General features: G+C 41.3%; 1 long non-coding RNA gene across 1 annotated transcript; it reads left to right on the forward strand.

Moving 5' to 3' along the window:
- Positions 1 to 410: 410 nt before the first annotated feature.
- On the forward strand, positions 411 to 53666 carry LOC106993899 (uncharacterized). Its single transcript, XR_013405844.1, has 3 exons — positions 411 to 1162; positions 30872 to 30988; positions 51061 to 53666. It is a non-coding gene; the product is annotated as an uncharacterized LOC106993899 (long non-coding RNA).
- The last annotated feature ends 18423 nt before the right edge of the window (positions 53667 to 72089 follow it).

Consider the following 72089-nt stretch of genomic DNA (forward strand, 5'->3'; position numbering starts at 1 on the left):
TAAAAAGAAAGAAACAAAATAATAAAAGCAACCTTTTTTCTTTTAACCACTCAATGGACCAAATGAAATTCTCTCCCTCACCCCCTCCCACTCTGTGCCTGTGCTGTTGACGGTCAGTTGAGGCTGCCAGGACAGAGGAGTGACTAGGACAAAAGAGCATGATAACACTTGAAGTTTTGGCCAACAGAGGGGTCAGAGGCCGGAAAAGCAAACGGAGATCAAGGGACAGAGATAACTGGGGGCAAAGCCCATGCAAATACTCGGTGACCAGGAGAGTGGCCGTGTGGAGAAGCAGGGCAGGAATGTGACCACCCAGCCAGGCGGGGGGCTGCTGGCGTGGAGGCAGCTGCCTGCAGCCTGGCCCAGCTGCGTTTTCTCCTCTTTCACCCTGGTGAGAACTATTCTTCCTTGGCTTCTGCCTGGGGACCCTATAGGTGCTGAAAATGGAATGCAGCTGGCAGGTAGTCGAGGGACAGTGAAAATGCGGACCCTCTGCAAAGGCAGTGCCCTGATATTGAGGAAAAAAAAAAAAGAGCTTTATTGCTTCTTGTCAGGCTATACTATGTTATAGGAAGAGTTGGGTTCCCCCAGAGAGAAAGTGCAGAGGGTGCTGGGAGCAGGATCCTCAGTTTGTAAGAACACACTCACTGCTCTCAGGGAGCCGACAAAATCTTTAAAAAGGGTAATTGAAGGTTCGACGTTTGACATGTAAAATCAAGTCGCAGCTTGGGTTTTCCAGAAGCAGTCCCTGAGACAAAGATTTTAGTATAAACAGTTTATTTGGGAGGCGATCCTGGGAAACACCAGAAGGGAAGTAGGAAATTGAAATGTCGAAGGAAGCCAATCAAATATGCATTATTGAGCAGATGGCCCCTGTGACCAACTAGGCTCGGTATCTCTGGGGAACCCCCAGAGAGAGTGTAGAGCAAATTCCAGAATTATGCCATCCAAGGGGAAAGGGAGCTGAGTCATTCATCTCTCAGCTGTTGCAAGCTATTGGTGGAGGGATTTTCCCAAGAGGCATTACCTCCCAGGCTTGTCCCCACTTTGCCTGAGTGGCCTCCAGTGGTCAGACAGAACCCAAAGGAGAAGAGCCGGGGTGCAGATTGGCAGAAGCTATTCTGGCCCATGAGCAGAGCATCAAGAATGTGGGCTGCAAAAGGTGAGTTGGTGTCCTACATTGCTAGGAAAGCTCAGCATTGCACTCACAGAGATATCCAAGATTCAGCCAGGAGAGTCCTTATTATTTACTCCCCCACTAATGATCATCCCATCAATTTCATTGATCAAAAGAGACAGGAATACAGTTCCTCCGGCAGCTGGGTCTCCAGCCCTTCCATCTGTTTTGGTGGTTTTTGTTACAAACTTCAGGAATGTATCTCAAGTAATGAGATTTTTTTTTTTTTAAATTAATCACTCCTTTGTACAAATCCAGGCTTATGATGAAAGGCAATATGAATTACAACAACTTCTGAGGCAGCAAATGCCTGGATAAAATAATCAAGAGAGAAAGCTCAGTGGACAGTCATGGAACCACATATATCCGTTTGCCAAGTTCGTAATTTTTGAGATAGCAGCCTTCTGACAATTTTGATGTATGTCTCACATAATCGTCTACTATCTTAATTTGTAACATTTCTTTTAAACTCACCAGAGGGCATATTCTTTCAGAAGCTCAATTATGTGCAGTTAGTTGTTTGACAACACTTTTGGCAAATGGTTATTAAGAGAGTAGGATCTGTGCTTTTGACAAACAGGACAGTGCAAGATTCCCAGCACGTGCTGCTGGGAGGGTGCCCAGGGCGTGAGACAAATCTCCTGCAGATTTTTTGAGAAACGTCATACATTGATTAGCATGGAGACTGAGAAGTTGTGACTTCCTATCCTGTAGGGTACACTCCCAGTGAGGAAGGGGAAAGAGGAAAGTCATTTAACAAATGTTTATTGAGTGTTTACTATGTACCAAATCAGAGATTCTTTTTGGTCTCAGGACACTTTTCACTCTTAAAAAGTACGAAACCCACCAAGTGCTGTTGTTTATGTGGGCTATATCTACTAATATTAATCATATTTTAGACGTTAGAACTGAGAATCATGTTAAAAATTATTATTAATCCATTTAAAAATAATAAAACCACTATATATTAACATAGGAACATATTATGGAAAATAATTATATCTTCTCAAAGAAAAGACTATATATCAGGAAGAGTGGCACTGCTTTAACTTTTTGCAAATCTGTTTTGTGTCTGGCTTGGTAGATAGAAGACAGCTGAATTTTTATATCTGATTCTGCATGTAATTTGTTGTAATATTTTGTTTGGTGGAAGTATATGAAGAGAATCTGGCCTCACACAAATATATGGTTGGAAAGAGGAAGAGTATTTTAATAGCCTTTTAGATAATCGTGTATATTTTTCTTTTTTTTGTTTTTTTTGAGACGGAGTCTCACTCTGTCGCCCAGGCTGGAGTGCAGTGGCGCGATCTCGGCTCACTGCAAGCTCCGCCTCCCGGGTTCACGCCATTCTCCTGCCTCAGCCTCCCAAGTAGCTGGGATTACAGGCCCCTGCCACCTCGCCCGGCTAATTTTTTGTATTTTTAGTAGAGACGGGGTTTCACCGTGTTAGCCAGGATGGTCTCTATCTCCTGACCTCGTATCCGCCCGTCTCGGCCTCCCAAAGTGCTGGGATTACAGGTGTGAGCCACCGCGCCCGGCCAATCGTGTATATTTTTCTTTGATGTGATACCCAAACTTGACAAGTAGTGTGTTGATCTTTCTTTTCTTTTCTCCCTCCTTCCTTCCTCCCTTCCTCCCTCCTTTCTCCTCCTCCTCTTCCTTCTTTTCTTCTTCACCTTTTTTTTTTTTTGAGACAGAGTCTCGCTGTGTCACCAGGCTGGAGTGCAATGGTGTGATCTCCACTCACCACAACCTCCGCCTCCCAGGTTCAGGTGATTCCCTTGATAGCCTCTCGGAGTAGCTGGGACTATAAGCGTGCACTACCACGCCCGGCTAATTTTTTTTTTTTTTTTTTTTTTTTTTTTTTAGTAGAGGCGAGGTTTCACCATGTTGGCCAGGATGGTCTCGATCCCCTGACCTTGTGATTCACTCACCTCGGCCTCACAAAGTGCTGGGATTACAGGCTTGAGTCACCGTGCCCGGCCACTTCTTCACCATTTTTAAGTGAACATTAACATCACTGTCAACCATCACCATCATCTCCAGAACTCTTTTCATCTTGCGAAACTGAAACACTGCATCCATTAAACAATAACTCTCCAGTCCTGGCTTCCCCCAGGTCCTGGCAATTTCCATTCTGCTTTCTGTTTCTATGAATTTGACGGCTCTGTGCACTTCATATGAGTGGAATCATACAGTATTTATCTTTTTGTGACTTGCTTATTTCACTTAGCATGTCTTCAAGGTTCATCCATGTTGTAGAATGGGTCCAAATTTCCTTCCTTTTTCAGGCTGAATAATATCCCAATTACATATGTATACCACATTTCATTCATTAATTCATTCATTCATTCATTCATTCATTCCTTCGTTCGTTCATTCGTTCGTTCGTTCATCTATTCCTTCAAGGACACTCGGATTACATCCACTTTTTGGTTATTGTGAATATTGCTGCTATGAAGATAGTTGCACAAATGCCTGATTGAGTCCCTGCTTTTACTTCTTTTGGTTATATACCCAGAAGCAGAATTACTAAGATTGTGTGGTAATTCTATTTTTAATTTTTTGAGTAATTGCCATACCATTAAGTAGTAGTTTCTTAAAGGTTAGTTACAAGGTGGAATCTGAAACCATATTAATGAACTTTTGTGACCCGTTACATTAAAATTCATTGGTCTGCCTTGCACATTGAATAAATCTTTAACCCACACGTGATTCTTCAGTTTGCATGGGCCATTTGGAAAAGACTTGTTCGCTGAATTATGTAGCTTTTCCAAATAACAGTTCATCTTTAATATAATATAAAACAATCACATCCATTGCCCCTCATATCATCAGAAAAATCTTCAAAGCATAGCAAGCTGTTAAGTTCATGGTGGCTGATACAATTCTGGTTTTCACTTGAAAGCATGTATTTAATCATTAGCAACAAATGCTGCCAATTGTTTTCCTTGAAGTGGCAGTCTCACTTTGTTCATTTTCAAGAATGTATCTATCACTTACTCAAGTCCTAATCACGATAATTTGTAGTTTTTTAAGTAATAATGATATCTACGGGGGTAGGAAAAAACTATTTTGAGAGTAGTTTGGATTTCATAGACTTCCTGCAAGTTGCCTTGGGGATGGCCAGGGTCTGTGAGCTGTCATTTGAGAACCACTGTATAAATACAATGCTGCTTGGCTGAAAATTCATACACATACTAAACACATATGTATAGTATATCTCTTATTTGTTAAGAAAACTTATTTTTGCTATTCGAAAAGAACACAGATCTATAAATGAAAATTCACTGAAGCAAACATATGACCGTAAAAATCAGCAGTAATCTCATCACCGATGAAATAGCTATATTTAATAATACACTACCTGTGCTTCTAGATAACTACCTCTATCTATTTATCTACATATTTACCTTTTTTTTTTTTTTTTTTTTTGAGGCGGAGTCTTGCTCTGTTGCCCAGGCTGGAGTGCAGTGGCCAGATATCAAGCTCACTGCAAGCTCCGCCTCCCAGGTTTACACCATTCTCCTGCCTCAGCCTCCCGAGTAGCTCGGACTACAGGCTCCCGCCACCTCGCCCGGCTAGTTTTTTGTATTTTTTTTTTTTTTTTTTTTTTTTTGAGACGGAGTCTCGCTCTGTCGCCCAGCCCAGGCTGGAGTGCAGTGGCGCGATCTCGGCTCACTGCAAGCTCCGCCTCCCGGGTTCACGCCATTCTCCTGCCTCAGCCTCCCGAGTAGCTGGGACTACAGGCGCCCACAACCGCGCCCGGCTAATTTTTTGTAATTTTTAGTAGAGACGGGGTTTCACCGTGGTCTCGATCTCCTGACCTTGTGATCCGCCTGCCTCGGCCTCCCAAAGTGCTGGGATTACACGCGTGAGCCACCGCGCCCGGCCGTTTTTTGTATTTTTTAGTAGAGACGGGTTTTCACCGTGTTAGCCAGGATGGTCTCGATCTCCTTACCTCGTGATCCGCCCGTCTCGGCCTCCCAAAGTGCTGGGATTACAGGCTTGAGCCACCGCGCCAGGCCCATATTTACCTTTTAAAAATAAAATCCTATTAAACAAATTATTATGTAACCTGCTTTGTTTGTATAATGATATGGGATAAATATCTTCCCTGCCATTAAACATTCTCATGAAGATACTTTTTAAGAAAAGGCTTTACATTGAATCATATGGCTATATCAAAATTTATTTTTGTATTTATTTTTTTGAGATGGAATCTCACTCTGTTGCCCAGGCTGGAGTGCAATGGAGTGATCTTGGCTCACTACAGCTTTTGCCTCCCAGGTTCAAGCAGTTCTCCTCCCTCAGCCTCCCGAGTAGCTGGGATAACAGGCATGTGCCACCACACTCGGCTATTTTTTTTTTTGTTTTTGTATTTTTAGTAGAGAAGGGGTTTCACCATATTGGCCAGGCTGGTCTCAAACTTCTGACCTTGTGATCCGTCCACCTTGGCTTCCCAAAGTGCTGGGATTACAGGCATGAGCCACCATGCCCGGTCTCAAAATTTATTTTAACCAAAGTCAGGAGTTACTTGTTATAAAAATTCTGCATGTATCATTCTTTTTTCTTTTTTTAAATTTGAGACAGGGTCTCTTTGTCAGCCAGGCTGGAGTACACTGGCATGATCTCAGCTCACTGCATACTCAGCTTCCCTAGGCTCATGCAATCCTCCCATCTCAGCTTCCCAAGTAGCTGGGACTACAGCACATGCCATCGCGCCCAGCTAATTTTTGAATTGTTTGTAGAGACGAAGTTTTGCCATGTTGCTCAGGCTGGTCTCAAACTCCTGGCCTCAAGCAACCACCTGCTTTAGCCTCTCAAAGTGCTGGAATTACATGCATGAGCTACTCTGCCTGGCCCTTTCTTTTTTTTTTTTTTTTTTTTTGGAGACAGAGTCCCACTCTGCCATCCAGACTGGAGGAGTGCAGTGGCACGATCTAGGCTCACTGCAGCCTCTGCCTCCCAGGTCCAGGCAATTCTCATGCCTCAGCCTTCTGAGTAGCTGGGATTATAGGCCTGCACCACCATACCTGGCAAATTTTTGTATTTTTAGTAGAGATGGGGTTTCACCATGTTGGCCAGGGTGGTCTTGAGCTTTTGAGCTCAAAGTGATCCACCCACCTCAGCCTCCCAAAGTGCTGGGATTACAGGCGTGAGCCACCGTGCCCAGCCCCTCTAACATTTTCTGACTCGACCATTTGGTTGTGTATCAAACGTGTAGAAAGAGGGTAGAGTTGATTATGGTCCTCTAATATTCTTATTAATATTATTTTTGATTGTAGGAAAATACATATAACAGAGAATTTATCATCTCAGCCACTTTTAAGGGTACAGTTCAGTTGTGTTAAGTACATTCACATTGTTGTGTAACTATTACCACCATCCTTCTCCAAAACTTTTTCATCTTGCAAAACTGAAGCTCTATACCCATTAAACACCTCCCAGCCCCTGGTAATTTCTATTCTAGTTTTTGCCTCTACTCTAGGTACCTCATATGAGTGGAATCACCCAATATTTGTCTTTTTGTGACTGGCTTATTGTACTTAGCATAGCTGGCCCACTGATTTTAATAGCCTGCTTTTATGAGCCAGCACCAGGATGGTTCGATTAGTGTGTTTCAAATGGATAACATTAGGATTTTCACATTCCTGAACAAATTTGGTCAGGAAAGGGGATGTATAAACAGTGTTATTGCTTTTGAGAGGGATAATTTGTCTAAATGAGTTTTCAGAAGAAATGGCACAGCATCACTATTAATGAGGTTGTCAGTGAATGTCTATCTATTTAAAGAAGAACAAAACCAGAATTTCAGGCATGTATTTTCTTGCCATTTTGTGGCAAGAAGCATAATATCCTGGACCAGAAGGGTTTTAAAATCACTGACAGTTTATTGTCTTTACCCTTCCTCTAAGACTGAAGGACTCCTCATTTCAATGGCCAGTTTGGAACAACTGTTCTTGTTCTGATAGAATGTTGCAGCATTAGGTTTGTCTTGGTAGAAATTCGAGGGTAGTATAAGCACCACAACCCAAAGCATTGTGTCGGTGGCATTCCAACTCTTTTGTTTTTCGAGACAGTTTCACTCTTGTTGCCCAGGCTGGAGTGCAATGGCATGATCTTGGCTCACTGCAACCCCCGTCTCCTGGGTTCGAGTGATTCTTCTGCCTCAGCCTCCCTAGTAGCTGGGATTACAGGTACCTGTCACCAGCTAATTTTTTTGTATTTATAGTAGAGACGGGGTTTCACTATGTTGGTCAGGCTGGTCTCCAACTCCTGACCTCAGGTCATCCAGCCACCTAAGCCTACCAAAGCGCTGGGATTACAGGCGTGAGCCACCACGCCTGGCCAGCATTCCAATTCTTCATTAAAATTAATTTCGACTATCAAGAAAGTCTAAAAAAATCGAACACTCAAAGGATTTCAGAAGATGCTGTACAGACGTGGAAGGCTGCCTGTGTAGAAGAGGGAGGACCCGTGGCAGGAGCTTCTGACTTCCACTGATGATCTGCTTTGCGCCAGACACACATTTATTGAGTGTGTCAGTTCATCTCATTTTACAAAAATGCTGTGAGGTGTTGGGGCCGGGCGCGGTGGCTCACGCCTATTATCCCAGCACTTTGGGAGGCTGAGGCGGGCGGATCACGAGATCAGTAGGTCGAGACCATCCTGGCTAACACGGTGAAATCCCGTCTCTACTAAAAATACAAAAAAAAAACTAGCCGGGAGAGGTGGCGGGCACCTGTAGTCCCAGCTACTCAGGAGGCTGAGGCAGGAGAATGGTGTGAACCCGGGAGGCGGAGCTTGCAGTGAGCCGAGATGGCGCCACTGCACTCCAGCCTGGGCGACAGAGCCAGACTCCGTCTCAAAAAAAAAAAAAAAAAAAAATGCTATAGGTGCCTCTTCTTAGTGCTATTTTAACAAGTGAAGAAACAGAAGAGAGAAGGGTTATATAATTTTTTAAAATCACAGAACCGAGAAGTGAAGGAGCAGGGTTTGAATTCAGGCAGTCCAATTCCAGACTCTTTGGAGCTTAATAAGCCTATCCTGAGATTCCTCATCTCTCCACAGATGGCTAAGTATTTATTAGACTGGCCTGTTGAAGAAAAAACCTTTAAAAAATAATATAACACTTTTACCTAAAAATTAGTAATAAAATAGAAAGCAGTAGAAGTAATATTTTTTGTGGTAATATAAACCTCTGATAAAAGTTTTTTGATACATGTTTTTTGGAAATATTTTTGGGAGCTTTGCAAGTCGGAACATTTGAAAACTCTCTTCTTTTTTTTTTTTTTTTTTTTTTTGAGACGGAGTCTCGCTCTGTCACCCAGGCTGGAGTGCTGTGGCCGGATCTCGGCTCACTGCAAGCTCCGCCTCCCGGGTTCACGCCATTCTCCTGCCTCAGCCTCCTGAGTAGCTGGGACTACAGGCGCCCGCCACCTCACCCGGCTAGTTTTTTTGTATTTTTTAGTAGAGACGGGGTTTCACCGTGTTAGCCAGGATGGTCTCGATCTCCTTACCTCGTGATCCGCCCGTCTCGGCCTCCCAAAGTGCTGGGATTACAGGCTTGAGCCACCGCGCCCGGCCTGAAAACTCTCTTCTAATCTACAAATGATTTTGGAAGAGAATGATTGTACCAAATCTGATTTTATTCGAAATGAGAAAAGATTAAAATTATTTAAACCCAGTAGGTAAAAAGCTACTCCACTACCTTGGTGATCACTTTAATTGTCTGGAATACATCAATGGAATGTTAGTCAAACACAAAATAAGAGACTGCCTTCAACATAGTACATGAAAATTATTTCCTTTACCAAAAACAGAATCAGTAATAGCTCTGTTTTAAGAAAAATGTTATTAAACAAAGCAAATGTGTAAAGCAGGCAAAGTGGATCACACCCAAATGACCACATGCCCAGCAAGTATAAGTAAACATTTTAATGGCCTTTCCTCCTTGTTATAGTGATATATGAAGCTATGCATTACTTTTTAAACCAAGCAATCAGATTTAGCAGAATAAGCCTATGCATTTCATCCAGGATTATGACAGCGGATTAGGTAAGGCCTACAGGGACAGGACAGCCGGTGAGCGGGCTCCCAACCACCTACTGAAAATTTAAAGGCGTTTTCTGCTTTCAGATCCCTATCACGTTCTCTACTTTCCTGCAAGAGGCAGATTATTGCGGTCCCCTGGGAGCCACTCAGAGGGGTCTCAGGGCACAGAGGTTATTTGATTCAATTACAAGAAATTCGATGAATATCTACAAGGAACTCAGAGCTGTGGTGGGTGAGAACAGTTTTGGAAATATGGAAACGATGAATAAGGCAATGTGCCGGCTCCTAAGGATTTGTGGTCTTTTTTAGGGAGAGGAGAAAAAAGTGCATGAAGTAAAGAAAAAGCAGGGAATGAGAGAAAAAATGGAGGAGCGAGTGCCACAGTCCAGTCAGTAAGTGCTACATCAGTGCCCGGAAGAGCGAGAGAGAGAGGATGGAGACTGTGCTGGGAAGTCCAAGACACAGGGGCTGCGAGGATGGTAGCTAACACAATAGTGGTCCCCCGCAAAGAAGCAAAGCAATGGCATAGAACTAAGAGCTCTAACTCAAGACAATTTTCCTGAAATACAAAAACTACATTTTGAAAATTATCATATTCCTGAGAATATTAACCCAGAATGACCAACACTGAGACATATTCTAGCAACATTTGGGGGCTTACAAAAAAGAAAAGAAATCCTTTGAGCAAGAACCTGACCCAGAAAGTGAATTCGATTATCATCAGATTTTCGACAACGATGTTTTATGCCAGAAAAAAAGTACAGTAACATCTTTCAGACAGCCCCTTCCTGAAGATTCTCCTAAAGGACTAGCTGTAGACAAGCACAATGGCTAGAGGACAGTCACACAGGACTGGGGTTGGTAGTTACTCTAGAGCTAAGATTAAATGAGGGCTAAACCAGAGGCAGGACAGTGCATATGATGGTTATACGATCTGACAATGCAGATATGGGATGACCACAAAAATAGGGGGAAATGGGAGAACATATGAAAACATTATTTTGTTTGGTTTTTGAGACAATCTGTTGCCCAGGTTGGAGTGCAATGGTGGCCTCATAACTTACTGTAACCTGGAACTCCTGGACTTAAGCAATCCTCCTAACTCAGCCTCCCAAATAGCTGGGACTACAGGTGCATGCCACCACACTGAGCTAATTTTTTTTTTTTTTTTTTTTGTAGAGACTGGATGTTGCTATGTTGCCCAGGCAGGTCTCAAACTCCTGGCCCCAAGTGATCCTCCCACCTTGGCCTCCGAAAGTGCTGGGATTACAGGTGTAAGCCACTGTGCCTGGCCTGAAAGCATTTTTTTTAAACAACTCTCATAAATTATATCAACTGTTAGAGTATGATATTGCTATTCTGATACTGCGGTGTATAGTATGGGATAAGCAGTCACCTTTTTATATTCTGTACCTTTCACCTAACCTCGGGATAGATCACTGGACACAACATCAACCTTTTACTTCTCTTTGTAAACCAAGCTATTTATTTATTTGTTTATTTTTACCAGCAGTGACTTTGGAGGCTTGCTTTAATAACACCACTCCTTCTCAACTTCCCAGGTTTCCGTCTCTGTGCGAAGGGCTTCCATTCATTCCTGTTGTCCTTCTTGCCGTATTCCTGGCTGTCTAGGTTTAGCATATTTTGAAATCTGGAAGAATATTTATCTTCAGACTGGTAGGGATTTTTGTTTATTTTATTAATCTCTAAAGGTCTGTCCTGGACCACTGACAGCCATTGTCCATTTCAAACTCGATTGTTAGCAGAATTAACCTGTCATTTCACGGAAATAGTCTGTGGTGCTGGAAACTGAAACTTTCGCACCCAGAACTTTACTAGGCATTTGGTTCAGTGTGGTTTATTTGGATGTCACCGAATGGCCAACGGCTTAGTTTGCTTCTCTTCCTTTTGTATTTTCCAAGGCAGAAAGGAGAAAATGCTGGGTACTCATCACTCAGAAGCATGTGTTTTATTTTTCTTCATAGACTTTTCTCCATGTGATTATGATTTACGTGTTTATGACTCTCTCCCCATAACAGCAGGGCCCTTTGTTTGCTGTTGTTTCTGCAGCACTTGGTGCTGATGGCATTTCAATAAATATTTGTTGAATGAATGAATGGGATGATTTTAGATATTATGTATTTGTGATAAAGCAGATATGTGCATTCTTTTTTTTTTTTTTTTGACACAAGTCTCCCTCTGTTGCCCATGCTGGAGTGCCCATGCTGGAATACAGTGGCACGATCTCGGTTCACTGCAACCTCCACCTCCCGAGTTCAGGCGATTCTCCAGCCTCAGCCTCCCGAGTAGTTGGGACCACAAGCGCCTGCCACTACACCCGGCTAACTTTTTGTATTTTTAGTAGAGACGTGGTTTCACTATGTTGGTCAGGCTGGTCCTGAACTCCTGACCTCAAATGATCCACCCGCCTCAGCCTCCCAAACCACTGGGATTACAGGCGTGAGCCACTGTGTCTGGCTGATATGTGCATTCTTGAAGGAAGGCTCTATGAAGGGTAGTAGGCTTTATCACCGACATTTGGAATAGGAGATGGAAAGGTACAGGGAATTTTGTCAAATGCCAGAGACATATTCCCAAAGTTACCTTGGCCACCTATTGTTCTTAAGATTGTCTACACAGCTGCCGGACTTAAGAGAGTCAGTTTCAGTTTTTTTCTCTGCCAAATAACTAGCTGTTGCATGATATTTTGCCTAAATAAATGAATAAATGAATGAATAAAACACATTATTATTTTAATTGAATGAGACAGAGTGGGGTTATTACTCAGCAAGAATGTATCCTATCACTAAGTATATTTTTAGTAAGAAAGAAAATTAGTTTTTTGGGCTATAAGAAAGAGGAGGTGGGAAGATCCTCAGGCCTTACCCTACACATTCCTCAATAAAACCCTGTAATGCTCTTGTCCTGGGCTTCAGCTCTGAGACCATTCCAGAAGTCAGAAAGAGGAGAACACAGCCGGGCACTGTGGCTCACGCCTTTCATCCCAGCACTTTGGGAGGCCGAGGCAGGTAGATCACTTGAGGTCAGGAGTTCAAGACCAGCCTGACCAACATGGAGAAACCCTGTCTCTATAAAAAATACAAAGTTAACTAGGTGTGGTGGTGTGCGCCTGTAATGTCAGCTACTCTGGAGGCTGAGGCAGGAGAATCACTTGAACCCGGGAGGCAGAAGTTGCGGTGAGCCGAGATTGTGCCATTGCACTCCAGCCTGGGTAACAAGAGTGAAACTCTGTCTTAAAAAAAAAAAAAAAAAGAAAAAAAACAAAGAAGAATAAAGAGAACACAGGCTTCAAGTGATAGGGCTGCCGTGCACAGCTGGAAACACTGAACCTTCCCTTTGTCGGCTACACACAGCTAAGGAGCTGCCTGTTCTTTCCAGCACCTAAGGGTCTGTGATAGGTGAAGCCTGGCTCTGGGGTCCCCTCACTGTCCCTATCAGGCCTTGGACACAGAGGGGTCATGAGCACCTTAGCTGAGTGAGGTGAGTGACAGTTGCTCAAGTGTTTTAGACAGGCAAGTTGTCCCCTAGTCATGGACACAAAAGGGCCTGGGAGAAAGGAGGACTCCAGAGAGGAAAAAAAAAATGAAAATCAGAGACCCAGACCTGAGAGAGAGAGAGAGAGAGAGAGAGAGAGAGATGATAGATTTAAAGCCTTTAGATGAGGACTGGAGACTTGGGGTCTAAGAGGATATTGGGGGCCTGGGAGACTTGCTAAACCACTGAAAAAAAACACAAAAATTTAAATATTTAAAGCTTTATGTGCTTCCAGATTCAAAAGCATAAAAGAAGACTATGATAAAATGTCTTCCTCCCACTCCTGTAAGTCTCCAACCCCTGGCCTACCAGCGATCTCCCTTGAGGCGTTCACTATTTCCTGTGCATTTTTCCAGAGCTACATTACACATAAAAAAGCAAATGCATCAATAAGTGTTTCCTTTAAAAAATAAATAAATAGAAACTTGCTATATATATTGTTTTCATCTTAAATTTTAGACATTTGATATTCTATCTGGAGGGTTCATCCATATCAATGCATAGCGTTTCCTCGTTTGACGGCTGTATATTATTTCATGGTATGGATTTATGATACTGTATTTTACCAGTGACTTGATGGACGTTGACATAGTATGCAATCTTCTGCTATTACAGCCAAAGCTGCCACAACTAATCCTATATTTAGGTTATTCCGTTAAGTCTGAGAATATGTTTCTCTGGGAGACAAATTCTGAGAAGTGGACTTTCTGGACAAAGGATATATGTGTTTGTGATTTTGACAGATTTTTGCCAAAATGCCTACTATAGAAGTTGTATCAATTTACACACTCTGGCAATTTATGAGAGAGTTCTATAACCACGTTTTAATGGGCACTCGAGACCTTGTAGGCAGCCAGAAGGGGGCTGTTAAAGGTCTGAATGCTACAGTGACCATAGTTTTGAAATAAAAAAAATGAGGACCCAGGAGGTACACTTATGGGGAAAACAAGACAGAATATTTATACTAGAGAGTGCTGTGAATTCTCTGGAACCTGTGGTCACATTGATGGGCTCAGATACGCGTGGAAATGCATGCAGAGACTTGCAATGTACTCAGTGGATGTCTGTTGCCTCAAGTTCATTTTGGCAGAAGTTATACTACGCCTTTTTTTTTTTTTGAGACGGAGTCTCGCTCTGTCACGTAGGCTGGAGTGCAGTGGCCGGATCTCAGCTCACTGCAAGCTCCGCCTCCCGGGTTCACGCCATTCTCCTGCCTCAGCCTCCCGAGTAGCTGGGACTACAGGTGCCCGCCACCTCGCCCGGCTAGTTTTTTGTATTTTTTAGTAGAGACAGGGTTTCACCATGTTCGCAGGATGGTCTCGATCTCCTGACCTCGTGATCCGCCCGTCTCGGCCTCCCAAAGTGCTGGGATTACAGGCTTGAGCCACCGTGCCCAGCGACTTTTTTTTTTTTTTATTGGAATCTTGCTCTGTTGCCCAGGCTGGAATGCAGTGGCACTATCTCGGCTCAACACAACCTCTGCCTCTTGTGTTCAAGCCATTCTCCCACCTCAGCCTCCCAAGTAGCTGGGACTACAGGTGCGAGCCACCACACCCAGCTAATTTTTGTATTTTGCGCAGAGACGGGTTTCACCAATGTTGGCCAGGCTGGTCCTGAACTCCTGACCACATGATCCACCCGCTTCATCCTCCCAAAGTGCTAGGATTACAGCCGTGAGCCACCGCACCCGGCCATACTAAGACATTAACATAGTAAGACATAAGATTTAGACATACTAAACATACTAAGACATTTAAAGGCTCAGTTCTGTGATTCCTCACAGCCTCAGGCCAAGGCATTCTTCGGCCACCAGAGCACTTGATTCTTATTTTATTTTATTTTGAAAGAAGGTGGGGAGATCACATATTAGGGAGTGATTTCTGTATAATCGATGAGCTCAGCAGTGGCACCGGTCCAATTTCATCATTAAGGCCGTGTGTACATGATGTGAAAACAACCTGTGAATTCCATCCATTCAAATCATCGGAGTGTTGTTGGGGGTGCAAGAGGAGACCAGTTAAATGGATTGTTAGATTTAATTGACTGGCTGCTTGAACTGATGAGACAGTTCCATTAAAATGGTCAATCCAATTAGGTCATGTAAAATGATTGAAAATACAGGATCAATTGCTTCTGGTTTCATGTTTTCATTCAGTGCAGGCTTAGCTGTCAGAGTACCCGGCAACATCTTCATGCCTCGTATCTCATTTTAGCATCTGGGTGGCCAAAGTGTGACTTGGACTTCCAATGTGTGCCATTTAACCCTGGACAAAGCTCAGGCAAGGCAAACAGTACACTTCAAGAGTAATAGCAATGAGGACAGTTTACTCTCGTTTTTATTGCATTTTGGATCACAGAGGGATGCAAACAGCATAATCTTTTTAAGAGGTTCGGCTCTCTAACAGTCTTAATCCAGTCCTGGAATAACAGTGATATGCATGTTTGTTGTCATTATTTTATAGGCACATCCTCCTAAACACATTGCCAAAGAAACTCTTGGTTAATTTCTTTAAAATTTGGTCACAATTCACCACCAGGTGCAAGATTGAGCCATGTGGTTAAATAGCAAGCATTGCATGATGATCTGAGATACAGACCAGAACCGATTTTATTCAATGAAAAGCTGCAAATGCAAATAGAGTTCTTTATCAAAACTGCTAATCTCAGCAATGTTAAATAACATATTATATACTATAGTAATGCTTTTTTGTTATGAAAGAAAATATCCATGCCAAATTTGGAAAATAAATAAAAGAAAAGAAAAATCCCCAGACCCTCTCCAGCCAAATGTTATTATCCACTTTAAATTTTCTTTGCGAAGGGGTGGGAAAAACAAATCAAATTAAATCTGTATTTTGGGCTTATTTATTTCCTGTAAGATAAGAAAATTGAGATTAAGCTATCAAAAAAGCATCTAGGTATAATTTGGACCCTTTGTAATCCTAACTGTGGGCACGAATTTTATTAGAGCCTTCTTTAATTTTGGGAGAAAGCTTTTCCACCGCTCTAAATCTCTAAATGGAAATTATTAAAGTACCTGGGCCTTCACTTTCTCTCCTAGGAATAAGAGTTTACCTGATGATGCTTTTTGCAGACGAGACAGAAAATCCTAGTTTTCCTTGGTAATGTTTCATATTAACTCTGAGCTGACTTCAAGAAATCCCAAAACGTGCCAGCGTTCAATTCCATCCCACGGCCTTTGTGGTGGCAACTGCCAATCAGAAGCTGCCCTGTCTTTGGGAACAAGGTCAAATGAGTTGATTCTCTGCTGGCTTTCTGACGCTATTTTTTTTTTAATTGAATTCCAAGTGAAATCATTCTCTGAACAAGTGACCATTTTTACTTATTTATTTATTTATTTTATTTTATTATTTATTTATTTATTTATTTATTTTTGAGACGGAGTCTCGCTCTGTCTCCCAGGCTGGAGTGCAGTGGCCGGATCTCAGCTCACTGCAAGCTCTGCCTCCCGGGTTCACGCCATTCTCCTGCCTCAGCCTCCGAAGTAGCTGGGACTACAGGCGCCCGCCACCTCGCCTGACTAGTTTTTCGTATTTTTTAGTAGAGACGGGGTTTCACCGTGTTAGCCAGGATGGTCTCGATCTCCTGACCTCGTGATCCGCCCGTCTCGGCCTCCCAAAGTGCTGGGATTACAGGCTTGAACCACCGCGCCCTGCCACAAGTGGCCATTTTTAAAGGCTGCTCCCAACCCTGTTTTTGAAATTCACACATCTCAATGAAGGCCAAAAAACTGTTTTCTGAAAGAATCAAGCTCTCTTTCGATAGAAATAATTTTAAACAACTTAAAAAAGAAAATAAAAGAAAAACCTAAGCTCAACAAGATAAAGAAAGGGAGAAAGATATTGAACCGGTATCCATGTAATTTCATTGACAGACAAGCTGAGGGAAGCGCAGGATGCCTATTTTATTGAGCATTTACTATGAGCCATGCACTTCTGCTCATTTCACCTCATAAAATCAAGGCATGGGAAACTGAGATTTACATATGAGAGGTGGGGCTAGAAGGAAGAGAGGGAAAAGAGGAAGAGAGCTTTCCAAAGCCTGGGTCTCCTTCCCCATCCTTTTTTATTGTGATAAAATATCTAACATACAATATAAGATTTACCATTTTAACTATTTTTAAGTGTACAATTCAGTAGCATTGTTTACATTCACGATGTTGCGTAACCATTACCACTATTTCCCAAACTTTTCAACAGATACTTTGTAACCCTTAAGCAATGGGTCCCTAATCCCCCTCCCCCTGCCCTCTGCTAATGTCTATTCTACTGTCTGTCTCTATGAATTTGACTACTCTAAGTGCCTCAGATAAGCAGAATCATACACTGTTTGTCTTTTTGTGACTGGCTTACTACATTTAGCATACTATCTTCAAGGTTCATCCACGTTGTAACATGTGTCAGAACTTCATTCCTTTTCAAGGCTGCATAATGTTCCACTGTGTGTACCCACCACATTTTCTTTACCCATTTACCTGTTGATGGAAACAACTTGGATTGTTTCCACCTTTTGGCAGTTGTGAATAGTGCTGCTCTGCATAGGAGTGTACAAATATCTGCCCGAGTCCCTGCTTTCCATTCCTTTGGGTAGATACTGAGCAGTGGCAGTTTTGCATTTAAGCCTTACCTTTTCAGCATATCTCTAGAGACGCTGGCTCTCTATTATTGAGGTGGAAGCAACAGCATCAGTAACAGGAAAGAAAACTGGATGTGAGTAACAAAGGGTCTTAATTTTGCTTTTTAAATTGGAGACACACGTTAAGGGGGAAAATCCAAGTAAAAGCAAAGGATCTCATTTTCTCCCCTTTTTCCCTTTTCCTTCTCATTCCTCTCTGACTTCTCTGCCTCTTCCCCTCCCCCAATGCATTACAGCCATCCCCTTCTCTCCTCTCAAGCATGTGAGGAGTGACTGGCCTCCCGTGTTTATAAGGCTGCTCTGCAATGCGATTGCTCCTCCAGGACTTTATTAATGCCATTTACGATTCCCGTAATAACTAAACCACACTGTTCTCCAAACACCGGGCCTTGGAGAAGTCATTACCCTGCTGATCACAACAAAACTTAATTCTAACGGGCTGCCTGCTGGTGCAATCCACTGTGAGTAACTCCCTGTGTTCTGGCAGTAAAAACAAATTAAATTAAAGATCCCTGTTCACCAAAGGCCTAATTCTAATTTTTGCAAAGTTTCCATTAAACAATATTGTCTACAGAAAGTGCTCACTAACATGTTCCCCCTGGGAACGACATGGAAAGGAAATTCCAATAGGAGAATTATTAAATTTCCTCATTAATTTTGTTACACCCTATTAGCATTTATTAATAATATGAGAATGATCCAAAGATCTGTCCTCTTTGAATTCTGTAAAGCATTTATGGAAATTAGACTTCATCAGGGAGATGTGAACTGCTGAAAATCAGAGATGAACAAAACAATAGATTAAAAGGAGTTTGCTTTGGTAATAAATATGGTAATGTAGAGTTCCTTCTTTTTTTAAGAGCATGGAAACATTTCAGGGAATATGTTAATATCATTTTCCCTTGCAAGAATCTCAGTTCAAGTAGTTTTTTCTTTTTCTCTTTTTTTTTTTTTTCTCAGTTTCCAGTATTTTAAAAATATTTCATGACAGTGATTTTTCACCTTGCCTTTGATTAGCAGTCCCTGGAAAAACTGCGTGTCGTCTGGGAAAAGCAAGTCAAGTTGCTCTACGTGTGTGGGTGTGGATAAAGTAAAGAGGTGTGTGGGTGGGCTTTCCACACAAAGCAGTTGGTTGGTTTATTGTTGTTGCACAACTATGGTGAATTGTTCGATTTCTTCCATTTCACTTTATTTGACATGGATTCCAGGGTTCTTTAACAGTATTTCCTAAGTGCACGTGGGCTATACCATGCCCCATGCTTAAAACATGAGGGTAGAGAAATTGACAGAACAAGTGACCAAAATTTATTGAGGACCTATCAAGTTGCAGGTACTATATTCTAGACGCTTCTATAGATCTTTTAAAAAATTTAATTCTCACAGCAGAACTTTAGGATAGATATTTTTTTTTTTGAGACGGAGTCTTGCTCTGTCGCCCAGGCTGGAGTGCAGTGGCACGATCTCGGCTCACTGCAAGCTCCACCTCCCAAGTTCACGCCATTCTCCTGCCTCAGCCTCCCAAGTAGCTGGAACTACAAGCACCCACTACCACGCCAGGCTAATTTTTTGTATTTTTCAGTAGAGACAGGGTTTCACTGTGTTAGCCAGGATGGTCTCGATCTCCTAACCTTGTGAACCGCCTGCCTCACCCTCCCAAAGTGTTGGGATTACAGGCATGAGCCACCGCGCCTGGCTAGGATAGGTATTTTTATCCAACATTAATGGACAAGAAAATTTACCCAACGTCACATAGCTTGTAAGTGGCAGAACTATAATTCATTCTTTCATCAATTTAACAAACTAATTTTTGAGTACCTATTTTGCTCTTGGCACAGTGCTATCCTCTGTGGTTAAACAACAGATTCTCTGAAAGGATAGGCGCCCAAAAAGCCAGACTGTGACAATTAAAATAAATATCTAATCCTTCAATGTGTGTGCATTATCACATGCCCATGTACCTCAGGAACACTTGGGGAACCCATGACCTCACCAAATGAACATAATAAGACACCCTAAAATAGTATGGTCTCTCAGAGAATTCAAAATAGCTGCTTTAAGGAAACTCAGTGAACTTCAATATAATATAGAGAAACAATTCAGTAATTTATCAGAGAAAGTTAAGAGACTGAAATAATAATAAAAAATCAAACAGAAATCTTAAAGCTGAAAAATACAATGAACCAAATGAAAAATGCAGTGGAGGGCATCAACAGCAGAATTGATAAAGCAAAGGAAAGAACTGGTTAAGAAGCACAGGAAAGGAGATGCTTCGAGTTAATAATAATGTGTTACATATTTCAAAATAGTGAGCTTGAAGACAGGCTATCTGAAAATACACAGTCAGAGGAGAAAAAAAATGAAAAGGAATGAAGAAAGCCTATGGGAACTATGGGGCAGCATCAAAAGAGCAAATATTCAGGTTATTGAGATTCAATAGGGACTTGAGAATGCCAAAGGGCTAATAATAGAAAAATTCCCAAACCTAGATAAAAATACAGATATCCAAAGAACTGGAAAGTAAAAGGTCACCAATCAGATTCAACCCAAATAAGTACACCCCAAGACATATTATAATTAAGTACTCAGATGTAAAAGACAAAGAGGAAGCTGAAAGCAGTGGGAGAAAAGAAGTAAATAACATATAAGGGAGTTACAACTCACCTGCCAGTAGACTCCTCAGTGGAAACCTTACAGACCAGGAGGGAGCCTGATGTTACATTCAGAGTGCTGAAGAAAAAAACACTGGCCAGTCAAGAATACTGTACCCAGAAAAGCTATTTTTCATAAACAAGGGAGAGATAAAGACTTTCCCAGACAAACAAACAAACAACAACAACAACAACAAACACAACAGCAAAGTACTGGTATAAAAGCAGACACATAGACCAATGAAACAAACTAGAAAGCCCAGAAATAAACCCAGTAATCTATAGCAAACTGATTTTTGACAAAGATGTTAACTATACACAATAGGGAAGGGACAGCCTTTTCAAAAAAAAAAAAAAAAAATGGTGCTGGGAAAACTGGATAGCCACATACAGAAGAATGAAACTATACCTTTATCTCCCACTAGATACAAAAATTAACTCAAAATGGATTAAAGACTTAAATGTAAAACCTACATCTACAAAACTGCTAAGGGAAAACATAGAGGAAAAGCTCAATGACATTGGTCTAGATGAAGATTATTTGGATACAACCTCAAAAGCATTGGCAATGAAAGTAAATATAGACAAATAGGACTATGTCAAACAAAAAAGCTTCTACAGGAAAGAAAATAATCAAAGCAAAGAAATAACTTATAGAATGAGAGAATATACTTGTGAACTATATATCTGCTAAAGGATTAATAATCAAAATAGATAAGGTACTCAAGCAACTCAACAACAAAAAAACTCAAAAAATGGGCAAAAGACCTGAATAGACATTTCTCAAAGGAAGACATACAGATGATCGAGAGATGTGCAAATTAAAACTGCAATGAGATATCACCTTGCTCCAATCAGAATGGCTACTATAAAAACAAAACAAAAGAAAACACAAAAAAACACAAAACAAACAAAAAAAACAAAAAACTCATATTGGAGAGGGATGTGAAAAAGGGAACTCTTACACGCAGTGGGTAGAAATGTCAATTAGTACAACCATTACAGAAAAGAGGAAAAATTGAAGATAGAACTACCATATAACCCAGAAATTGCATTACTAGGTAGTAGGATTTCATACGCAAAGGAAGTGAAGTCAGTATGTTCATATGTTTATTGCAGCACTATTCCCTTTAGCCAAGACATGGAACCAACCTAAATGTCCATCAACAGACGAACGGATAAAGAAAATGTGGTATATATATACACAGTGGAATACTATTTGACCGTAGAAAACAACAAAATCCTGTCATTTGTGGCAACATGGATGAACCTGGAGAAAATTATGTTAAGTGAAATAAGCCAGGCACAGAAAGACAAATGCTACATGACCTCACTTATATGTGGAAACTAAAAAGTTGTTCTCATAAAAGTAGAAAGTAGAACAGTGGTTACCAGAGAATGGGGATAGGATGGAGGAGGGAGGGATGGTGAGGGATTGGTCAATGAGTACAAAGCTACATTTAGATAAGAGAAGTAAGTTCTAGTATCCCATTATAGAGTAGGATGGTGAGAGTTAATAATAATGTGTTATGTATTTCAAAAAAGCTGGAAGAGATGTTTTTCAATGTTCTCATCATGAAGAAATAATACATGTTTAAGGTGATAGTTATACTAATTACCCTGATTTGATTATTACACATTTATGTAAACATTGCATTGCACCTCATAAGTATGCACAATTATTATGTGTCAATTATAAATAAAAAAATATACAAAAAGAAGTGGTCCCAAGTAAAAGTTGTAGAGAACTAAAGAGATGAGAGCTGGAAAAGAAGGTCAAAGAAACAGAGCAACATCAGTCAAAGTCCCGTGAAGGGTAATGTTGGTTTTGTTCTCACAGGAGACAGGGCAGGTCACACCTGAAAGTTCATCCCTAGCTGGGGCAAGGAGCTGTAGTGTTTGTTTAGCTGTATACACCAGTCATTAGTCAAAGGTTTAATGCAGAAACATGTAAACCCCAGGCACTTTCAGCTATCAGGGGTTCCAGGCAAAGCTGACAAAAAAAATTCAAGTGCTGGATATTGGGAGTCAAAGTACACAGGGAGCTGGTGTGAACAAGAGGGAAAAGGGGCATGAAGGAGCAATTGACAACATTCACTACAGTGTGAAAATGACACTTGCACACTCTGTCATTGAATCACTTGAGATGCTTTATTATTATTTTCCTTAAAAAGGTGGGTTAAATATTTCTTACATTTTTGTTTGTTTGTTTGTTTGTTTTGTGTTGTTTGTTTGTTTAGATGGAGTCTCACTCTTCGCCAGGCTGGAGTGCAGTGGCACAATCTCAGTTTACTGCAACCTCCATCTCCCAGGTTCAAGCGATTCTCCTGCCTCAGCCTCCTGAGTAGCTGGGATTACAGGCGCCTGCCACCACGCCCAGCTAATTTTTGTATTTTTAGCCGGGACGGGGTTTCACCATGTTGGCCAGTATGGTCTGGATCTCTTGACCTCACGATCTGCCCACCTTGGCCTCCCAAAGTGCTGGGATTACAGGCATGAGCCACGGCACCTGGCCACTTATGGTATTTTAAAACAAAAGTTCTTGATGTGTATTAGGCTTTTATCTTCCAAATTTAGTGATCATTTTGTTTTTTCTTTTTGCTGTTTGTATACAGAGGTGGTTTTCAACATGTTGTGGTTTTCAACATGTTGTCCCTGGACTAGAAGAACAGGTATCACGGGTGGATGAGTGGGTGAGGATACGTGTTAGAAATCCGCATTCTTAGGATTCATTTAAAACCTATTCAATCAGAAACTCTGGGAGTGGGACTCAGAAGTTCAGATTTTAGCAAGATCTCAAGGTGATTTTGATATTGCTCACAGCTTGGGAATCACAGCTTTACGGACTGACTAATCAAGTGTTACAGAAAAAGGAAAGAAAGGAAGGAAACTTTCTCCTACTCAGCTCCTGCTTTATGCTAAATAGAGTCCTAAGTACTTGATAGTCATAACCTCATTTATGATTCCTCCTAATACCCATAAAATGAATTTTGTAAATGCCATTTCACAATAAACAAACCTGAAAGTCAGAAAAGTATGTTTATTTGCCTAAGGTCACAAAGCTAGAGGCAAGGTCAGGATTTGAATCTAGGCCTGACTTCAAGGCCATGTGTTCTAGTGTATTGGGCTATGCTAGGTAACTAGATGACAGTTAGTGACGTTCGCAGTGAAAAGTAGACACAAGTGTAGGCCTATAAGTGTAGCATTGAGGAACAGGTAGAATTGCTTGGGTTTCTGGCTGTGACGTGTAGCATGTTGAGTGCAGCATAGAGCAATAAGTACCAGTGGAAAAGTTGGGGCAATCTTGATCAATATCACAATGCAAGTGTGACAAAAATCTCATGTTCTCAAATATACTGGAGAAAGGTGAGTCTGAAAAGGAGTAGAGAAAAGTAGAAGTGGTTTTTGCTATTATGGGAATAGAAGCTGTCCAAATTACAAATATTTGGTTTTGTAATAATAGCACAGTGAGAATTGTGTAATTGTGTGCTAGGGATAATGGTGGTGGTGGTGGTGGTGATGACGACAGTAATGGTGGTAGAGTTGGTAGTGATAGTGGCGGTGATGGTGGTGCAGGTTGTTGTAATAGTAATAGTGGTGGTGATGGTGGTATTAGTGAGGATGGTGGTAGTGGCGGTGATGGTGGTATTAGTGAGGATGGTGGTAGTGGCGGTGATGGTGGTATTAGTGAGGATGGTGGTAGTGGCGGTGATGGTGGTATTAGTGAGGATGGTGGTAGTGGCGGTGATGGTGGTATTAGTGAGGATGGTGGTAGTGGCGGTGATGGTGGTATTAGTGAGGATGGTGGTAGTGGCGGTGATGGTGGTATTAGTGAGGATGGTGGTAGTGGCGGTGATGGTGGTATTAGTGAGGATGGTGGTAGTGGCGGTGATGGTGGTATTAGTGAGGATGGTGGTAGTGGCGGTGATGGTGGTATTAGTGAGGATGGTGGTAGTGGCGGTGATGGTGGTATTAGTGAGGATGGTGGTAGTGGCGGTGATGGTGGTATTAGTGAGGATGGTGGTAGTGGCGGTGATGGTGGTATTAGTGAGGATGGTGGTAGTGGTAGTGATGGTGGAGTGATGTTGCTGACGATAGTAGCAATGATGTTGCAGGTGGCAGTGATGGTAGCAGTGAGTGTGATAGTTGTGGTAATGATGGAGGTGGTGGTGATGGTGGAGGTGATGATGGTGGTGGTGGTGGAAGCAGTAATGATGGAGGTGATGGTGATGATGTAGGTGGTGGTGAAACTGATGCTGTGGAAAGGAGCACAGTTTCCCAAATTTAAAAAGTAAAAGCTAAAATTGGGGTGATCTATGCATTTATTGATAATCAAGGTTAACTCCTATGGAGTGCGGCTTCCTCTGTGCCAGAAACTATCTTTAGCATTTTAGTTTATTCTCATGAGATCTCTACTAGGCAGATGCCATTGCAAATAAAGAAATTGTAGATGTGGGTATTAACACTCATGGTCACAGGTCTATAAGCAGCAGAGCCAGGAATTGACCCAGAGCCCATGTTTGACCACTGAACCATACTGCGTCTCAGCACCTATTCAGTTACATCTTCAGAGTATGCCCAATTCTTTGCAAGATTTTATTATGCGTTACTGCATTTTTCTGATGCTTCCCTAGAAAAATTGTTGTAGTTTGTGACATTATAAGCCCCTGGGAACTTTAGTTCCCAAATTTCAGTGGCTTCAAAGACTTGCATGTGTTTGCTATTCTTTACCTTTTCACATTTGGCACATGGAAATTGCATTTATCCCGTCCAAATTCCATACTAATTGACTGATTGAAACAGGATTCTATTTCAGGCATGCTTTGTAATCGAGCACTCTCCTCTGGCTATAGCTTCAGGTCATCCATATAAAAGAAAAGACAAATCTTGAAGTCTTATCTCTTTCTGAGAGAGTAACCATAATTTGGCTTATTTTGCATCCTACTATTGTGGGTTCAAAGCTAAGATAAATTACAAAGGGCTCCAGCTGTCACTCTAGAAGATGCCTTTTTGTACGTTCGTCTGGAAAGGATTTGTTCCCATGGAGGTTTCTATACCTTACGGATATTAAATGCTGCTTGGGATGGGTGGGCTAGGACTTGGAAATCCTTTCATCCTTTTAAGATTTTCTTTGGAATTGGGGTACCCTTGGATAGTGTTTGACCTATATTGACTTCTCCAAACACCTCGGGTTAACAGTCATAGTCCTGCGCAAGAAATGTGGATGCTGTGTCTTCTATGGGAGGTAGTCTGGGAGGCAGGAAGGCATAATGGCTTAGCAGTGCTACCCAACATATAGCCTGCTGACTAATGCCGCTCTACAACTGTTTGTAACTGGTTCCCAAGGAGATAAGAAGCTTTCTCTAGAATGTAAGTCAGCTCCAAAAAAGTACACTATTTAGCTCAGCTGATATTTTTTCATAAAAATACTTTCTTAATGAAGGAAGCAGTGCATAGATTTACAATCTGGTGTGATCTCCTTATCATCTCACAGACCGGCATAAAAAAGTTTCAAATCTAGGCCCTGCGCGCTAGCTCACACCTGTAATCCCAGCACTTTGGGAGGCCGAGGCGGGTGGATCACAAGGTCAGGAGATCGAGACCATCCTGGCTAACACGGTGAAACCGCATCTCTACTAAAAATAGAAAAATTAGCCGAGCGTGGTGGCGGGCGCCTGTATTCCCAGCTACTCGGGAGGCTGAGTCAGGAGAATGGCATGAACCTGGGAGGCGGAGCTTGCAGTGAGCTGAGATCATGCCACTGCACTCCAGCCTGGGCGACAGAGCCAGACTCCGTCTCAAAAAAAAAATAAATAAAATAAATAAAATAAAAGTTACAAGTCTAGCTACTTTATGCAAGACTGGTTTAGAGCATGATCCTGGAGCCAAACTGCCTGGGTTCAAATCCTACCTCTGCCACTTATTAGCTGGGTGACTTGGAGTAAGTTATCTAACTTCTTTCTTTCTTTTTTTTTTTTAAACGGGGTCTCGCTCTGTCGCCAGGATAGAGTGCAGTCAGCTCACTGCAACCTCCGCCTCCCGGGTTCAAGAGATTCTCCTGCCTCAGACTCCTGAGTAGCTGGGACTACAGATGCGTGCCACCAGGCCCAGCTAATTTTTTGTATTTTTAGTAGAGATAGGGTTTAACCATGTTGTCCAGGATGGTCTCAATCTCTTGACCTCGTGATCCGCCCACCTCGGCCTCCCAAAGTGCTGGGATTATAGGCGTGAACCACTGCGCCTGGCCCTATCTAACTTTTCTGTGGCTCAGTTTCCTCACCAATTAATGGAGAATAATACTAGTCCTTACTACTATTAAATGTGTATGTTGGGGTGTGTGTGTGCATGTGCGTGCATGTGGATATAAACACATATATATGTAATATTACATAGTAAGCACTATGCAAGTGTTAATAATAATAGCAATAACAATAATAATTTTTTAGATGAAACAATTAGTATAGTCCCACAGAGGCATCTTAGGGGTCTGTCTCTCCTTTGAACTGAGATAGCTGAAGAATAGTTAAGCCAGTTAGATCAACTTTCTGTCTCTAGGAATTTACTCCAGGTACCTCATATAAGTGGCATCCCACAGTATTTGTCCTTTTGTGATTGGCTAGAGATAGAAGCTGGGGCTGAGTTTTGTAATCAATAAGAATTCAATCTATGAAGTTTTATTTGCTGACTTTCTAAATTGCCACCTCTGCCCTCATCTATTTCTGAAAAAAAGATAGTAGGATCCCAGCTTAGAAGTGACCAGGGCTAGGGGAGGGACGAAAGTGGTCGTTGTTGTGTGGTCGTTGCGTATTCCAACTGACTTGTTCAGCTGAGAGCAAGTGTCTGCATTGTGAGCTCTGCAAAGACTGAACTTGTCATGTAGCATGCACTCTATATTTGTTAAATGAATGACTACTACCCTACCCAGAAATATAAAATCGTTCATGCCGTGGATGACTCAGGGTTTATAAATTAGCGCGCTTTAAGATATAATAAAAGGAAAGTGATTTTACTAAGGTGCTACTCTATTATTAGTCACTTTCTTAGCACTGGCTCAATGCTGCTTTGCCAAGATTACCTCTGGCTTTTTGGTTTTTTTTTTTTTTTTTTTTTTTTTTTTTGAGACGGAGTCTCGCTCTGTCGCCCAGGCTGGAGTGCAGTGGCCGGATCTCAGCTCACTGCAAGCTCCGCCTCCCGGGTTTACGCCATTCTCCTGCCTCAGCCTCCCGAGTAGCTGGGACTACAGGCGCCCGCCACCTCGCCCGGCTAGTTTTTTGTATTTTTTAGTAGAGACGGGGTTTCACCGTGTTAGCCAGGATGCTCTCGATCTCCTAATTTCGTGATCGGCCCGTCTCGGCTTCCCAAAGTGCTGGGATTACAGGCTTGAGCCACCGCGCCAGGCCTTTTTTTTTTTTTTTTTTTTTTTTTTTAAGACCAAGTGAAAACTAAGCCCCAAACAACTCATCTTTTATGTGTTACAGTTGCATTCTCAATAATTGTGAATGAAACTTGAAGTGTATTTTACAACTTTTGCTTCAGGTCTTAGAATTAAATCTTTAAACCTTTCTCCATGCTACAGAATACTGTTGAACTATAATATTGGAAGGTATTGCCTTCAGAACCACCGGGAGAATAATTCTAAAGACCCCTAAAATGGAGAATTCCAGGAATATTGTATTTAATAAAGAAAGGCAGAAGAGGAGGCAGGCATACTACTTTTTTTTCTTGTTTCTTTCTTTCTTTTTTTTTTTTTTTAAGATGGAGTCTCGCTCTGTCACCAGGCTGGAGTGCAGTGGCGCGATCTTGGCTGACTGCAACTTCCGCCTCCCGGGTTCAAGCGATTCTCCATCCTCAGGCATACTATTTTAATTTGTTTTTATTTCCTTAAATGAAGACTGGCAGAAAATATTGGACTAACCCAGACACGAAATCCAGATAGATAGCTTAGATTAAGGTGTCAGGCTCTGTTTTGGGAAGTTGATTTTGGTTTTTTATTACTTTTTTTTTTTTTTTTTTTTTTGAGACGGAGTCTCGCTCTGTCGCCCGGGCTGTAGTACAGTGGCCGGATCTCAGCTCACTGCAAGCTCCGCCTCCCGGGTTCACGCCATTCTCCTGCCTCAGCCTCCCGAGCAGCTGGGACTACAGGCGCCCGTCACCTCGCCCGGCTAGTTTTTTGTATTTTTTTTTTAGTAGAGACGGGGTTTCACTGTGTTAGCCAGGATGGTCTCGATCTCCTGACCTCGTGATCCGCCCGTCTCGGCCTCCCAAAGTGCTGGGATTACAGGCTTGAGCCACCGCGCCCGGCCTGGTTTTTTATTACTTTTAAAACTTATTTTAATCGTGGTAAAATACCCACCTCATAAAATGTATCATCTCGTTTTTAAGAGTATGGTTCAGTGGTGTTAAGTACATTTGCATTATTGTACAAGCACCCCACCATGCATCTCCAGAACCCTTTTAATCTGGTAAAACTGAAACTCTGTACTTGCTAAGCAACATCTCCCCACAACTCTGGAAGCCACCTTTCTACTTTCTGTCTTTAAGAATTTACCTATTCTTGGCCGGGCGCGGTGGCTCAAGCCTGTAATCCCAGCACTTTGGGAGGCCGAGACGGACAGATCATGAGGTCAAGAGATCGAGACCATCCTGGCTAACACGGTGAAACCCCGTCTCTACTAAAAAATACCAAAAAAATTAGCTGGGCGAGGTGGCGGGCGCCTGTAGTCCCAGTTACTCGGGAGGCTGAGGCAGGAGAATGGCCTAAACCCAGTAGACGGAGCTTGCAGTGAGCTGAGATCCAGCCACTGCACTCCAGCCTGGGCAACAGAGTGAGACTCCGTCTCAAAAAAAAAAAAAAGAATTCAACTATTCTTGATACATCATACAAATGGCATCATACCCTATCTGTCCCTTTGTGATTGGCTTATTTTGCTCAGCATAATGTCCTCCAAGTTTATCCATGTTGTATCACGTGTCAGAATTTTCTTCATTTTAAAGGTTGAATAATATTTTGTTGTATGGATATACCACATTTTGTTTACCCATTCATCTGTTAATAGATATCTGAGTTACTCTCACCTTTTGGCTATCGTGAAAAACCCTTCTGGGAATGTGGTATACAAATATCTCTTTGAATTTTTTGATTTTAGTTATTTTAAAAGTAAATCTTGGTATTTGAATCTGAGCACAAGTAGCCTATGGTAGTGACCCTCAGTAACTGCCCAGGACTTTATAATAGGCAAATTTTGTCTTCTTTTTATTTTTGCTTCTTTCTACTTCTTTCTCATTTTTGTCTGTCTTTCTGTCCCTGTTTCTGTCTCTGGTGCATGCTTTTGTGTGTGGGTAGGTAGGCAGAGAAGATGACTTCTACCCTCACACCTGTTTGTAAGATGATTAGTTTTTTTTTTTTTTTTTGAGACAGAGTTTCACTCTTATTGCCCAGGCTGGAGTGCAATGGCGTGATCTCAGCTTGCTGCAACCTCTGCCTCCCGGGTTCAAGTGATTTTCCTGCCTCAGCCTCCCGAGTAGCTGGGATTCCAGGTGCATGCCACCACACCTGGCTAATTTTGTATTTTCAGTAGAGACGGGGTTTCTCCATGTTGGTCAGGCTGGTCTCGAACTCCCGACCTCAGGTGATCCGCCCGCCTCGGTCTCCCAAAGTACTGGGATTACAGGCGTGAGCTACTGCACTCAACCTAGGTGATTAGGTTTTACTAAAGAGCAAATAGGACAGTTACCAAATACAGTTGTGGAGGAATTTACCACGTAGCTTAAGCTTTAGATTCAAGGTAGATCTCCTGTACAAGCTAACGTCTTCACGTGAGGTAAAGGTTTGAATTAAGAATAGATCCCCAGAATGTAATATTACTTTTATAAAATCAACTTAATGTCAGATTGTGCAAGCCTTCCTTCAAAAAGCAAAGTCATTTGAAACAATATGTTGTCTAGCTAAAACAGGGAAATGATCAGATTCAGAATCTGGAACATAAACCAACAAGGACCTCTAAGCACAGCTATGGAATTGTAAGCTATAGCATTTTAACTTAATTAGGAGGGAGAAGAAAACATGAAGTAAAGCTGTTTGAAGAATATAGAAAAGTGCATTTTGTATGCTGGAGTCCCATGGCTGCCCTGCGGGGCTCCCTGGTCATGAAGGTCCTCAGTTGCCTGGTGAGACCTGCACTTTTTGGAGTGACAAGGTTTCACCACGTTGGCCAGGATGGTCTTGAACTCCTGACCTCAAGTGATCAGCCCCCTCAGTTTCCCAAAGTGCTGGGATTATAGATGTGAGCCACCATGTCTGGCTTTTTCTGACTTTTTGATTATAGTCATCCTACTGAGCATAAAGTGATATCTCATTGTAGTTTTAATTAGCATTTATTTAATGAATAATGATGTTCATGGATGTATGTGCATGGGTGAGTGCACACGTGCGTGTGTTTGTGTCTGTGTTTATGCTTACCGGCCATTTGTGTATATTCTTTGGAGAAATGTCCATTCAGATCATTTAAGTAGGAAGTCTTATTTTTTGTGTGTGTGCCGTGTACCACTTAGGAAGCCTGGTGAAATTTATGGATCCCTTTTTTGAAAGAATAGAATCACAAAGAATACTAACTATACTGAAATATGCTATTAAAGATATTTTAAAAAGCAAATTTGTGATATAGTATTTTACGAACCTCCTTATTAGCATTTTAAATAAACTAAACTAAGAGGCAGATTTCTTTTCTTTTCTTTTCTTTTCTTTTTTTTGAGACTGAGTTTCACTCTTGTCACCCAGGTTGGAGTTCAATGGCACGATCTCGGCTCACTGCAACCTCTGCCTTGCAGGTCCAAGGGATTCTCTTGCCTCAGCCTCTCAGTAGCTGGGATTACAGGCACCTGCCACCACGTTCAGGTAATTGTTGTATTTTTAGTAGAGACGGGGCTTCACCATGTTGGCCAGGCCGGTCTCGAATTCCTGACCTCAGGTGATCCACCAGCCTTGGCCTCCCAAAGTGCTGGCATTACAGGCATGAGCCACTGCGCCCAGCCTAAGAGGCAGATTTCATAATGCCATAATCTGACGATAGTGAGGAATATTGACAGTATTTGGAGATATCTGCAACAACTGTAACAAGCTATAAAAATACTTTTAATTTGAGTTGATGACAGATCATAGATATGAATGTGTTGCCTATATTCATAATGGAAAAAAATACTAAATTTCAGTTAAAAGTTAATGCAAAAATGGTGCATTTTGCCCCCCTTCCAAGATCACAGATCCTCAAAATTCTATTTATCTCCATTTTTAGGGGGGCGGTGTCCATGGTTTGTAGATTAAGAAACTGTTACAGAATGATTGATGTGGTTCGGCTCTGTGTCTCCACTCAAAACTCATCTCGAATTGTAATCCCCACGTGTCGAGAGAGGGACCTGGTGGAAGGTGATTGGATCATGGGGGTGGTTTCTCCAGTGCTCTTCTCATGATAGTAAATTCTCATGAGATCTGATGGTTTAAAAGTGGCAGCTCCCCCCCTTGTTTGCTCTCTGTTCTGCCACCTTGTGAAGATGAGCCTTGCTTTCCCTTTGCCTTCTGCCACGATCGTAAGTTTCCTGAGGCCTCCTCATCCATGCAGAACCGTGTGTCAATTAAAGCTTTTTTCTTCGTAAATTACCTAGTCTCAGGCAGTTCTTTATAGCGATGTGAAAATGGATGAATACAATAAATTGGTACCAGAAGTGGGGTACTGCTGTAAAGATAACTTGAAAATGTGGAAGTAATTTTGGAACTGAGTAACAGGTAGAGGTTGACACAGATTGGAGGGCTCAGAGGAAGAAAGGAAAATGTGGGAAAGTTTGGAACTTCCTAGAGACTTGTTGAATAGTTTTGACCAAAATGCTGATAGTGGTATGGACAATGAAGTTCAGGCTGAGGTGGTCACAGATGGAAATGAGGAACTTATTGGGAACTGGAGCAAAGGTCACTCTTGCTACACTTTAGCAAAGAGACTCGCTGCATTTTGCCCCTGCCCAAGAGATCTATGGAAATTTAAACTTGAGAGAGATGATTTAGGATACCTGGTAGAAGAAATTTCTAAGCAGCAAAGCATTTAAGAGGTTACCTGGCTTTTTCTGAAAGCGTACAGTCATATGCGTTCACAGAGAGATGGTTTGAAATTGTAACTTATGTTTGAAAGGAAAGCAGAGCATAAAGGCTTGAAAAATTTGCAGCCTGACCATGTGGTAGAAAAGAAAAATTCATTTTCTGGGAAAGAATTCAGGCTGGCTGTAGAAATTTGCCTCAGTAGTGAGGAGCTTGGTGTTAATAGCTAAGACAATGGGGAAAATGTCTTCAGGGCATGTCAGAGATCTTTGCAGCAGCCCCTTCCATCACAGGCCTGGAGGCCTAGGGGGAAAAATAATCTCATGTTCTGGGCCCAGGGCCCTGTCGCTCTGTGCAGCCTAGGACATGGCCCCTTGCCTCCTAGCTGCTCCAGCCATGGTGAAAGGGGCCAACGTACAGCTTAGGTTGTTGTTTCAGCAGGTGCAAGTCCCAAGCCTTGGTGGCTTGCAAGTGGTGTTGGACCTGTGGATGTGCAAAAGACAAGAGCCGAGGTTTGGGAATCCCAGCCTAGATTTCAGAGGATGAAAGGAAATGCCTGGATGTCCAGGCAGAGGTCTGCTGCAAGGGGCAGAGCTCCCATGGAAAATCTCTACTAGCGCAATGTAGAGAGGAAATATGGGGTTGGAGCCCCCACACAGAGTCCCACTGGGGCACTGCCTGGTGGAGCTGTGAGAAGAGGGCCACCATCCTTCAGACCCCAGAATTGTAGATCCACTAACAACTTGTACTACATGCCTGGAAAAGCTGCAAGCATTCAATGCCAGCCTGTGAAAGCAGTCAAAGGGGATGGGTACCCCGCAGAGAGACCGTGGGAGTCCATCCTTTGCATCAGCTTGTCCTGGATATGAGACAAGGAGTCAAAGGGGATATAAGATTAAATGAGTGCCCTGCTGGGATTTGGTCTTGCATGGGGCCTGTGGCCCCTTTGTTTTGGCCAATTTCTCCCCTTTAGAATGGGAGCATTAACCCAATGCTTGTACCCCCACTGTATCTTGGAAGTAACTGATTTGCTTTTGGTTTTATAGGCTCGTAGGCGGAAGGGATTTGCCTTGTCTGAGATGAAACTCTGGACCTGGACTTTTGAGTTAATGCTGGAATTAGTTAAGACTTTGGGGGACTGTTGGGAAGGCATGATTGTGTCTTGAAATGTAAAAAGGACATAAGATTTGGGAGAGGCCAGGGTGTAATGATATGGTTTGGCTCTACATCCCCACCTAAACCTCCTCTCAAATTGTAATCACCATGTATTGAGGGAAGGACCTGGTGGGAGGTGATTGGATTTTGGGAGTGGTTTTCCCCATGCTGTTCTCATGATAGTGAGTGAGCTCTCATGAGATCTGATGGTTTAAAAAAATGCTCGGCGGATCCCCCCACACCCCCCCCCCTCGCCACCTTGTGAAGATGTGCCTTGCTTCCCCTTCGCCTTCTGCCATGATGGTAAATTTCCTGAGGCCTCCCCAGCCATGCAGAACAGCAAGTCAACTAAACCTTTTATCTTCCTAAATTACCCAGTCTCAGGCAGTTCTTTATAGGAGTGTGAAAACCGATGAATACGACGATATAGCCCATTCCAGAACCATGACACCCATACAGGGAAGTATCAGAGGAACTCCAACCTCTCTCTTCTTCTACTGTTTGATTTCCTGCAGTGTCTTTCATTGACTTTACCCATTTGGAAGCCAGAAGGCAAAACGGTGGAGAATGAATGAGGGTGGGTGGGATTGAGGCAGTGGCGGTAGGGCACTAAGAATAATCAGCATGATAACCGAAAGACTAGTCATATTTGGCTCTCTGTTGAGTTTCCATACCCAGGAAATGAAACAAGATGAGGATCTTGCCTTCAAAATGGAATTGATTTGAGAGCAATGTTTCCTAAAGTTACTTTCTTTGGAACATACTGGGAAACATTTCAACATCTATTCCTTATTTTATTTTATTTTTTTGAGAAGGAGTCTTACTCTGTCACCCAGGCTGGAGTGCAGTGTCATGATGTTGGCTCACCGCAACCTCCGCCTCCTGGGTTCAAGCGATTCTCCTGCCTCCCGAGTAGCTGGGACTGCAGGCGTGTGCCACCATAGCTGTCTAATTTTTTGTATTTTTAGTAGAGACGGGGTTTCACCATGTTAGCCAGGCTGGTCTCGAACTCCTCACCTCAGGCAATCCACCCTCCTGGGCCTCCCAAAGTGCTGAGATTACAAGCGTGAGCCACTGTGCCCTGCCCGTTATTTTGGGTTTGACACTCATAATGCATATTAGCCTGTTAAAGGCTTTGGGAAGACCTGCATTGAGGAAGCTAATTTCCCCAACTCTTGTGAGTGCAGACACTTTTCTCATTGCCCTCTTATTAACAGAGCTCTGCAAAGCATCATTTTGGGAAATGCCAGTTTAGAGTATAGTAATTCACACTCACAGGCAGTTATGGTCAAGGCGTTTGTATATCTATGATCTCATTTGATCTTCATAGCATCCCTTTCAGCTAGAATAGTGAGATTCAGAGAGGGTGGGTGACTTACCAAAGATCACACAGCTAGTTACTAGTAGAGCAGAAAATAGAAGAATCACTTCTGCTGGTGTCCACCACAGGGCTGTTATTCTTGTAACATAGGAAACTAGCTTTTTTGTTTTTTAAAGTGTCATTCGTTCTTCAGATAGCACCCAAATTAACCCAGTCACCAACTTTGCTCTTTTGTGGGGAAGCTCTAAAGATAACTTAGTCAACAAACAGCCTCCTGACTCTGTGGTCTTGTTGCATCTTCTGTTTCAATTGCAAAAAGCTTTCAGCTTTTGATATGATGCCAGAAAATAATTTTAAGAAGAAAAGAAAAAAAATTCTGCAGTTTTTTTTTTTTTTTTTGAGACAGAGTCTTGCCCTGTCGCCCAGGCTGGAGTGCAGTGGCCGGATCTCAGCTCACTGCAAGCTCCGCCTCCCGGGTTTACGCCATTCTCCTGCCTCAGCCTCCGGAGTAGCTGGGACTACAGACGCCCGCCACCTCGCCCGGCTAGTTTTTCGTATTTTTTTTTTAGTAGAGACGGGGTTTCACCGTGTTAGCCAGGATGGTCTCGATCTCCTGACTTCGCGATCCACCCGTCTCGGCCTCCCAAAGTGCTGGGATTGCAGGCTTGAGCCACCGCGCCCGGCCAACAAATTCTGCAGTTTTTGTTTTCTTTTCTTTTTTTCTTTTGAGACGGAGTCTCACTCTTTCACCCAGGCTGGAGTGCAGTGGTGTGATCTCAGCCCATGGCAACCTCCACCTCCCGGATTCAAGCGATTCTCCTGCGTCAGCCTCCTGAGTGCAATTTTTCTTATTTGAAACCACCTCCCCAGAAAGTACAGTGGATAGGTTTCACCCCCATGCGTGCTTTCCGAGTATCTTTCTGCTTTTAGAAAAAGACTAGTCTAAAGAAGGAAATGCTCCATGTAATCACTCAGATGGGAGGGCTAACCCGTCTTTTCCCTCAATAACAACAGGCTTTCTTTAAGGGTTGAAATGCTTATAATACCGTTCATGAAATGTATAAAACATTTGGACATATTTGATTCTCTTAATAGTCGTGAGATAGGTGGGGCAGGCACCATGGTTCCATATCTCAAACAGGGAACCTGGGGCTTAGAGAGGTCTTCTGAATTCCCAGCTAGCAAGAATGAAAGCTAGGACCTATAATTAGGAGGCCTGGCAACCCAGGCCAAGGGCCCTTCTTACTTGTGCAACACTGCTTTGAAAGTTGAACAACAAAGAACACAATAATGATGTGTAATTGATGTCCATAAGCCTGTGAGGAATGGGCAGGTGGGGAGCTGGGATATTTTGAGCTATGTTTTGAAGGAAGAAAAAGGCGTGGATAAAAAGGAAAGGGAGTTCCGAGGTACATTTAGTATACCATGCTGGTAATGGAGGACAGAGACTCTTAGTGCCCGGCTACCAGTTAAAGAATAAGCAGGCAACCAAATTAGGACAGTGGGAAGAGAGGAAGGCTGGTAGTTCATGATCTGCCACTAAATAGCTATAAGAGCTTAGGCTTGCTATGTGGCCTTTTTCCCGTCTATTAAATTAGTAAGAGGGCTGGACAAAATACATACAATATAAGGTACTCAGGAGCAGGTACAGAAGCATAAAAACTTTATAAACTTTTTAAGATTTTATTTTAATAGTCCTTGGGGGAATTGGTGAGTTCTGCTTCCATGAATAAGTTACTTAGTGGTGATTTCTGAGATTTTGGTGCATCCGTCACCCAAGCAGTGTACACTGTACCCAAATGTGTACGGTGGACCCCAAAGTCCATTATATTATTCTTATGCCTTTGTGTCCTCATAGCTTAGCCCCCGCTTATAAGTGAGAACGTACAATACTTGGTTTTCCATTTCTCAGTTACTTTACTTGGAATAATGGTCTTCAGCTCTATCCAAGTTGCTGAAAATGCCATTATTTTGTTCCTTTTTATGGCGGAGTAGTATTTCATGGCGCGCACGTGTGTGTGTGTGTGTGTATATATATATATATATATGGGGTGTGTGTGTGTGTGTGTGTGTATATATATATATATATCACATTTCCTTTATCTACTTGTTGGTTGATGGGATGTAAGCTAATTCCACATTTTTGCAATTAGCCATCCATTTTTGCTACCCAGACAACTACAGGCACAAGTTTCTTACGAAAACATGTAAATGTTTGTGTGTTTCCCTACAAGTAGTAATATTCTATATACCATTATTACTTTTATTACCTAAGTATATATTTTTTATTTTATTACTTAACCACATTACCTATTCCTTTTAATGGCAAATCTGAGGAGTGAAGAAATGATATCTTGTAATTCTGGTTTTGTTGTTACGAAAAAGATTAAGCTTTTTTTGATATGTTTCAGAGCATCCCTATTTTGTATTCTGTAAACAGTCTGTTTATATATTTGCCCTTTTTGATTGATTTGCCAGAACTTTCTATATATTGGGAAAATTAGCCCTTTGTGATACGATGTACATATATTTTCTTCCTAATTTGACATTTTTATTGTTGCTTTCTATGTTTTTATTGTTTTGTTTTTATGTTTTGTCATGCAGAGTTTCTTTTTCAATTTTGTGATAGTTAAGATTTTAATGGCTTTTGGGCTTTATATAATATTTTAAGGGAGGCATTACCCTTTCTAAGAAAAAAGGCTCATATTTTATTTTAGTTCTTTTATGGATTCATTTTACATATTTCAATTTTTCAATTTGTAATTTACTTTTATTATATGAGTTAGAGAACGAAATGTATCTATTTATTTTTCCAGAGGGCTATCCGTTTTTTCCAATACCATTTACTTATAATCTATCTTTTCTCCTCTACTGAATTAAAGTGTCACCTTTATCAAATACTTGAGTTTGTTTCTGGTCTTTCCATTTGATTCTATTTATCTGTCTGTCTATTTCTGTCCTGGTATCACGTAACTTAAATTTCAATTTTTACAACGTATATGTATTGACTATCTGGAAAACTCAGCATCTTCTCTTTCAGAACTTTCCTGCCTATTTTTGTCCTGAGAGAAGCTTTTGGAGGGGCCTAATAAGGAGACAGGTTGACTAGTTTATTGCTCCATTCTCAGGTTGTGAGAGCTAACTTTTCTCTTTGGCTCTGCCTACCTTTGCCTGTTTCAAGTAATTGCTGAGTTAGTAATAATGAGTTATCCTTGAGCACGGTACTTTACCCCGGTTTTGATCTGCTTTTCCAGTGTTTTTACTGATTTTTCCTGGACTCAGGAAAGAGGGACTGGATAGCTTATTAGTAGTAGAGCTATGATGAGAACCTACGTTTTCCTGGCTCCGGTTCAGCACTTACCACTCTTATTACTACCAGGATGACGACTGCTATTATTACTACTACTATCGTCATCCCCACCCCCCTGCTTTTATTAAAATACAATGTGCCAGGTACTGTGCAAAATATTTTAAATTTATTATCCATTTAATCTTTATGCAGCACTCAGAGGAGGTGGAATGTGTTTCTGTATCCACACCTAGCTGTTGGTGGTCACTACTGTATGCATTCCACCCTCAAACACATTCCCTTTATTGGCCATTTTCCAACCTCTGACCAGGAGCCCAGGCGTCCAGACTTCCTACAGCAGACAAATTGCTGTATGAGGGTATTTTTATTTCCAAAGTTGTAAATTGCACCAAAATAGATTTTATACAATTTACAACGTGTCTGACAAGAAAACAGGTTGTTGCTGCCAAATCCTGATTTTTAATTGAAGCTCTATTTGAGTATGGGGGACAATAAATAGCCCTACCCATGGGGGCGGGCATAAGGCAACAGTAGAGGCATTTGGGAATGTCTTCTGGGAAGGCCAGAGGGCAAAGGGTCTACCGTTTTCTTAATGCTTTGCTTACTTGGGTTATTTTTGGAAATGCCTCTTAACGGGCTGTTGCTGGGGGAGTTGATGAATTCATGACTACCCATTTTGATAGTAATCAAATCACAAGGCAGCTCTATTGAGCTGCAGGGGCTGAGCTGGGGCTTGATTTGACATTAATTGGATTTGGTAATCCCTAGATCTCCTATGTTTGTTTTCCCCATGCCTGAGAAGTTATTATGTGCATAAGGAGGGGACTTCCCCATCTTGTTGAGGTCTTGGCTCAACGATGACTTGTTGGAGAAAGAGAATGTTGGCATTTTCACAGATTAGGTAAAGAAAGCCAGCACAGGCAGCTGTGGTCTGAGTCTTCAGCCACTCTGGTAGTGAATTAGCCTCATACACAGATAGCAATTGCTCCAGCATCCCTACATCAGCAGGGGCTGAGGCTGCTAGCAGTTTCCAACAGGGGCGCATGTGTTGATGTGTATGTGAGGATGGTCATTGAGGCTGGTGTGCCATGTATGTCGAAGGGAGAGAGGAGAAACCAGCAATAACCAGGAGACAATGGCTGGAGTATGAGCCCTGGAGTTAATCAGAGTGTGATGGTGATGATTATCCCTGAAAGCTTTGTCCATGGAACTGCTGGGTCAGTGTCGTGGAAGCCTAGAAATATTAACACTTTTTTACATTTATACATTATCTCATTTGAAACTACAAAAGTACTGCAATTTGTTTCTTACTTCCAGATAACAGAATTGAGACCCAGAGATAATCACTTGCTCAGAGCTGCATGGATGATAAGTGAGACAAGCCCACTTAGTCATTTTCTGATCTTCAATTTCAGAATTTAATACAAAAGTCCTCCTGGAAATGAAAAATAGAAAAATTTATTTTTAAAATTTAGGTCAGACAAATTCAATTCAGTAGAGTTTGTATTTATTTGAGCAAAAGACTGTTCATGAATTGGGCCTGAATTGTCACGAACAAATCAGGAAAGGTTCAGGGAACTCCACTCGGCAACATGGGCAGATAGTATTTATAGACAATAAAAGGAAGTGACATACAGAGACAGCTTGACCGGCTACAGCTCTGTGTTGACCTGATGTGGGCATGGTGTGATGAGGCATTTACCTTTTATGGTTGTGGACCGATCAGTTGGCAGCCTGTGATTGGCTGAAATTGGCTGCTGTGATTGGCTACGACTCAGCTACTTTTTACAAGAATATACTCTTGTTAGGTTGCAACGTGCTTGCATACTAAGTCAGTGAATTTGTCTGTTTTCATGCTGCTGATAAAGACATACCCGAGACTGGGCAATATGCAAAAGAAAGAGGTTTATTGGACTTACAGTTTCACGTGGCTGGGGAGGCCTCACAATCATGGCGGAAGGCAAAGAGGAGCAAGTCACATCTTACAAGGATGGCGGCAGGCAAAAAAGAGAGCTTGTGCAGGGCAACTCCCATTTCTTTTAGAGATGGAATCTGAACCTGTTGCCCAGGCTGGAGTGCAATGGTGCGATCTCTGCTCACCACAACCTCTGCCTCCTGGGTTCGAGCAATTCTCCTGCCTCAACTTCCCGAGTAGCGGAGATTACAGGCACCTGCCACCATGCCCAGCTAATTTTTGTATTTTTAATAGAGACAGGGTTTCACCATGCTGACCAGGCTGGTCTCGAACTCTGGACCCCAGGCGATCCTCCTGCCTTGGTCTCCCAAAGTGCTGGGATTACAGGTGTGATCCTTGGTGTGTGGTCACAACTCCTATTTTTAAAACCATCATCAAATCTTGTAAGGCCTATTCACTATCATGAGAACAGCATGGGGAAGACCTGCCCCCAAAACTCAATCATCTCCCACCAGATCCCTGTCACAACACATGAGAGTTACGGGAGCTACCAGATGAGATCTGGGTGGGGACACAGAGCCAGACCATATCAGTCAGGTTGCAGTTTGCTACATGTGGAGGCAACTTTAGGCCAAATTTAATTAAATTAAAAATTTCCCCTTTTGATAAGCATCTCAATTTTGAGACATTGACCCAACTTTGGGTATTGATGCCACTGTGTCATCATTATGGACTTGTTTGGTCTCAGTACAAATTCACAATTTATGACATCAAGTCAGTTAGATGATTCCTTATGTTCTGGTGTCTTCATTATTTTAACTGTAGTGAGACCATTTTATGCTGCATACAAACATTTAAGACTGTCTTCAGAGGATATGAGGCAAGAAAGAAACTATTATTCTGGCTATTTTGAGAACAATACTGGGAAGCTGAAGTATATTCCTTAAGAGGACCCTCCACAAATCAAACCAATCAAAATCAAATATATCAAAACGGAACCAGATGAGTAATTTTAACTAAGTAGTTTGTTTGCTGACTTCTTGCAGCTGAGTTTGTATCAGTTGCATGCACTCCTAGTCTGAAGCAATCATGTTATCTAAAACAAATTTAGCAAGAGAATTTAAAGAAGCTTGCTGGCCAACTGTAACCTGTGTGATAGAACAGCTATAGTAGCTAATGTCTGAGACAGATTTCTCATCATAGCTTTATTGACATTTATACCAAGTCAGGGAAGGAGCATTGTACCAAATGACATCCACTTAGAGAGATTTATGAGGGCTGGCAAATTTGTCTTTATTCCGCAGTGCAAACTCAGAGGTGTAGACCAGTGTTCAGTTTCCAATAGGCTATGGAGTGACAGTGATACTGTTAGAATACTTAATCCACATTGGCCCCTTATTTTCCACTATTGAGACATAGAGTTGCCCACACATAGAGTTGGTTGTTAAAATCTTCCACAGATAAAAATATATTCTAAAGGGATACAAAAGACAGTTTCTGTGGGACATCTTGTGCATTAGGGGTCACCAAAAAGGAAGCACTAGTAATATTTTTCTAAAGTTCCATTACTGAATCATTTAATGGTTGGAGGGTACCAACAATTAAGGGATAAGAGTTATACATTGGTCTACAAACTGTTAAATTATCTTTCTTTTGGCTTTCTTATGCTATAATTTAACTGCAAATTACAAAATTCTCAGGTATTATCTACTCTTAGATTTAGATAAAGGATTTGAATATATGAATCGAAAAACATAACCCTCTAGAAAGGGTGCAATTTGAACAATTAGTCAGACTTGGAATATCCGTGCAATTTGTTACAGGCTGAACCAGAGAATCTGTAAGATCATGTACAAATTTAGGTTTAACATGATACATCCAACATTAAATTTCTTACAGAAACTGTGGATTATGAAATCTTCAATATCATATGATTTTGTCATATATAAACAGAACAAAAGAGTACCAGGAACAAATGTTTCATGGTGACAGAGAAGAGAAGTCTTGATGTGTGATCTTGAAAAACCTGTCCACACCTGAGATGCCACCTGCTTCTGAGAAGAAATCTCCCTAATCAGTTTTATCTTGAGACCCCCCATTGGGTATACAGTTCCAAGAATTTTGAGGGGTCCTCTTGGGTTGAGAGATGTGGATCCAAGACTTGAGGCCCTGAAGTTTTTCTGCAGAGAAGTACTTGGTATGGTCCCTCCCAGTGGAGTTCAAGGGCGGTCTTTTTCTGGTGTCTTTTTTAAAAGACCTAATCTTCTGGATTGTGAAAGGTCTGGTTGGCATCAGTTGGTGGATTACAAAAGGCTTCTTTTACCTGGTGAAAATATACTTTGGCATAATGCATCAAAACCTTGCAATATTGAGTCATTTCAGAGTTTATGAGAAGGAGACACATGGAGTTCTATTATTAGGGGCATAGGCCTTCCAGTAACTTTCATAAGGGGCCAATCTGTGTTTTCCATTGGGGGTAGATCTGATAGCCATCAATCAGTAATACCTTTAACCAAGGCAATCTCATCAATTCAGTTAGCTTTGTCTGATGCCATTGTACTTGTAGTACCTTTTTAAAATGTTGTATAACTTGTCCATTGAAATAAATACCTTTATTATTAGATGTCTTCAGAAATGCCTCATCAGTAAAACACATTTTCTAATAACCTTTTAGCTACTAATGTAGCATCGTCTTTCTGAATGAAAAAACTTCTGTACAACCAGAAAACATGTATTAAAAGTAGCAGTTGAAGGAAATCCATCTGTAAGTGTTCAAATTATTCATCAGGTACTGGAAATGCACCACCCGAACGTTGTTGTCTTATCAGAATTATGGGTTTGACAAATCAAACGTGGGTTATTAACCATTTTAGCAGTTTTAGAATGACCATCCCACCAAATTTAATTTTCTTTTATTTTATCAGCTTCATAATGAGTCATAGAATGCTTTTAATAATGGAAGTTTTTGGGGCCGGGCACGGTGGCTCACGCCTGTAATCCCAGCACTTTGGGAGGCCGAGGAGGGCAGATCACCTGAGGTCGGGAGTTTGTGAGACCAGCCTGACCAATATGGAGAAACCCCATCTCTACTAAAAAATGCAAAATTAGCCGGGCGTGGCGGCGCATGCCTGTAATCCCAGCTACTCGGAAGCCTGAGGCAGGAGAATCGCTTGAACCCCGGAGGCTGAGGTTGCAATGAGCCGAGATCGCGCCATTGCACTCCAGCCTGGGCAACAAGAGTGAAACTCCGTCTCAAAACAATAATAATAATAACAATAATAATAATGATGATGGAAGTTTTAAGGGCTCAGGAAGGAACAGGTGGCGGTCCAGGCTCCCCATGGGTCCATGCTTAACACTGAATTTACATCATCTTACGTTCCAGTTTTGTTTCTCCAGTTCAGGTGCATACCACTGTTTATTAAATAGGTTATCATAGGTAATTTGACTTGGATTAATTTGATGGAGTTTATTCAAATCACATATGTTAACAATTCCAGTACTGCCTGACATAGCATGAAAATTTGCCATATCATTTCCTTGGTATTCAATTAATTCATGTTGTGCTCGATGTAGGGTTAGCAGTTTTATGAAACCAATCCATTTTTTTGCATAAGAGTTCTGTGAATTCTTACCCAATCCGGTGGTCTGATCAGATTTCTGGAGATTTCATACCATTTCTGGAATGCGTGTTAATAACACATCCATCTCAATATAACTCAAGTAACATTTAGCATTACTTATTGTTTGACAATGCTTTCTATACAATTTCATATATCAAGCCAAATTTGTTTAATATTTCTCTTTATGTAAGGAAAGATATTATTTTAAGATGTTCCAAGGGCTCATCTGAAAATTCTTAAAATTAACTTAAGGTCAAGAGAAAGATTTAATTTAGAATTTGATTTTAGGGCATTTGTCAAAAATATCAAGGATTTAAAACACTTGATCAAAATAGGATGACAAGTCACTTGAAACAACAGGCATTCACTTAACCAGAGTGATAATTAAAGGCTTCAAAGGCGAAAACAGAAAATTACATAGCCAAGAAAAACCTTAGCTTTTTTAATAGAGAGGACTCAGTTTTCTTATATGATCCAAATCCTAATAAATACATCATGAAGTAGAGGAAATATCATAGTAAGACACAGAATCTTTTCACCTTGGTCAATTACCTAAAAGACTAAGAAAAGCCTTTCACATTTGCCCATTAAGAGCAAACCAATACTCCAAGAAAACCTTGTTTTTTTTTTTTTTTTTTTTACCAGAAAGGACCAAATTCTAGTTTTGTGTTAGTGATATTTTGATATTAATGCTCAAGTTTAAGAAAAACTAATAAATAATTCCCTTCTACTCATTTGATTAGCCAGTTTGACCACACATCAAATTTCTTTCACAAGATTCATCTTCCATAAACCTTCTACAATTTTCTTACCCATTCACTTTTTTGTCCTATGCTTTTCATCTTTCTCATTTGGAATAACCAGTCATTCCAATTTAGGATAAAAACTACTCTCTTTTTCCCTTAACAAAACAGAACATCCTCATAACTTATAGCTTTTTATCATGAAAAGCATATATTACCTTCCTTGTATACTTGCATATACAGTTGTTTCTTTTATTATTACTAGTAATTTTAGTTACATATATTAATTAGAATTTTTTACCCCATGACCTTAAGTTCCAGTGAACACCATGGTGCAAATAATTGTGAACTGTCTGTCACACCAGCAATTCTGAACCATAATAGCTAGAAGATATGTAGAAGCATGTGCTTTTTTTTTTTTTTTGTCTTTTTTTTTTTTTTTGAGATGTAATCATGTTTTGTTGCCCAATCTGGAGTGCAGTGGTGCAATCTCGGCTCACTGCAACCTCTGCCTCCCAGGTTTAAGTGATTCTCCTGCCTCAGCCTCCTGAGTAGCCGGGATTATAGGTACCCACCACTATGCCTGGCTAATTTTTGTAATTTTTTTAGTAGAGATGGGGTTTCCCATGTTGGCCAGGCTGGTCTCAAACTCCTGACCTCAGACGGTCCGTCGGCCTCGGTCTCCCAAAGTGCTGGCATTACAGGCCTGAGCCACCGCACCTGGCCCACATGTGCTTTCTTACAGTACAGTTTGTTAGAGTGGCACAGAACATGTTTACTAACAGTCTTGGATATTTTTAGTCTCGTTGTAATAAGAAGTTATTTGTAGAGGAGGCAAAATTCTATCTCTATCCTCTTAGCTTTTCTATTTTCTAGGCCTGAGAATTAAATTGTTGTTTGTACAGACTTTCCTCAGTGTCAACTTTCCATTCCTGATAAGAATGTTAGAACCTTTTGGCCAGGCGCAGTGGCTCACGCCTGTAATCCCAGCACTTTGGGAAGTCGAGGCGGGCGGATCACGAGGTCAGGAGATTGAGACCATCCTGGCTAACATGGTGAAATCCCATCTCTATTAAAAATACAAAAAATTAGCCCGGTGTGGTGGCGGGCGCCTGTAGTCCCAGCTACTCAGGAGGCTGAGGCAGAAGAATGGCGTGAACCCAGGAGGCAGAGCTTGCAGTGAGCCAAGATTGCGCCACTGGACTCCAGCCTGGGAGACAGAGCAAGACGCTGTCTCAAAAAAACCAAAAAAACAAAAAAAACTTGGAAGTGTATCTTGCTTGCATCTATTTGACTCACTTGTTGTTTCTTTTTAATAATTATGCTTGGATTTCTCATAAATATGAGACATTAAACAGCTAGACATCATCTTATGTTATTTTTCTTGCCGATAAATTTTGTAATATAGAGATAACGAAAGCTTATTTCCAGCAAACCTAATTAGGAAAAGTTGTGTGTTTGTGTTGTATTTAATGGTGACGACTCTGAAGATAAGCCTGTTATAATAAAACTAACAATATTCTTATTTACCGAAAATTACCCAAGTCATATGAACTTGAAAAGCATCTGGGCTAGTTCTTATTTTTCCAAGAGAATACTTGATTTATATAAGCACTTAATTTTCTTTAAGCCAAACAAATAGGGCTCTTTTATAATTTAATTTTGGTGATATCATAAGGAGATAGAAAAATATCACATTTAAATTATACATACAGACATACATAAACATATAAACAGAAACAGATCTTAGAGTTTTCATTCTAAAATTTTAGCCATGTGCCAGGTACAAAAAAACAAACACTTTGAATGCCTGGATTCAGCTTCCTTCCTTCCTTCCTTCCTTCCTTCCTTCCTTCCTTCCTTCCTTCCTTCCTTCCTTCCTTCCTTCCTTCTTTCCCTTCTTCCCTCCATCTCTCCCTCCTTCCTTTCCTTCCTTTCCTCCTTTTCTCCCTTCCCTTCCTTCCTTCCTCTCCTTCCTTTCCTTCCTTTTCTCCCTTCCTTTCCCTTCCCTTCCTTCCTTCTTTGTGTCTTTCTTTTCTTTGTTTTCTTCTTTCTTTTTCTTTCTGTTTCTCACTTCTTCCCTTCCTTCCCTTCCTTCCTTTCTCTCTTTCTTTTTCTTTCTTTCTTTCTTTCTCTTTCTTTCTTTCTTTCTTTCTTTCTTTCTTTCTTTCTTTCTTTCTTCCTTTCTTCCTTTCTTCCTTTCTTCCTTTTTCTTTCTTTCTTTCTCCTTTCTTTCTTTCTTTCTTTCTCTCTCTCTCTTTCTTTCTTTTTTCTTCTTTCTTTCTTTCTCTTTCTGTCTTCTGTCTTCTTTCTTTCTATTTGTTCTTTTTCTTTCTTTTGTTCTTTTTTCTTTCTTTCTCTCATTTAGGGGGTACAAGTACAGGTTTCTTACTTAAATGCATATATTGTATAGTGAGGAAATCTGGACTTTTAGAGAACCCATCATCTGAATAGTAAACGTTGTACTCATTAGGTAGTAAAGCGTGGATACTTCTAATCTTGTTTTATGGTCAGAGATTGGTTCATCCTTTTTATGTTTGTTTGGTTTCAAGATTGACTGATGGACCAATTAGTTGTGTATTTTTCTTCAGTAAAGCATTTTAGAGCATAGCAAAGACAATGACAATGGGAAAGAGGTAGACAGATTTGGCAAACCATATGGTCAGTAGGTATTTAAGAGGAGGGGCTTCAGCTGACAGGTTTCCGTTGGAGAAGGAGGATCAAAATGAGAAGAGAGAGGACTAGTTCATATATTTTCATGATTCAAGTGTCAATTAGACAGGATCGAAAGAGGGATCTTTTGAACTTGATTTGAAAAACCTCACCACAGGAATATTACTTTTTCTCTCTGAGATATTGGTTGATCATCGTCCCAGGAGTGAAGTCCTTGAGTGAATACCTCTAATGGGGAAATAGTCCAGGCCAAAGGGAATGGGTACATCATATAACTGGTATAAATGTGGACTATTTATTTTTCAATGGCCTGGCTATTTACAATAAGGACAGACATCTTGGGGCATAGGGTACTTTAGTATAGGATTTTTCTATTTCTCGGTTTGGGCTTAAAATATGTATGAGGAGGTCCTCTTGGTCTCTGTAGCTGTTGTAACTCTAAAGGTATGTGCCTGCTTGTCTTTTGTAAGCATTATTCCCCACTGTGGCCACTGTAACTCTAAGTTACCTGTGGTAAGGCTCACATGTTTCTCCAGGTTCTAGGCCCATAGTTCTTATACATGAAATTGGCTGGAATTCCAGATAGAGAAGTTCTGGCTCCTTTTATCCAGACCAACCCATGATTCCCTATCTTTAAGTAGGGAATTACTTACCTAATGAACCTAATTCAGTTTCTGTCTGACCTAGTTGGAAGCCTGAGGACTTGCTACAGAACCCAGTTCTGTTTCTATGGCAACTTTCAAACATAGTCTACACTTAAAATGCTCAAATAAATTCTTCTGAAAGAGATCAAAACCCAGGTTTGTGGAGCTCCAACTGGAGAGACAGACAACTCTTCCATGACCCCAGTTGCTGAGACAGATCAGTGGTCACAGTGAGCCCTGTGAATACTTCGCTTGGTCACTGAGCACTCCTGGAGTTTGCTGGAGGTCTACTTCCAGTCCCACTTCTAACGACAAACTGTTAAAGGAAAAACTGTAGACAAATTAAATTCAAGACAGTTTACTCAAGCAAAGAACAATTTATGAATTGGGCAGCACTCAGAACCGGCAGAGGTTCAGAGAGCTCCACCCAGCAGTACAGCCCACAAGTGAGCAGGCAGTATTTGTAGAGAGAAAAAGGAAAGGCCATACAGAAATAGCTTGATTGCTTTGTTACAGCTTATGCTATACCTTATTTCGACATGGTGTGATAAAGTATTTGCCTCATGTGACTATGAGCTGATCAGTTGGCAGTCTGTGATTGGCTGAGACTCAGCAACTTGTTACAAGAATATGCTCTTAAGTTAGGTTCCAACCTGTTTACACACTTAGGCTGCAGTTTGCTTTAGTTTATACTTAATTTAATTTAACATACCTTTAAAACTAATCTGTTCTCCCAACCCAGTGTCTTCCACAAATTCTATACAAGGAAGGATTCAAAATTAATACAATGACCTTATTTAACACAAATTTATTGATCACTTTCTGGGCGCTGGCACTACGTTAGTTGTAGGTTGTGATACCACAAGATGTGACATATTTTTAAGATTTTTTCATGGGGACTTTAAAAGTCCATATATTAAAATATCTGATAGAACTGTCCTCCAATTATTGTTCACATATTTTAAAACCATTTACTTGTCCAGAAAATTACTGAAACTCTTTGTGAACTTCAGAGGCTATGGTCCATTCTATGGAATAACATTGATGATGGGAGATTTTAATCTTTTAAGGGTGGGTTTGAGTTTTGAAAGCCCACAAAATCATTTCAAGCTAAGTCTAGTAAATAAAGTAGATAACATGATTTTTGTTCTTAAGAAAATGTGCTGTTACAGCAGACAATGTTTTTCTTGTGTGCTTTGTGGGTGTTTCTGAAGGTGATTCTTAGTACTTTACTAACTGAGGAAGATTAGCAAGTGTGTAAAATGGTGAAAACATTCATTTAGAAAAATGAATTCTGGTGTGTTTGTAGTAAAAAGTCAGTACAGTCAACCCTTGAGCAATACAGGTTTGAACAGCACAGGCCCACTTATATGGGATTTTCTTCTGCCTCTACTACTCCTGAAACAGCAAGACCAAACCCTCCTCCTCCTCTTCCTCCTCAGCCTACTTAACATGAAGATAACAAGGATGAAGATCTTCATGATAATTCACTTCCACTTAATAAACAGTAAATATATTTTATCTTCCTTAAGCTTTTCTTGATAACTTTTTTTCTCTAACCTACTTTATTGTAAGAATACAGTACACATGTAACATATAAAACATGTGTTAATTGACTGTTTATGTCATCTGAAAGGCTTCTGCTCAACAGTAGATTATTAGTAGTTAAGTTTTGGGGGAGTCAAGTTATACATGGATTTTTGGCTGTGTGTGGGTGGTTGGGACCTCTAGCCCCCAGATTGTTCAAGGGTCAACTGTATGAATACTGCTATAGTTATATCCGTGCTTAGAATTTAGAAGATACCCCTCACCTGAGAATCAAGGGCTAAGGCCCCTCCAATATTTAGAAGTTGGACAAGGAAGGAACCAGCAAGGGATCCTGAGGAGGAGGAATAATCAATGATGTAGAAAGAAAACCAGGAAAGGTTTGTGTCATTGAAGCCAGGAGAAATTTGCATTTCGAGATCTAGCAATATAGAGATATGCATTGAGAGCAATTTCAGTGGAATGCACAGATCAAAGGTCAGATCTGTATGATGTTTAAATATAGATTATATTTTCAAAAATCAGGCTGAAAAGAGAAGAGAGTTAGGATGATATATATATATAGAAGGTAGACTCTGTGTCAAGAAAGGGATTTTATAAGCATAAGAGAAAACTGAGCATATTGAAAAAATAGGAGGAGAAAATAGGGAGAGGGTGATAATATGAGATAAGAATAGATAATTGATATAGGAGATCAGCTAGAACAGAGAGGAGACGCAATCACGAATATGGAGGAGAGGGAAGTTGAATTTGATAAAGAGGAGAGTCAGATCATTCCTTTAATCTGGGGGTTGAATGTGTAGATTTGCTGTAAATCTAACAGTTGAGGTTGATGGTCTCAGTTTTCTTGGTGAAGTAGGAGGCAAAGTTTTTAAAGTGGAAAGTTAAGTTTTGGTGGAGGGCATGAGTTAGGTGTAAATGTTTTGTAGATTGCTAATGGAAATAGGAGACAAAGCTGCCTGAGGAAAAGAGAATGGTATCTTGGATCATCCTGAATGTCCAGTTGAACTTGGAGTCTGGAAATGACAATTGTTCATTGACATTTTTTTCATAATGTTTAGCAGCTCAGCAATGGAGCTGAGGAGGCAGATTGTGGGATTATAGTCTTGCTGCGTGGGTTTAGTGAAAGAACAGTGGTACGTGAAGCTGCAGGTGATGAAGAAAGAATGTTTCAGATGATCAATAATATAATCTAGGCAGGACTGGGAAGTAATAAAAACTGTCCGAGGGGTCTAGGGGCCCTAGGACCTCTTTTGAAAAAGGGATAATAAGTCAGAAGAGTCTGTATAAAGACAACTTAAAAACAAATTGTTCTCCACCTGCCTCATCGGGTTATCATAAGGAATAAAGGAGTTAATTCATGCACAGTGCTTTGACCACTGCCTAGCACATCAGAAGAGCTGAGGAAAGGTTGGCTGTAGTATCAGATACTATTGGTGTCTAGCTCTACTGTCCCCTTCCCCACTTTGACTTTAACTGCAGCTCTGGAAGACAGTTCTAGAGAATATCCATGGCCTCCCTGATCCCCGATTCCACCTCAAGAGCCTACAGGGCCATGTCCAAAGCATCAAGAATTTTATCACCTTGTGCCTAGATGCAGATAGGAAATGGGGGCCTACTGTAGTTGTATGTAAATGCCCTGCCTCCTGTCTTCCCATTGGAGGTGCATTCTAGAGGGCTTCTCAGATGGTCTCTGTCAGGATTGATTTGAGCTACCCACAAGGGTAATGAGCTAATATCATATACTGTGTAGGCATTTATCCTTTCTGCTTGTCTCTTTCCCTGCTTGTGAAATCATATGGCAAATATACTGATTACACTTAAGTCTTTGTAATCCTGCTTTTAGGATGACATGGGGTGGGGGAAAACCAAATTAAATGAACTATTTTAATTGTTGCTATTGTTATTGTTAATATGAATATTTCATTGTGATCTATGATTATTATCTATTCTAGACATTTAGAAATTTTTACAAGAACTAATGGACAGACAAGAACCTAAGTCTGAACATCTAAAAGGCTTGCAAAGAATCAAGCAAATTTCTTGAAAGACACCAACACTTATTAGACCTACCTTCGTCTACCTTCGTGAACTGAAGATCAAGAAAAATATTCCAAGAGGCATTTGGACAGAAAAGCATGTTGACCCCACAGGAGCAGAAATTGAACTGCATTCAATATTTTCCTCTGCAATGCCTAATGGCGGGAGAAATAACATGGTACCAGAAGAGCTTCAAGGGAAAAAGACTACCCTCTAAGAAACCTGTATTTAGGAAGTTGTTTAAGTGAAAGGGTAGTGGAAGAAATGTTCTTAGATGTGCAACTCACTGTTATAACCCTCTCAACAAAGCCCTCGAAGACCTGATTTAACTGGCAGTGAATGAATCTAAATACAGAGCTGTGGGATGTGAGAGTCACATCAGTGACCATTGAAACAAGTACAAAGAAAATTAAATCTAGATGATTGTTTTATATATAATTATAAAACGGAATAAAAGTGTAAAATGCAACTCTTGGAAGAGGATATTTATAGTATAAAAATGGCCTAATTATAATAATTTGAGCCTAATGTTTTGCCATACAAAAATAGAAACGAAGGAGATAGAATGGTAGGAGAAAACACTTATTTCCTCATTGTTCCCAAGAGGGATATTATTTAACTCTTGATAAAGATAACTGGAGATACAAACAGGATGTATCCTTTCTAAATTACTAAAAAAAAAAAAAAAAAAAAAGCAAAGAAAATAAATTCCATGTAACAATCATACTTTATGTAACACATGGAAGTTTTCGGTCTTTAATCTTCTCATCTCCAGAGACTGCTGTGACTCCTCATCCACTCTGTATCATAGCATCTCCTCCAGATCATTAATGCAAGGCACCCCATTTCTGACCACAACTTCCTTCTTTTCCTTCTTTGCTTTATTTTTATTTATGTATTTATGTATTTTTTTTTTTTTTTTTTGAGACAGAGTCTCACTCTGTTGGCCCAGGTTAGAGTGCTGTGGCGTGATCTCAGCTCACTATAACCTCTGCCTCCCAGGTTCAAGTGATTCTCCAGCCTCAGCCTCCCAAGTAGCTGGGATTACAGGCACCCACCACCATGCCTGGCTAATTTTTGTATTTTTAATAGAGACAGGGTTTTGCCATGTTGGCCAGGCTGGTGTTGAACTCCTGACCTCAGGTGACCCAACAGCCTCAGCCTCCCCAATTGCCTCAGCCTCCCAAAGTGCTGGGATTACAGATATGAGCCACTGCGCCTGGCCATCTTGGCTTTTTAATTGCAACCACTGAAATAGATCTTGATTTCATTGCGACCTCTAGCTTCTTTATCTTCAATTTTCCCCATCCTTCAGCCCTCCCCTTTCTTCAGTTTTCTACCTATCCAGGTTAGATTTCAGAGTCCATTTTTTCAGTGATACTACTGCCAAAATCCTAAACTCCCTCGCCCCTTCGGGCTTTTGTCAGACCCCATTTGGCTGAAGTCCATTTCTAGAGCAACCCACATTGTGTGCTGTCTCTCTTCTTACATTTAAGCAGCTGGAGAAAAACACAACAGAGCAAATTCTACCATCATACATTCATGAGAATCCATTCTGAATGGGCACCGCAGTGCCAGAATCCTTCAGACATTTCTGGTCAACCTACAGGCCAGCAATCCACAATGACCATTCTAGAACTTATCTAGCTTCCTTAAACACCCAACTTTCCTACCCATCAATGGATGTCTTTATTTCATATTTCACAGAGATAATAGACACCGTCACATATGGCCACTCCCCCAACTCCACACTCCCAAATCCTGCTGCCAAACTCACTAACACAACAGCATCTGTACATATCTGGTCCTCCTTCCTGCCTATTCCATAGAGCAGCTGTTTCTCTTTCTGAAAGAGATCAACTCCTTACATGTGCTTTAGACCCTATCTACTTTCTCCTTCGCAGGAATCTTATAATCTGGGTGGCACTGTATCTCCCAAATATCCAATCTCTTTTCAATCTCATCAATTGCTTCAACTTGTAAGTATTTAAAAAAATTATATTCAGCTTTCAAAAAAAAAAGGAGGAAATTCTGTCATTTGGGACAACATGGATGAAACTAGAGGACGTTATGGAAAATGAAATAAAGCAGACACAGAAAGAAAAATACTACATGGTCTCACTTACATGTGGAGTGTAAAAAAGAACTCATAGAAGCAGGAAGTAGCATGGTGGTTACCAGGGCCTTAAGGAGTTGGAGGGTTGGGAAGATGTTGGTCAAAGGACACAACATTTCAGTTAGGAGGAATAAGTTCAAGAGAGCTATTGTAAAACATGGGGACTATAGTTAATAACAATGTATTGCATTCTTGAACATTGCCGAGAGAGTAGATATTAAGTGTTCTCACAACAAAAATGATTAGTGTGTGAGGTAATGCATATGTTACTCAGCTCAATGCAGCCATTCCACAATGTGTACAAGTTTCAAAGCAACATGTTGTGAATAATAAATACATTTTTTTGTCAATCAAAAACTAATAAATAAAAGAAAATAAAAATAAATGGAGAGATATTATAAAAAATTCTACTGCATGAATAGTTACTAATTCCAGTGCTTTGTATTCCTTTGTGGAAAGGTTTTCCAATCATGGCACTATTGACGGTTTTTTTTTAGTGATGGAGTCTTGCTCTGTCACTCAAGCTGGAGTGCAGTGGCACAATCTCAGCTCACTGTAATCTCTGCCTCCCGGGGTTCAAGCCAATCTCCTGCATCAGCCTCCTGAGTAGCTGGGATTACAGGCGTGCGCCACCACACCCGGCTAATTTTTGTATTTTTAGTAGAGATGGGGTTTCACCATGTTGGTCAGGCTGGTCTCGAATCCCTGATCTCATGATCTGCCCGCCTCAGCCTCCCAAAGTGTTGGGATTGCAGGCATGAGTCACCATGCCTGACCAGCACTATTGACAATTCTCTGTTGTAGGGGCTGTCCTGTGCAATGTAGGGTGTTAAGCATCATCCCTGACCTCTACCCATTAGATGTCAGTAGGACCCTCCCTAACTATGGCAAAACGCCAATCTTCTTCTCTTTCTTCTAAACTCCTGATCTTCTATCTTCTCCCCTTTCCTCTAAACTCAGTCCACTCTAAAGATCTTAGAGAACGACATTATGTATACAGTTAATTGCACAAGACTGAAATCAGAGAGTCAGCCTTAACACCACCTTCTTCTTCATTTTTCACGTGTGATTCATCATCAAATCACATTATTTTTCACTTCCTAAATACACCCCAATTCCATCCATCTTCTTCTTTCATCACTGCCACCTCGCTAATTCAAACTATCATAATTTCTTACCTGGACCACTGCAATAAATTTCTAACTTCATCCTGCGTCTTTGACTTCCTTCCAACTTGTTCACACTATAGCTAGTGTACTTTTCAAAATATAAATCTTGCAAACCCCTCACCCCCACCAACTTATAATCTAAATAACCAATTAGCCAACTTATGTCTTTGTAGGTATAATCCCTGCAATATACTCATATTCAAAAGCTAAGAAATAGATAGATTCAAACTCAGGTCAATTTATCTCTATAAAGAGACAGTTTTTGAGTACTTGAGTAAGAATCAATTCCAAATGAGAGAGAATATTGAGTTTTCAGGAGAGAAAGGGGAGGGAATCATAGGTGTGATAGAAAGTGTTTACACCGCACTCACCTACAAAACATCAAGAGCTTCCTTCAAATTTATGCAGTTAAATTTTGTACTGGTTTTTCATCCTTGGGAGGTGTCTATACCTCCTCTTTGTTATAGGGATGAAGTAGGTAAGTAGAAGGTTATGCAGGAGAAAGTTTAACAAATCATTGCTGTATAAGTATGATGTTCATTAGCACTGAGACTGTTTTCTAAATATCTTACGGGACACAAATAGAAAGATGAATAGGACATTTTCCCTGTTTTCAAGGCTCTACTTGAATTTTCCTGTCTCATTATTTGCATTTCCTGTCTCATCGTTTGCACTTCCTGTCTCATCGTTTGCATTTCCTGTCTCATCATTTGCATTTTCTGTCTCATCATTAGCATTTCCTATCCCATCATTTGCATTTCCTGTCTCATCATTTGCATTACCTCTGCCAGTGCTTTCCACCTCCCAAAACACCATCATTTCTTCCTTTTCCACTAACATTTTGCACATGACTATATTGTCATTTTCCCTAAGCTAAGGGGAAACAAAAAATCCAATAAGACCTTGTTCAAATCACATTGCAAATAAGGAGGAGGAATGACTTACAAGAGTTTTACAGGAATTTTAAGCTCTATTTTTTTTTGTCATTTGCTTGAGATGGAGTCTTGCTCTGTCACCCAGGTTGGAGTACAATGGCATGATCTCAGCTCACTGGCAACCTCTGCCTCCCCAGTTCAAGCGATTCTCCTGCCTCAGCCTCCTGAGTAGCTGGGACTACAGGCATGCATCACCATGCCTGGCTAATTTTTGTATTTTAGTAGAGATGGGGTTTCACTATGTTGGCAAGGTTGATCTCAAAAACTCATGACCTCAAATGATCCACCCGCCTCAGCCTCCTGAAGTGCTGAGATTCCAGGTGTGAGCCACTGTGCCCGGCCTTAAGTTCTTTTCATAAAGAACCGCAAAACACACACACTACCTGAAATCAGATGCAATACTTTCCATTTGAAATCTGTCTCTCTGAATGGAAACAATGAAGCATTGCCAGTTTATACTCTTGAAGAAAATGAGGACCAAAAATGGATAAGGAAAATAAAATGGGAGAACTCGGAAAGATCAAACAAGGTGCTATCTGGTGGTAGAATCAGATAAAAGGATTTTCTATAAGGTATTCTGCTGGTAACTCTATAAAACGTGGCACTGTTACTGTTGGGTAAATAAAAGTTTTTTTTTGAAAAGCCCTTTCCACTCTTTCCTTTAAAAAGTGGCGGCAACTGGCCGGGCACAGTTGCTCAAGCCTGTGATCCCAGCACTTTGGGAGGCCGAGACGGGCGGATCACAAGGTCAGGAGATCAAGACCATCCTGGCTAACACGATGAAACCCCATCTCTACTTAAAAAATACAAAAAACTAGCCAGGTGTGGTGGTGGGTGCCTGTAGTCCCAGCTACTCGGGAGTCTGAGGCAGGAGAATGGCGTGAACCTGGGAGGCGGAGCTTGCAGTGAGTGGAGATTGAGCCACTGCACTCCAGCCTGGGCAACAGAGCGAGACTCCGTCTCAAAAAAAAAAAAACAAAAAAAAGTGGCGGCAATCGTTACAATCTGGTAACAAGAATGCTAGCATGTGAGGGCTTTGATTCACTTCAACTCTTGTCTCTCTCTCTCACATACCACCCCCCCCAATCTTTTAACTTTGACTTCACAAATAAAAGGGCTTCTTATGCTGGCTCAGATCAGGGTGGCCACCAGCATGAATTCATGTCCTCTGTGAAGCATGGAATATCAAAGTCAGAGATTTCAGGTTGGAAGAGTCCTTAGGGAACACTGGGTTTAGAGGTTTTAAAACTTTTTAAAGTACTGGAACACGTTTTTCAGTTAGAATCCTATATGGAAAACCAATATTTAAAGGATGAGAGCAGAAGTGAGACTGATGAGGTGGAAACAGGAGAACTGGGGACACAGAACCCCATTTCTGGCACCTTCCAGCCTCTGAGCAGGTATCTGAAGCACCGTGTGAAATGCTGGGGCTCTTTGGTGCGTTTTTTCACAACTTCTGACTTAGTCTTATTCTCCTTGCTTACAAATGAGGAAACGGAGGCACACTGAATAAAAATGTCTTGGCCAAGTGCCATCACCCGTATAAAAACAGATCCAAGGATGATGACACCCCCTTGACATGGATGAGTGGCTAAGTGCATGCTCCCAGTGCTCGGATTATGATGCCTACTTAACATTGGGTTGGTGGAGCAAGTTCCTTTTTGGGGACAGGAAGTTGTTGGAAGATTATGTAAAGGGTCATGGAAGGATCTCGGAAATAATGCAAGTGGATGACATGAAGGAATACAGCTTTGGTACCCTGTGCTGGGGCCCAAAAAGAGCAGGCAGGGCAGAATGTTGGTTAAAAAAATAACAACAAAAGCAAAAGCAACAAAACCGGGTGTACATATGCCTGCATGTCCAATTTTACAATGAATGCTGTCCTCCTATGGGCACCTCTTGGAATGTAGGAGGATTCTGTCAACTGGGATGTTCCAGGGCTGTGGCCGGTGTTGTAAGCATTTCTCATGAGACCCTGAGCTAGAAGCAAAAGCAATGTCCAGGCTTCAAGTTAACGCCACCTAAGTCCCAGATGCCTGCCCGCTTCGGCATCCTCTGCGGTAATCTCTGTGGAGATTGTGGGGTTCAGGCTCTCTTTCCCGTATGCCACTTCTCCATCTTTAGGGACTGAAATGACCATGTTTGGCTCCCAGGTAAATGGATCATGAGCTCCTCCTGGGTATGACTCTCACTTTTCATCACTGTCTCCCTTGTGTCTGGCACATTGAGCTGTATATAGAGTGACCCTCGATAAAAGTCGTACCCAGAACTTGAGAAGCGGTCTAGTTGGAATAGAGTTTCTTGGCAGAAACTAAGCTGAACGGTAGAATGAAGACATGGTCTTTGGAGGTAGAAATGGAACTAGCTAATAATATTGACTCCACCACTAACTTTGTCAGATTTGGGGAAGATGATGTATACTCGTTAGGTTTTAGTTCCTGAGCTGTAAAGTGAAGACGACCAACTGGATCATTTCCAAGGTCTTGTCCAGCCTGAGTCCTCATATGTGGGCCTCGTTTACCTACTTACAATAGTTACGATTATATTTCCGGAGTGTTCACTCATGCAAGGTTTATCTACTCATCACGACACTCTGCAGTGTAGGGGGATTATCCCACCGTTCAGATAAGGAAATCTGGAGGAGAAGAGATGAAGCGCGTAAGTTTACACGCTCAGCCAAGAACAGGATTGGGATTTAAAGTCAGATTTACCTGACTCTAAATCTCCTTTCGCTATGCTCCACTGCCCCAAATTTAGGATGAGAAATGAAAGGGATGGGGGGCACTGTAGTGAGGTGATCTTGTAAATCATTCCAGACCCTCTTTGTCTCCACCCACACCTTGCTCAGAAGAATCATCTCTAAACCTCCAGCCTCTGCTTCCATCACTGCTGGGGCAGAAAGTTTATGCTCTTCACACAGCACACTTTTAGGCCAGTTCTAATTATCAAACGGTTCTCCCAAAATTTCTTCTCTTATCTTTTCAGCTTCCAGGTCTTGGTTCTGCTCCCTGGGGCCGCTTCTTGGTGAAATATCCTCCCTGCCAATGAGCAGGTTTTGACTTTCACAGAGAGTCAGAATGTGAGATGGCTTTAACTATGCCAGGGTTTCTAGGCTATTTTTAACCAAGGGGTTTAGGCTTGAATCAGATCTTTCTTGAAACTCAGTGTTTCCATTGGTTCTGCGAGAGGCTTCCTGGCACATAAGGTAGCCTAAGTTTCTCAGTTTCCGGTTCTCTGCAGAAAAAAATTGTCCATTGTACCAAAGTGTTAAGGTTCCTAGTTGGCTATATTGAGACCCATAGTCTCTGGACCAAGCTTCCCTTTGAAAGTGGCACATGCACGGAGGGCCCATGGTGTTTTGTCATCATCATGCCTTTTCTTGCTAAGTGACACTGAGGTTTGATTTTGTGCTCCAGAAAGCAGCGAGGCATCCCACACCTTCCTGTACCACGTGTGCTCTGAGCTTGGTTTCCTGTGTTAGTTCCTGTATGTTTCCAGTGTTTTTGAGTTTGCTCTGTTAGGGGGCAGGGTGTTGGCAGCTGAGGCACACTTCAAAACAAGTGTGGAGCTGAGCAGGGAGAGAAGAAGTGGCGTGAACATCCCCAGGGACCAACACCCAGGAGGAACTGAACCATGCTTGTGTTGAACTGCAGACAGAATTCAACCACGCCATTACAATGTTTCCCTCCCCCAAGAGCAACGCCCACTGCCTCCGGATAAAAGCTGGGAGGTACACAGTCATTTGCAAGCATCAACTGAATTTATGTTAAAATTTAAAAGTTTGGCATATGAAATGATATGAGAAGAAAGGTGCTTTATAGTTTCCAAAAAATGTGATATTTACTTCTGTGAATATGCTCAGGGTCATGGTGGTTTGACATTTCTTTATTGTACCTTTCCCACTGCCCTTTCAGTCTATGCCCAGGCTGGCCCCAGGGGCCCTGGTGGAGCCCTTTCCCTCCCCCTCACTTCCTCTTTTGGTTTTCTGCTGTTGTCTCTCTTTTCTAAGCTGTTGAACCTTGACTGTTTTGAGACGTCCCATTTTATTCCACATTCCCTGTTATTTACTCTGTAGCACCCACAGGCAAATAAATTTCTCTTGCTGATATTGATCTCTTCTTATAGCGTCATTGGAGGTACATTGTTATTCTGGAAACATTGTTCCTGAAGTTTCCAAGGCTGAAGGTGGGGAGAGACAGAGTGTCCCCTCCTGCCACACACACCTATATTACTCCAGAATAAAGGATAGGACAGCAAGATAGAAGGGATGAAGAATAGGCCAAAATGAGGAAGTTCAGAGAAGATATGACTCCTAAGAGAAGACCTCAAAGTCCACTTAGAAACCAGAGCTTGCACCAGCCTGGACAACACAGCAAGACTACATCTCTACAAAAAAATAAAATAAAATAGTTGTGCATGGTGCTGTGTGCTTGTAGTCCTAGCTACTTGGGAGGCTGAGGTGGGAGGATTGCTTGAGCCCAAGAGTTTGAGGCTGCAGTGAGCTCTGATCATGCCACTGCACTCTAGTTTTGGTGACAAGAAAGACTCTGCATTTAAAAAGAAAAAAAGTAACCAGAGCTTGTGGATCAGAGACTGGATCATAGAGGGACAGAGTATAATACCCAGACTGGGACCATGCCTTCCACAGCCTTCTGCTAGAGGAATTCTGAAGAACTACATTAGATCTAGCTCCATATGGGAGTTCTGGTCATGAATGAAACTAATCCTTTAACTCTTTCAACTTGACCAAGTCCATTTTTCTTGGCTCCGTTTTTGTTTTTCTAATTTTTGTTTTTTGTTTGTTTTTTTGAGACAGAGTCTCGCTCTGTTGCCAGGCTGGAGTGCAGTGGCACGATCTCAGCTCTCTGTAGCCTCTGCCTCCCTGGTTCAAGGGATTCTTCTGCCTTAGCCTCCTGAATAGCTGGGACTACAGGAGCGCACCACCACGCCTGGTTAATTTTTGTATTTTTAGTAGAGACGGGGTTTCGCCGTGTTGGCCAGTATGGTCTCGATCTCCTGACCTCGTGATCCACCCCCTCGGCCTCCCAAGGTACTGGAATTACAGGCGTGCGCCACCACGCCTGGCCCCCTGGGCTCCTTTTGAAAGCCCAGTGACAAGTTCTCAAAAGTCACTCTTCTCATACCTTTAGAGTCCTTGCTTTTTACTTCATATAAAAGGCAGGGGTTTGGGCACTGGATCCTTCATTTATGTCCACCTTTACCCCAGTAAATCTCCATTTCTTACAAATGCCTTCTCTTTTTGCAGGGATCACAGAAATTGCTCACATTTTCTAAACCCAGACTTTCCATCTGAGCCCTTAGGACAAACCCATTTTCAACCTCAGGTTGCTCATCTTCTCTTTCTATCAGGTTTCTCATTTGTTCTCCCTGTGTTGCTTCGACAAGTGAACATCCTTCCACCTTAGTAGGGGGAGCAGGGCAAGAGGAGTTCTGATCTGTATACTGTTGTCTTGACTATATTACATTCTGTCTTTTCCTTCAAACTTCCCGTCTTTAACTTGCTGCAAGTTGCACCTACCGCATTATAGAAGTCCCCTTCCCACTTTCTTTTAAATAGTTTAGGCTCCACTTATATTTGGTCAGTAATGTTTTGATTAGTAATTATAAAAATCATCCATAATCCCACCACTGGAGATAGTAGTGGTGAACACAGGAGACAGCAGATAAACATTTTTTCACTTTCAGTCTTTTTCTACCTGTTTATATTTAATGTTTATACGATTCCTACAATTTTGTGTTCTTTTTCTCTTAATGTTATTTTGAAATCTCTTGGATGTCAAAAAAATCTCATTATTACAATATCTTCTGGCCTTTCTCTTACTCTCTAGAACTTCTAAGAGATACAATATATGTAATATCTTTAGTATATATTATATCACATACTCACTATATATTATATGTTACATAAAATATCATATATTTAGCATATATAACATATGTATATATTTATATGTTATGTGTATCTAGCATATATCATACATATATTACAATATTATATGTACAACACATGTAATATGTATATGTATATGGTGTGTATTATATGATATATAACATATGGGGTATATGTTTTACATGTTATATATGAATATGTGTATATGTCATATAATATATGCAATCTGTATATATGTAAGTGTATACAGTATATTTTATATAATATATACATATTATACATAACTATAATATATAATATGTTATATTATATATTATTGTATATTATATTATGTATTATATATTATAATTATATATTTATGATTTATAGTATATATTTATACATTTATATTACATATAACATATGTTATGATATACTATATAATATACACATATACATATACATATTACATATATAACACATATATACAGATATAATAACATAATATATTATATCATATACATGTTACATATAATATTATATAATATACACTATACACATTTATATCCATATACATATTACCTGTATTATATAACATATAACATATAATATTACACATATTACATGTATTAATAGTATATAACATATATTAGAAACATTATATAACGTATAACATTATACATATTTTGTGATTCCCTACAAGAAGGCTATAGTGAACTCTGATGGTGCCACTTCGCTCCAGCCTGGATGACCAAGAGAGAAGCTGTATCTAAAAAAAAAAATGTAACCAGAGCTCGTGGATCAGAGACTGGATCATAGAGGGACAGAGTATAGTACTTTCTGTTTCTGCTGCAGGCTGGGACCATGCCTTTCCCAGGCTTCTGCTAGAGGAATTTGGAAAAACTACATTAGATCCACTAGAACCTCTGAGGCAAGGGCATTGCATAAGCAGAAAGAGAGTGACATCTCAGTTTGTTGTTTAAACACTAACTGTGGTAAGTGAAGTGTGTTTGACACAAACGTGGTGCTCTTTGAATGCCTGATGAATGAATGAGCACATGAGTGAAGGAATACATGTATAGTATTATGTGTATCACATATAACATATGTAATATATTATTTATGTGTGTATATATATATACATGCTAAATATAAAAGATGTTCTTTTTTAAACTGTGGGATTTTCTTTTTCATATATCATTCTGCAGATGAACAGAAATAAAAAATTATTTAAAAAAGAAATCCACAAGTATAAATGTAGTCTGATGATCTATTTTATATTTTTAAAGTTACTAAGATGATTTTCCCGACTCTTAGTCTTTGGCAGCTGTGGTAAGCTCTTTGGATGTCTCTGGCAAGATGTTCCACTCAGTGTCCCCTACAAGGTGATGCCATTTGACTTTGGACAAGTCCTTTACTCTTTTAATCCAGTGATGTTGACTGTGGGTAGGGAACGCTGATATGGTAATATTGATCCTGGTGTAGTGAGGGCTGGGTGAATAGCCCTAAGGCAGAAAATAAGTAGACCAGGCGTGGTGGCTCACGCCTGTAATCCCAACATTTTGGGAGGCTGAGATGGGAGGATCACGAGGTCAGGAGTTCGAGACCAACCCAGCCAACATAGTGAGACTGTGTCTCTATTAAAAATACAAAAAAATTAGCCAGGCATGGTGGCGCACCTGTAGACCCAGTTTCTTGGGAGGCTGAGGCAGCAGAATTGCTTGAACCCAGGAGGCAGAGATTGCAGTGAGCTGAGATCGCGCCATTGCACTCCAGCCTGGGTGACAAAGAGAGACACTGTCTCAAAAAAAAAAAAAAAAAAAGAAGTAAGTATAGGAAGGATCCAACAAACGCAGCCCTTAGTAATTTCCCAGCACAACATGTAGTCAGGCTTGGGAAAAGGTGTTCTTTGCCTTGTGCTGAAGCCAGAATTGCTTCCTTTACAGATTTATGTAAACTCGGCTATGGAAATATGTATTAGAAAATAAACTCATTTCTTCATAGGTTATTATTATTAATACACTACTGAAAGCCATGTATTTGGAGACTATTGTGCTTCAGGAAACACACAAAAACCTAAATTATACCATATATGCTAAGCAGCAGATAAGTATTATAAACAATCCTAGAACCCTAAACTGGGTGTCAGGAGACTTGAGTTTTAGCTCTGGCTCTGGAAATAACAGGGTGATCTTAACCTTATCTGCTAAGGGATGAGTTTACAGATTGATTTCTAGATTTTTTTCCTGTTTAAGCTGTTGTCATTATTAACTAGCACTTATTGACTATTGATTATGTGCCAGGAATCACGCTGGGTGCTTTGAATGAATTATTTGTTTGATAATGTTAACACTATGAAGAACTTTTTTTTTTTTTTTGAGACGGAGTCTTGCTCTGTCGCCCCGGCTGGAGTGCAGTGGCACGTTCTCAGCTCACTGCAAGCTCTGCCTCCTGGGTTCACGCCATTCTCCTGCCTCAGCCTCCCGAGTAGCTGGGACTACAGGCGCCCGCCACCACACCCGGCTAATTTTTTGTATTTTTAGTAGAGACGGGGTTTCACCGCGTTAGCCAGGATGGTCTCGATCTCCTGACCTCGTGATCTGCCCGCCTCGGTCTCCCTAAGTGCTGGGATAACAGGCGTGAGCCACCATGCCCGGCCCCAAAAGAACTTTTTTAAAAATCAACTTTATTGAGGTATAGCTGACAAATAGAAATTGTACATATGTAAGGTATACAACTCGATGTTTTGATATATGTATACATTGTGAAATGATTACCACAGTCAAGCTAGTTAACAGGTTCATCACGTCACAATTACCATTTTTTAACTGTGATGAGAACACTTAAGATCTACTATTTTCACAAATCTCATTTATATAATACGATATTGTTGTTAGATCTACAGAACATATTCGTCCTGCGTAACCGAGACTTTGTACCCTTTGACCAACCGCTTTCCCACACCTCTTTGCTTCTATGAGTTTGACTCTTCTAGATTCCACATGTGAGTGAGATCATGTCATATCTGTCATTCTGTGTCTGGCTTATTTCACTTAACGTCATGTCCTCCAGGTTGGTCCATGTTGTCAAAACTGGTACTCTTACTATCCCTACCTGAGAGATGAGGGAATTCAGGTTTAGAAAAGTTAGGTAACTTGCTTGGTGCCCCATAGCTAATGAATATTGGTTCCAGGGCTGAAATTTGGGTCTTTCTGCCTGCAGATCTCAAGAGGCAGACCCTGTATTGCTGTCATTGGAATGGCAAGAAGGAGGAGGTCCAGCTGAAGGCCGAGGCTGTGCGGGGAGGCAAGCTTGATGGAGGAGGTGCAGGTAGAAGATGCATCCTGAAGGAGGGTAGGACTTAGATTTGCAAACAGGAAGAGAACCTCTGAGGCAAGGGCATTGCATAAGCAGAAAGACAGTGACATCTTGGTTTGTTGCTTAAGTAGCAACTCTACGGCTAAGTGAAATGTACTCGACACAAATGTGGTGCTCCTTGAATGCTTGATGAATAAATGAGCACATGAGTGAAGGAAGTGGTAGGTGGAAAGGCAAGTATGGGCCATAACACATTAACCTTGGACCTAGGCAGATGCAGCCAACACGTCCTCACTACTGGATTAGACAAGTGCATCAATGGAGAAGTGAAACAGCCCTTTCACATCCAGTGCGTGCTGAGACTTGGCTCCAGTCATGCAATTGATAACCACTTGTCCATCTCAGGTAATGCACCAGTTCCAGTGGCGTTTGAATCTGTATTCTCTGCTACCATGAAGGCAGCTGTCAGCCTCCAGTATCAAATCCTCCTTCATGGCAACTAAAATGAATGAGGTGTGGGCAGCAGGCACAATTCAGCTATGGGACAGCCCCTGCCTTCTTTCCAAGTAGCCAGTTGGAATCAATCAAAATGATAAGTCAAGCTAATGTGGGTGGCCAGTAGATCGTTCCTCGGGTACGGGTGTTTGTCAGTCTTTGGCATGTGATTCTGGGGTGCAGATAGGGAGCTGCAAAAGAGCTTTTGCAGTGAGCAGAATCTAAGTCAGCACTCCTGAGGATCACGGGCCTTGGAGAGTCCAGGGCAAGCTCCTTCCTTCCCAAGGATGTGAGTGAAATTTGTCTCACCGCCAAGCCTCTTCAGCACTGTCGTTTCTCTCAGGATCCTTTGTTACACTCAGGTAATGCTAGCCCGGTGGTTTGCGCCAGGTGGGTTCCACGGGAGGAGAACATAAATAAGACATCTTGACCATCCAGGTAAGTGAGTGGACAGGTGCCCATTGTGTGAAACTTACAATGCCAGTGAAATTGGTGTAGAGCTCCCGTTCGCTCTCTGTGCCATCAAGATGAGCCGTGGCTGAGGCACAGATAGCTGTGGCACCATTGTGACAGCCATCAGCACCTGGCGGGGGAGCCCTAGTTGGTCCTTCTGCAGATTCTTCATGTAGGTTTACCCGTCAGTGAGGAGCAGAGAGGGAGCGTGAGGGGAGTATTTGAGAGGAGCTTGACGTTCAAATGGAGACCTGTTATTTTTAGTGCTGGATGTTGAAAAAAAGTCTGATCCTTGACAGGGCAAGCTTTTTATATCTTTCATGTTTTTTTCTCTAACCATAAAAATCCAATAATACAGGCCGGGCTCAGTGGCTCATGCCTGTAATCCCAGCGCTTCAGGAGGCCAAGGCAGTCGGATCATCTAAGGTCAGGAGTTGGAGACCAGCCTGACCAACATGGAGAAACCCCGTCTTTACTAAAAATACAAAATTAGCCATGTGTGGTGGTGCATGCCTGTAATCCCAGCTACTCAGGAGGCTGAGGCAGGAGAATCGCTTGAACCTGGGGAGGCGGAGGTTGTAGTGAGCGAGAACATGCCATTGCACTCTAGCCTAGGCAACAAAAGCAAAACTCTGTCTCAAACAAAAAGAATAAAAAAATCTAATAATACATATTCATGGCAGAAAATTAGGAAATATGTAGATAGATAAATAAATAAATAAAAGGTATCTACTACAATCCCAGGACCAAGACATAATAATGGTTAACATTTAAAAAACATTTTCTTTTTTTTTTTTTTTTTTTGGTGAGACGGAGTCTCGCTCTGTCGCCCAGACTAGAGTGCAGTGGCGCAATCTCGGCTCACTGCAAGCTCCGCCTCTCGGGTTCACGCCATTCTCCTGCCTCAGCCTCCCGAGTAGCTGGGACTACAGGCGCCCGCCACCGCGCCCAGCTAATTTTTTGTATTTTTAGTAGAGACTGGGTTTCACTGTGTTAGCTAGGATGGTCTTGATCTCCTGACCTCGTGATCCACCTGCCTCGGCCTCCCAAAGTGCTGGGATTACAGGCATGAGCCACCGCGCCCGGCCTTAAAAAACATTTTCTAATAGTCATCTATAAGCATATACACATAGGCAGACACCCTTACACACATGCATACATTTATTGTGCTTCTTACCAAATGGGAATGGTGCTGTGTACGTTTTTATACTGCTTTTTCCATTTATTATTACCCTATGAACATTTTTGCATGCCATGAAACATTCCTCAGGATCAATAATTTTAAATGACTATAATGTATGGTATAAACATACCATAATTTGTTTAACCATTTCCATATTGCTGAACGCTTGGGATGCCTCCAGTTTTTCTTCATTGTAAGTAATGAGGCAATGATATCCTTGTACAGTACATTCATCTTCATGCACATATTTGGTTTCCGGAAAGATTATTAGTTTCAAGAATCCTGTATAGTGGGAAGTATTTTCATCACAGCTTAAACATAGTTTGGGTTCTGGTTTTAATTATGGGCCCCATAGATACGGAGATCAGTGTGACACTTCGTGAGTGAAACTATAAGCCTTTGCAATTTGGGGGAAAATGCTAGATTCGGGTGAAGTGGTTCTTGAGGTGAATATTCAGGCTGATCTATGGTTATATTTTCTTTTTTTTTGGGAAGAAAAAGGAAGATGGAGTTCCACTTCCTTCTGTCTTTTGGCTTTGGTCTGCCTCCCAGGAATTCAGCAGGAGACTGAGAGGAAAGAGATTGTTTAGCAGTCAACAGAAATGCCTTTTCTGTGGTTTCTTCCTTCCGTTTTGCTAGCATCACCTCCAACACAATTCCACACCTCCAGAGCTTCAGCCTTCGCTTGGTGATTTGGTGCTCATGTGAAAAAGGTCTCTCATCATTAAGTTTTGATGAGACTGGCCGGGCGCAGTGGCTCAAGCCTGTAATCCCAGCACTTTGGGAGGCTGAGACGGGCGGATCACGAGGTCAGAAGATCGAGACCATCCTGGCTAACACGGTGAAACCCGTCTCTACTAAAAAATACAAAAAACCAGCCGGGCGAGGTGGCGGGCACCTGTAGTCCCAGCTACTCAGGAGGCTGAGGCAGGAGAATGGCATAAACCCGGGAGGCAGAGCTTGCAGTGAGCTGAGATCCGGCCACTTCACTCCAGCCTGGGCGACAGAGTGAGACTCCATCTCAAAAAAAAAAAAAAAAAAAAAATGTTTTGATGAGGCTGCCTTATTCATGAAAGAAAATAAGCAGGCTTGCTTTCCCCCTGCAAGCTAGTGTGAGCCCAATTAGGCCTCTGATTTATTCTGCTGACAGAAAAATCTCCCAGGTCAGAAGATGGGAAAGAAGTGCTGAAATGCTTCACGTTCACCAGGTAAAATCTCAGTAATTCAAACTTCGTATCAGAATGACCTCCCTGAGGTCAGGGCATTTCAACCAGAGCAGGCCCAGCCCAGACTTCTGTGAACGTTTTTCTGTTTGAAGACTCAGTTTTCTCGTTCAGCTTTGTGGGATTTTGTTTTCATATAATAATTCTTTGGTAATTTCCTCATATCAGTTTTCTGTTCTCTTTCTTCTGGGTGCTGTACCTCTTAAATTCATCTTCTTTGACTCTTTTCCTTTTTTTCTCTTTCTTTTCTTGCTTTCTTCTCTTTTTCTCTATATATTTTGAGGCTTCCTCAAATACGTGCAAATACCCCCATCAAGTTTTAAAACATTCACTTTCATATTTGTGCTTTGCAGAAGCTCTTTCTTTTTCTCTGATTCCTTCATTCTTATAGTATTCTTTTTTTTTTTTTTTTTTTTTTTGAGACAGAGTTTCACTCTTGTTGCTCAGGCTGGAGTGCCATGGCACGATTTCGGCTCACTGCAACCTCCGCCTCCCGGGTTCAAGCGATTCTCCTGCCTCGGCCTCCCAAGTAGCTGAGATTACAGGCATGTGCCACCATGCTCGGCTGATTTTGTATTTTTAGTAGAGACGTGGTTTCTCCATGTTAGTCAGGCTGGTCTCGAACTCCCGACCTCAGGTGATCTGCGCATCTTGGCCTCCCAAAGTACTGGGATTACAGGCGTGAGCCAGTGCGCCCGGCATAGTATTCTATTTTTGTTTGAAGAATGCAATCAGGCTTCAATTTCTCTAAGTATATTCATTATAGGATTTTTGAGCTTTCATTTTTAAGCTTTCTTCTATTTTAAAAAATTATCTTTATTTCCTTCTGAGTCAGTTTTCTGTTGCTGTGTCTATTATTCGCTATCATACTGTGTGTTCCCCAATTGCCTGGTAGATCTTTGTGTCAGATCCTACATAAGAACTGGGGACTAAGAGGGTTGCCTGAGAGTTTTATGAGCATGATGAGCCTACCCTATGATCAGGCTACAACTTAGTATAAGTGGGTGAGAATCTGGGGTTTTGCAGATGTTAGAAAAAGTTATACTTTGGATGGCCAATATTTACTTTAACTGTCTTTATCTTCCCCAGGGACTAGCTTAATTTTTAGAGAAAAATCTTGACATTTGTAGCTTGGAAGAAAATGCTTGAGTGTTTGTTATTTTTCAAGGACATGGATAAAGTGGTGTATAGGCCTTTAATTAATACGCTTATCCAGGCCCATTCCTCACTTCTTCTCTCTTTTGCGTCTTCCAGAGCCTTCTGATTCTACCACCCACCATGGCTAGCTTCTTAGCTGTAGCCTCCTCTGTTTGCATTGTGGGTGTGGAATCATCTGCTCTGTTTCATCTGTCAATACACCTCCATCTGCTTTTAATCTAATTTTAATTTTTTATGATGATGAAATGATTTAAATAGACAAAAATTATTAGGACACCCGGGTGCCCACCACCCAGATTTAACACACGTTAACATTTTTGCCATATGTACTTCAGGTTCCATTTACTTTCCATTGTTTAGAAATGGGTTCAGCTCTTTCCCCTACTGATGTTCCTTATCCTGATTCCTTCTCCATTATGTGCTTGTGACTCAAAAAGAAACAACTGCATTACTACTAGGTTTTAAGAGAGATGAGAAGCAGAGATACGTACTTCGTTTGCCATCTGAAACTGGTAGCCTTGCCAGATTTTTACTGTAATAATTTAAAAGACTTTGATCTAGTCCGGCATTTGCCAGTTTACTTTCAATAGGAACTTGGCAGAATAGAAAGTAATCAGATTTCACTGCAAATACTGAAGTTTCGTTTTTCCTTTAAGCCGTTCAACCAATTATGTTAAGTTCCTACTATGTGCTCAGCATTTAAATAAAATCTTTGGGGGAAATACAAAAGAAGCCAAAAATATGGTTTTTGCCAAAGAGGTAGGAAGACAAAATTAATGGGCATGCTGAACTTTGAAGGTTAGACATGTAACTTCTAGTTGTGTGATGCTTTAAACTTTATAAATTGCTTTGCCAAGGCTCCTCATTTGATCTCGAAACAACTAAGTGAGTGAGGCATGGATCATGTGATGAGTCTATTTTAGAGAGAAAAGAAATTAGTGTTAAACATAGGCAGAGGCAAGGCTGTATGATGAGGCAGTCCTTGGCCTGGAATTTGATATGTGTGCAGTGTCCAGGTGATGGAGAATTGGAGGGTGTCCCCAACTCCTATCTTTTTCACTGCTTCACATTGAATATCCTTTCTTAACATGAAAAAGAAAAGAGGCAGGGCAGGTGGCTCATGTCTGTAATTCCAGCACTTTGGAAGGCTGAGGAGGGCCGATCATTGGAGCCCAGGAGTTTGAGACCAGCCTTGGCAACACAGTGAGACCTCACCTCTATAAAAGTTACAAAATTTAGCTGCATGGTGGCACAGGCCTATAGTCCCAGTGACTTGGGACATTGAGGTGCAAGGATCACTGGAGCCCAGGTTCACATGACTGCACTCCAACTTGGGCAACAGAGAAAAACCCTGTCTCAAAAAACAGATAGAGGGAGAAAGAGAGAGAGAGAAAAGAAAGAAAGAAAGAAAGAAAGAAAGAAAGAAAGAAAGAAAGAAAGAAAGAAAGAAAGAAAGAAAGAAAGAAAGAAAGAAAGAGGAAGGAAGGAAGGAAGGGAGAAAGGAAGGAAGAAAAGAAACAAGAGAGAGAAAGAAAGAAGAGAGAGAGAAAGAAAGAAGAGAAAGAGAAAGAGAAAGAAAGAAAAGAGAAAGAGAGAAGGAGAAAAGAAAGAAAGAAAGAAGAAAAGAGATGACTAAAAGAGGTTTCTTTTTTTTTTTTTTTTTTGAGACGGAGTCTAGCCCTGTCGCCCAGGCTGGAGTGCAGTGGTGCGATCTCGGCTCACTGCAAGCTCCGCCTCCCGGGTTCACACCATTCTCCTGCCTCAGCCTCCCGAGTAGCTGGGACTACAGGTGCCCGCCACCTCGCCTGGCTAATTTTTTGTATTTTTAGTAGAGACGGGGTTTCACCATGTTGGCCAGGATGGTCTCGATCTTCTGACCTCGTGATCCGCCCGTCTCAGCCTCCCAAAATGCTGGGATTACAGACGTGAGTCACCGTGCCCGGTCGGTGATTTTCTTCATTTACACCAACTTGGCTTATCATAAACTAGTAAAATGAGTACTTTATCTGCAGAATTCTCTCCTGATTCCCTCTAGTAACCTCAGCCCTAGCTAGACCTCAGCAGGGGTTAAAGGGTGGGGACAGCCAGGGACTTAGGTTAAAGATATTCCCCCTCCCCAGTTCCGGAACTGTAGAGACAAGTAGTAGAAACAGAGAGGAGGACAGTCATGATTTGTTGAATTAAATGGAATTTATTTAAAATAAATTTCTTTATTGGAATCATAGATGCACATGATTAAAAAATTAAAATGTTTGAAGGGTTTATAAATGAAAAAAACTATGTTTTATCTTTTCTACTGCTTAATTCTTTTTCTCAGAGGCAATGACTTTGAACTCTTTAAACTATTTCTACTGGTAGCTGTAAATAATATGCCTATGCTGCAATATATAGATTTTTTTCAGTTGTAGACATTATATTTTGACTTTGTACTATGATAGGTGAGGATTTATCTCATTCTTAATTTCATTCCCACCCTTACCTTCTTATCCTCTTTTCTTCAATTTCAACATTAGCTCTTTTTTGGCCTCTATTCTTTACACTTATGCAATATTACATATTTGTTTACTGTTCCGTCAGTTATAGACAGTATCCCTCAACTCTCCTTTCCCTCTCTGCCTCCCAGCTTCTGCCACCTTTATTTAAAAGCTTTACTGCCAGGTGCAGTGGCTCACGCCTATAATCCCAGCATTTTGGGAGGCTGAGGTGGGAGGATCACGAGGTCAGGAGTTCAAGACCAGCCTGGTCAACATGGTGAAACCCCGTCTCTACTAAAAATACAACAAAAATTAGTCAAGCATGGGGGCTCACACCTGTAATCCCAGCTACTTGGGAGGCTGAGGCAGGAGAATTGCTTGAACCTGGAAGGTGTAGGTTGCAGTGAGCCAAGATAGTGCTACTGTACTCCAGCCTGGGCAACAGAGTGAGACTCCATCTCAGAAAAAAAAAAAAAGAAGAAAAAAAAAAGCTTTACACAATTAGAGCTTGTTTCACTTACATTCTATTC

Source organism: Macaca mulatta, chromosome 16 (genome assembly GCF_049350105.2).
Source record: "Macaca mulatta isolate MMU2019108-1 chromosome 16, T2T-MMU8v2.0, whole genome shotgun sequence".
NCBI lineage: Eukaryota > Metazoa > Chordata > Mammalia > Primates > Cercopithecidae > Macaca > Macaca mulatta.